At 41.5% G+C, this 72,089-nt stretch overlaps 1 protein-coding gene across 1 annotated transcript; it reads left to right on the top strand.

Moving 5' to 3' along the window:
* Positions 1–15,726: 15,726 nt before the first annotated feature.
* Positions 15,727–54,284, top strand: arsj (arylsulfatase family, member J). The gene is made up of 2 exons (XM_049568845.1): positions 15,727–16,752; positions 52,300–54,284. Exons 1-2 carry the CDS (start codon positions 16,442–16,444, stop codon positions 53,696–53,698), a joined length of 1,710 nt encoding a protein of 569 aa, XP_049424802.1. The 5' UTR covers positions 15,727–16,441; the 3' UTR covers positions 53,699–54,284.
* Positions 54,285–72,089: the final 17,805 nt, after the last annotated feature.

Here is a 72,089-nt window from a genome sequence, read left to right as displayed (position 1 = left end):
CGTGCCAACTGACATGTATTGTTTGTAATAGATTGCCTATGAACAAGTACCCCATACAACCCCACTTCAGAAAATCTGAAGTTAAGATTTTTATAACATCACTGAATGTAGTCTCAGGTTTTGCAGAACTGCCAACCCTTCTTATCTGGCAATGCATTTGGGAATTCCCTGCTCTGTGTGCTCTCCAGACTCACCTGGAGCTGCAGCAGGTGTCCCAACCCAAGAATGAACCTAGCGCCCTGCTTCTGCTTTGTCCTTTAGCAGTCTATTTGTCTTATATTTACTGTTCTTTAATGCCAGCAGGGAGATTAGGATCAAAAGAAAAACATAAATCTTTCACATCTGCTGAAGAGGCCACCAGAATCTGACTTTAAACCAAAGGAAAACACTGACCTGATGTAAGAATCATCAGTCAAGCCTCAAGAGTGAACATTTCACCTGACAATTCATGTCATGCTTTTATTCTGCTGGTGGATGTTAAAAATTAATGAAGCCGTAAGGACACCAACTATCCACCGAGGTACACTTCAGCCCCCAGCTTGGGGACTCTCAGATGGCTTCCCCGTGTGCTGGAGGGATCTGTTTTGGTGAAAAGGGGGGTCCCGCTGAAAGTGTGCCGTGTAAAAACAGGTCTTGTTGATACAGTCATCCGAGCCAACTGGATAACACATTAAGCAGCAGCTATGTTAACTGGGGCTGCACTGGGGAGCAGCTGTGCACATGGCCTACAGGAATAACAGCAGAAGCTAACACTAAAAGATATTACACTGGCTCAGTGGAAGTGATTTACCTGACCGAGGCACTAACTCATTCATTATCCAGTCATCTCAGTTTAAAGTGACCAGTGCTGTGCAGCTGGGTCAGTGGTTCAGTCTGGTGTTGAGTTGCAGCTGCTTGGTTATGACACGTGAAAAGGTGTTTGAATGTTAGCTCACCTGTGTTTTTCTTTAACACAAGAGGACTATTCTCTGTGTGCGTCTGGCCAGACATATTGGGGTCAAAGGTTAGATTTCGGTTGGCACCTGAATCAGACCCCTGTTGACTTCTCACTCACAAAAACCCTCCGTCCTGCTAGCTATCTTTCTTGCACTCTCTTCATCGGTCCATCCCTCTAGGGATGGACCGATTTTCATGCAGATAATTTTAGGTTTATTTATCCAGATTATGAGATATCTCTGAGATTCCTTCCTCTACCTCCTACCTACAGTGGAGGTGAAGGGAATTCTGTTTGTGGTGCTCAGAGCATTGAAAACTGAAATTTAATAATTTAAACAGCAATGTGTCTTTTCAGAAACAGTGTCCCAGTTCCTCTTAAAAAATGAGATGAAAAAAAAAATATTTATCAGTAGATTTTAGATGAGATATTTTTGATAGGTTGGTCCCACCAATTATTTTGTGTGCATGAGGGGATTTGAAAAACTGGTCAAAAGCACAAAGCTTCTAAAGGGATAGGTATAGGTCTGTATGAGGTTACTTATCTATAGTCAGTTTATTACATATAATAGATGTCAGTCAACACACCCCCAGTTTAAAGAAGCAGGCTGGAGGCCGACAGAAAAGCTAAGCAATGTACTACTGTGGTAGGGTTAGCAATAAAACTAATTTTAGCCATCTAAAGAAGTCCCACCTAAAAAGAAATCTTTGAAAGATTGAGCGTGTGCAATAATGAGTTTTTTCACCACTTTATCTTTCTGCCAGGCAGCCGGTAACGGCTTCAGTTCCACATATATGCTCGCATTGAAACCACCAGACTCCATTGAGAAAAACAGTGATTCAGCACAGGAGCTGCTGGTCTACCACTGCCTGGATCAGTTAGTTAGTTTGTGTTATTAAATAACTTTGATGAATCAAAACTAACCAATTTACACACACACACACACACACACACACACACACACACACACACACACACACACACACAAAACTGATCAAGGCAGTGGTAGACCAGCAGCTCCTGTGTCCAGTGATGTAAAATCACTGTTTTTCTCAGTGGAGTCTGGCTTTGTAAGAAAGCAAGATAACAGCTTCAGTTCCCTGACAGAAATCACTGTCTGATAGAAAAGTAGAATGGTGAAAATACTGCCAATATAGCATACACTGAAACTGGTACTGATTTTTTCAGGTGTGACTTTTTTATGTTGCTAAAATATGTTTTGTTGATCACCACAATGATTAGCTTCCATGTCAGCCTGCCTCTCAAAACTAGAGCATGCAGACTGATGTCTACTGTAGGTAATATATGCACTATGGATAAGTACCTCACTTCAAAAATCTGAAATATTCCTTTAAAAAACCTTACTTAAGTTGCTCTTATCAATATTTCATTATGGATGAAAGTACTATGTGTAAAATGAAAGATGTTGCTTGAAGTGATGAATCTAATGAGAATTTCCACTACCTCTGCAGATCCCCTCAGCTCTTCACAGCTTTGCAGCCTCTTTCAGCTTATTGTTTTGGTTGTTTGGGTGACACTTTCAGTTTTGGTCAGCGTTGGTGATGTATGAATCAGGTTCCCTGTTTTAGTGATGGAAGGGATATTGTTTTGTCTGATCTGGATAGAATTCTTTATATTCTAGATAGGATTTTTTCAAAATTATGATGGTTATTCTGTTCACACAACATATATTGCATGTTTGCCCGTCCAGGGATGGATCCCTCCTCTGTTGCTTTTTCTGAGGTTTCTTTCACTTTTTTCCCATTAAAGGATTTTTCTTGGGAGTTTCTCCGTATCCAAAGCAAAGGTATAATAACATAGGGTGTCATTTAGTTTGAAGGATAGAGTTAAATTGTAGATACTCAGATGCTGTTCTTCTGGATTGGAGGGAGAATGAGACTGAGTTGTTATTACTGAAGATGTGTTTCATTAATGTTGTTGAAGGAGCTATGTCATTAGTTTGATTAGTTTATTATTTTTGTTTTGTGTTGTTTCATTTTTATTTATTTATTTTTGTAGGTAAACACTAGGGGCACCAGACAGTAGGGGATATAGGCAGCCAGGTGTTAGAGGCAGGTGATGCACCAGGAAGGGGAAATGTTTTTTTTACCAGCAGGACAAAGCAGAGAGGCAGCATGGTTTTTGAACATGTTTGTTTGCTGTTGAAAGCTGAAAATAAACCTTCTGAACGGAGCTACTGGCCTGGAAAATGAATTCTTTGACTGCCTGAGTAAGCCTAACTAACCTGGTGCATTTGTGGCCCTTTGTGAGTGGATTTTGAATTTTCTTGAATTTTGATATTTTTTGAAGGAGCTCTTATTTTTCTTTTTTGCCCTTTGAACAAATGGCCACAACAGTTGTTATAAGCTACTGTCATTACTGTCTGTCCTGCATCTCTCTCTGTCTCTGTATCTCTTTCTGTCTTATTCTGTCATGCGGATTATTGTTAATTTATTATGTTGATCTGTTCTGTACGACATCTATTGTACGTCTGTCCGTCCTGGAAGAGGGATCCATCCTCAGTTGCTCTTCCTGAGGTTTCTACCATTTTTTCCCCCATTAAAGGTTTTTTGGGGGGGAGTTTCCCTTATCCGCTGCGAGGGTCCAAAGCACAGAGGGATGTCGTATGCTGTAAAGCCCTGTGAGGCAAATTGTGATTTGTGATATTGGGCTTTATAACTAATATTGATTGAAATTGAATTGATTGAATTTACATCTACCAAAAGTGTTTGTTTTGCCACTGACATACTCAGATTGTTACTATAAGTGTCTGACAACATTTTGGAAAGGAGCCCTAGAGAAACAGATCTTTTGTTGAAAAGTAGCCCAAGATCTTTTTTGTCAAACCAGAAACAGCCCCAAAATCACTCTCACCAAAGCCCCCAACCTCCATTTAAACACAGTAATTTTGGCATGTATAGAGACAGCATACTTTCATGTCCAGCTTTGTGAGTTTAGGGTTAATCTCAACCAAACCAGATTTGGTGGTTGTTGGAACAGTGGACAGGCAAATTGTTTTTGTGAGTTTCATTTAGTCTTTGTCAACTCTGAATGAAGTGTGTTTTTGCGATGATTAGCCTACTGTTTATTTAAATGAATTCTGGGGGCTATGGTGCTAGCAATTTTGGGGCTGTTTTTTGTTTGACAAAAACGATCTTAGGCTACACTTAAACAAAAAGATCTATCTCTGTAGGACCCTCTCCATAATGTTGTCAGACACTTAGAATAATAATCTGAACCTGTTAGCGGCAAAAACAAACACTTTTAGTGGACATAAACAGTGATGTTGATGGTGCACAATTGCCTCAAATGGTAACATTACAGCTTGTTTCACGGCTGTCAGCTGCAGTGCTCTTGCTCAATGTTGGCCCAATTTCAAAAACTGTTGTTCCTGTTGCTTACTCATGTAGCAGGACTGTGGTGGTGATATTGTTAAGAGCACTAATTAGTGTAATTAAAAAGGAGCTGACAACGCCACCCTAGGAATTTCACCTAAGGACTCATATTACCTCAGACCAATAACTCAGAAGGCACTCAAGTTCACGATACTACAAGGCATGAGATGTGGTTCCATCCACCAATAATTCTTTATTAACAATATTTTTTTAAATAATTAATCACAAATAACAATACTTGTAAAAGGGGCCAATCAGCACACGTTCAGACACTCAACAAGGAAGGGCAAGGGGAATTAACTGAAAGTGAGGCTTAGCGGTGGAGATGTGGGCCAGTAAGGGGGGGACGGTAGCCCAATTAAGAGTCACCCCACGTCATACACACACACGTGGATTATCAAGATGGGGGGTGGACAGACGAGCACAGTGCACACAAAGCAGATACCACCACCAGAGACCACCAACCCCACCACTGTAGACACTCAGCCTCTGTGAAGGGACAAGGAAGAGAAACAATTAGTGGGGCTTTACACACACAAAATGAAACACCAGTGGCAGTGTTCAGCTTCAAAAAAGGGCCTCCCACCAGTGTTAACAGAACCAAAAATGTGAAACAAATATAACAAAAAATAACTAAGAAGAAACTTAAAGAAATCACTCTGCAGAGCAATATAAATTTGTGTAAGATGATCAAACACAAAAGAGAGAGAGAGAGAGAGAGAGAGAGAGAGAGCTCAGCTGACCAGTACCTGCCTTTATAGTGTGCTCACACATGCTGATTGGCTAGAAATTGCTGAGTAATTCAGACAGCAGCCCTTACAAGCCCACGTAGGCTGAACAGGTATACAATATATTGCTATTCTGCTACACTTAGACACAAAAACATGAGAAAATAGGGTCCAGGTTGAAAAATCCCAAAGCTACCCTTGAAGAATTTTCTTTTACTTTCCCTCATACTTCCAGTTCATTCCATAAAAGCCTTTAAACTGTGTCTGCACATAGTGAAGGTGTCAAAACCCTACTTTTTGTTTAGCATCAACTCTGTGGTGACAGGTGAGAGTGCTTGTTCTTGTTCACCTCTGCAGCATAATCAAAGCCAAACAGACAGTGATTCTATCTGGAGAGAATAGCATGCTTGAACTGAGCAGAGCAGGAACTGACAGGGCCTATTCTCTGAGCCGCTGAAGTCTCTGTGCCAGGGCATGTCTGACATGCAGACAAAGCAGTCAGCAGTCGGTTAGGATTGTAGGCCTCCGATAGAGACGATAAAAGGTATATCATTTTAAGATCATTTTAGAAACATCCACATCAAGCATCAGCCTCTGAATTGCTGACATTACTCTATAAAGTTAATAAAAATATATACCCAAGACATGCTCAGAAAAGGTAACACTCTGAACAAAGCCTTGCTTTGTCTAAATGTGTGCAAGTTATTGTTGAACTAAAATAATTGGTAGACATCAAATGTTAGTGAAACAGCTTGTTCCTGCCCAGCCAGGCCTATAAAACCCAGGAACCAGCCACTAATTTGTTGTGAAACTGTTGTTTTTCCTAACCGCTTTACAGTGGGGGTGCATGCTGCTCACTATTGCTTTTAACACCCACCAGACATTTCATTGGGAGTGGATCTGCTGATAGGTCAAAAGATCACATAGCCTTCAGTTGGAGAGATCAGCTGACTCATTAGATTGGTGTAAGGAGGACTAAGTTGTTTCCAGATGGTCTGCTTCACTGCATGTGTTTCTAGGTGAGATTGTGTTCTGGAGAAAAGAAGCAGAGGCATCAGATTAAACAGTGTTAGGGCTGAATCTGTCTTCACAAACTGAGATACATGTAAATTCTTTGACTTTTACAAGACAGCATTCTGGTGTTGGGTGCAGCAGGAGGTCTGTTCTGCCAACAAACATCCCACACTCAGTACATTTCCATGACATTAGAGAAAATCAATTTATTGTGGTAGTTTGACTAAAACCAGACTTTTAAAATATATGTACACATGTTGGTCTAACTGAAATTGTACTAAATGGAATTTCTTGAAGTCGGACTAACATATCTAACTAGATTGGGAGTCTAATTACTTCTGCATGTATGCCGTCAATCGGACCCAAACTGGCCTAGTCGCTCTGCGCATGCTCCACAGTTTCTGTCCCAGGCTTTGACTGTGAAGTCAAATAGCATTAAAGGTGTAACAGAAGAAGAAGCCAGTAACATTACTGCATCTTGCTAACTTGGCCATTCTGGATGTCACTAACTCGGCTTCTTCTCCAGAGCCTTTGTGCTCCACTGTGTCTCACATTAACTCGTATTGCAGCCGTGCCTGGATAGTGTGACATGCGTGGTTGTGGTGCTGTCGTGGTCCTGCCAGATGCCTCCTGCTGCTGCTGTTATCATTAGTCATACTTCTACTGTTACTATACACATATGATTATTGTCACATATGTATACTATCAGATATTAATATATACTTTCAACATATTGTACCACAGCAGCCAGAACTATAATTATAATATTATTACTTTCATTAATGTTGTTGTAAGCTACTGTTATTACGGTCTGTCCTGCATCTCTCTCTGTCTCTCTCTCTCTCTCTTTCTGTCTCATTGTGACATACGGATTACTGTTAATTTATTATGTTGATCTGTTCTGTACGACATCTATAGCACACCTGTCCATCCTGGAAGAGGGATCCCTCCTCAGTTGCTCTTCCTGAGGTTTCTTTTCCCCCATTAAAGGGTTTTTTGGGGGGAGTTTTTCCCTTATCCGTTGTGAGGGTCCTAAGGACAGAGGGATGTTGTATGCTGTAAAGCCCTGTGAGGCAAACTTTGATTTGTGATATTGGGCTTTATATGTCAAGCTTTATATGTCATTTTGACAATCCGGGCCAGTAAAGCCAGTAAACTTTACATCACAATTTTGTGTCATGATTGGATTGGGGTGTACAGTGTATTTTCAAGTAGGCCTATACTGAACCCTTTAGTGCTTTCTGCCATGCCAGCCATAAACCAAATGGTTACCCTTGAGTATTAGATGAGAGATGGTTTAGTCTTGATAAATCTAAAAATCATTAAATGAAAGAGCCTGATCAGAGCAAAAAACAGCAGGCCAATCGAAGACAAGTTCTGTGAACACAAACACTGGTTAGGAAATGGATCCGATCTCTCAAATGCTGCAGAGTTTTTCAGAATTACAAAGTTCCGGACAGACTGACAAAGGGCAGGGGGGTATTTTCTGACCAACCTCCCTGATTTTTTTTGTTGAGACTCATACATCTTAACATAGCTGACATTCTCTTCCTATCTGCTGATCAAGGTTTATCTACACTGAGTGACAAGGAACTGTTCTGCAGCAATGTAGGCTCCACCTGCCCCACTGTCAACTCATTCTGGAATGTCTGACACAATAATAGAGCTCGGGTGAGTGCCACAGATCATGTGGGTAATCTATAATCTCCATGTCAACACTCCATCGCTGACTCTTCTTACACTCTGGGGTCATTCAGCTGTATTGGTTGAAACTGTAGGAGTACAGTACATGGAAATGTTGACATACTTAAGCAGAAAGAGACTTACAGCTTTTACACTGGCAGGAAGTATTTTGTATGAGTGGAAATGCTGCTGCTGTTCATACTTGGCACAGAAAGTTGTAGCTGCAAAAACAGAAGGAAGATGGCTGCTGGTGATGAAACACAGTGAAACTAAAATTTGGATACTCCTCACTTTGTATGTAAGGACATATCATGTATAATGATACTGCGGTTGTTGTGTTTGTCCCCCCATTATTCAAAAGAGTACAAATAAAATATTTTCTGACATATCTGTGGAAATGTTAACTTCAAGTCTCTCAGTTAGCACTTCCTATGGTAGCTTTTGACTGACAAAAGAGAGGTGTTGTTACTAGGAGATTTATTTATAAAGCCCAATATCACAAATCACAGTTTGCCTCAGAGGGCTTTACAGCCCTTAGGTCCTTAGGACCCTCACAGGGGATAAGGAAAAACTCCCCCCAAAAAAATGTTTAATGGGAAAAAAATGGTAGGAACCTCAGAAAGAGCAACTGAGGAGGGATCACTCTTCCAGGATGGACAGACATGCAATAGATGTCGAACATAACATCATCAACATGATGGTGGTGATGGTCTAGGCAAACAGACACACAGTTAGATTTGGGCAACAAATGCAAGTGGTTAGGTTTAAATGCCAAATAGAAGTGGTTAGTAGGCTTGTGCTGGTTTGAAAATTTTCCAACCAGTTTGATTTAAAGCCAAATATCTAACCGAACCAATATATTGAATTATATACCTAATTTTACTACTGGGGGTCGCATTTGAGCTATTTTTCCCAATAAAAGCCTATTATAGGTGTAATGCGCTTCCAATCCACTAGGGGGCGATAATGCTGTATTAACCGCCAATACACACAAGGTTACACAAGAAGAAGAAGCAGAAGGACACTTCTCTCGCAGCAGTAGCAGCAGCAGCAGACGGCTGATCGGAGCCTCTGAGACAAACTAAACAAAACACTTGTAGGCTCCTCCACTTCATTTAAAAACATACATAAACCTTATTAAGTTGTCATAATGCATGTTTCAATGCAAGATAAGTTGAATATAGTCCCTTGACACGCCGCTGATGTGAAAAGCACCACCCCCCCACCCCCACCCGGTTTATCCGGTTGACGTGAATTAAACCAGGTGGAACTCTTAAACCGGACCGAACCGGTTAAACCAGAAATCGGCACAAGCCCAGTGGTTAGGTTTAGTCAACAAAGGCATGTGGTTAGGTTTAAGCAAACAAACGCACATGGTTAGGTTTAGGCAATAAAAGCAAGTGGTTAGGTTTAAGCAAAAAACGCATTTGGTAAGGTTTGGGCAAACAAATGCGCATGGTAAAGGCAACAAACACACATGATAAGGTTTAGGCAAACAAACACACATGGTTAGGTTTAGGCAGCACTAACAAAAGCAAGTGGTTAGGTTTAGGCAATAAATGCATGTGGTTAGTTTTAGGCAAACAAACATGCTTGGGTAGGCGTAGGCAACAAACACATGTGGTTAGGTTTAGGCAATAAAAAAAGTGGTTAACCCTATGGGCCCGAACGATGCATAGTGCGTCCAAATTCACACCTGTTCTTCTCTATGGTTTTTCTCCGTGACCGTGCGTCATAGCGAGAAGCCACGCATATCACGTGAAACAGCGGAGCAGTAGCTTTCCGACAAGACCAACTTGTCGGTAGTCCAATGTTTTCACAGCGAAAAAAAATGATAAAGTTACACTAAAATGATGTATAACAGAGCTTTCATACAGCTTTGCACACACATTACTCTTGGATGGATTTCTCGCGAATGTAGGCTCGCACAGAAATGCCACACATATCACATGAAAGCGCAGGACCGGAGCTTTCCAATGATACAACACACATCATTGTGCTGTTATCCTGTTATGCTTTAAATCCAGATCAGTTGTCTACAAAATAAATCCTGACGAATTTCCTTACAATCCATTATACAGATCGTGTTATCAGTCACTTCATATAGTGAGGAATATCGTATCTTACCACGTCTTAGGCTTGCATGTGTTTCTCCCTGTCTATCCACATTTGTAGTCCGGCTTTCAAGATGCAAATATCTCCATATTGTCCAGTTGACACTCCATCAAACTTTGTATGACAAGACCAGCACACTTCACCTTTGCGCACCCAGACAACTGCAGCCTAATTATGCATGCATGACAGGGCAGTAGTCACCATATACATTGAGGGGAACATGTCCCCCCCAATGCCCCAAATTTTTTTTTTACTGCAAACAAAGTGGCAAATATTATCTTGGAGGACATCATTGCACTTGGTTGTCTATTTTTTTTTTACGATCTTAGATGTAAATATTGCATGTTTCTTTCAGATAAAACACATTTTTGACTTGTGAAAATACTGGCAATCATGTCCACCTGGCACAAACCACATCTTTTGGACAGCTGTGAAGTGACAGAATGTCCCACCATCATGGTTCTTATATTGCCAGATTCCAGAGAGTCTCCCCTCTTCATATATGGCAGAATATGTCAACTTCCAACTTGCTATGGTGAGATACATGTAAAAATGTAAGAATTTAGTTACACAGATTTCTTTTTTTCTTTAAAAAAAAATACAGGCACATAGAAGGACATGGAAATCATGATTAGGCTTAGGCAACAAATGCATGTGGTTAGGTTTAGGCAACAAAAGCAAGCTGTTTGGTTTAGGCAACAAACGCAGGTGGTTAGGTGTAGGCAAACAAATGCATGTGGTTGGGTTTCTGGAACAAGAACAAGTGGCAACAAAAGAAAGTGGCTAGGTTTAGACAACAAGAGCACATGGTTAGGTTTAGAAATAAACATAATGTTTTGGTTCTACATTCATTTGGGAAGTGAAGACTGGGCTCCCGCTTGAAAGTCTGGGGTTTCTTGGACCCATCCACCACTCCAGACCTTCCAGCTGCTTATATTATGTTGCTACTGGCACCGTTTCTAACTGACACTCTCCGGCGGCGTTAAAAACGGACACATCTAAGCTGCGTATCATACCACTGCAAAAGGAGGCCTTTTTTTTTTGTCAGTGTCTGATGTGGAAATCACTGAGCAAACGGCAGGATTTGACTTCAGACTTCAGAAGGAGAACGGGTTGCAAAACCACTGTGTTGGCTATCAGGCACAGTCTAATCTTCCCTTCCAACAACATCTAGTCCTGTGACCTCAGGTATGATGTAACATGGTGCTAAATGTAAGCCTGTCTGCTGGTTATCTGCCTGTGGAACTTGAGTGATTTTACAAGCAATCTTTAATGCATTGCAGTGCAAACTTTGATCCCTGCAGGATTCTTCAGAGATCCCCTTAGAAACCCTGTAGAGCTGAAGAATTCTTTGTCCTTTGCGCTCCAGTAACGTAAGACAGTGTAACATAGCACTGAAGACATGCTTTCCAAACAATTATGTCTGGAATTTAATTACACTATCCATAAGCAATTTGAGTGTCCCCCCTATCAGCCACCCTACTGAATGCTTTCCAACAATAATGCAGATACAGTGCAGGACAGCTATTAGGTTTGTACCAAGAGGCCAGAGCATTACCTATCAACAGCGTATTGCCACTATGTGTCAAGTGTGGGTGGAGCCGTGGAGGGTGGGGGTTTGGGAGCAGCCTGTGTGGGCACTTTCTCGCTGTTTTATGCAACTAGCCAAACAACAAAGGATTTCTTGGAAACATCCTGGCATGGCATCCATTGAGTCCGAGCACCTCAGGGATTTTATTTCTCGATGGCACACACACACACACAATATCCCAGCCCAGCTATTCATATCCTGTGCCACTGCATCATAATGGTGAGCTGCGGCAATAAGTGGTGACTTGGGATGAGATCATGCTGCTCCTGAAGGATGTCAGCAAGCTTGAGGTCACAACTTGGAGTGGGCTGAATTGTTTCTGAGTGATATCCTCCCCCCTGTGATAGCATGACTAAGGCAATCAACCTCTCTTACAATGCTGAGGCCTCATTGTGTGTATTGGATATGACTCAATTACTGTCCCAGAAAAGTAGGAGGAAGTGAATACATTTATTCCAACATGCATTTCAATGATTTATAAATGTATGCTCATTCTGGTCACATTTGTAGACATGCTGGAGACACTCTCTCGTTTGCTGTTTGTTCTGGACGCTCAAAACTGTCAACTTAGTTTGTCAACCAGAAAATGTATTCATGTCTCAATACCACAGAGTTGCTGGGTGTGTTGTACATGCATGTATGCAGAACTATTAAAGTTACAACACGTCAAAGGGTCATTCAGAGGTGTACAGGCCCACAGAGACCACCTGTCGAATTCAGTGGCTCACAGCGGGCCTCTTTATAGCAGCCCCGTGCTAGTATAGGCAGGTGTAAAGCAACACCAGGTAAGGCTGCCACCACATCACCAGTGAGTCAACAAACATGTTGAATGACGTCAAGCCTTTTGGAGCCTGTTTTGTACACCTGAGGCCTGCTCTTGCTAGTTGTTAGGTTACATTTACTTTTAAAATGTTCCAGTATTTGTACACAGACTGTATGCCTACCTGCAAACTTGTCATCTTTTGGGGGCTTTTTGGGTAGTTTCCCAATATGTATATAGGTAGCTGGGTAGACTGGCATGTTTTCTAGCTTCATAAGCTAAAATCCATGACAACAACAAGCGTATCCCAACCATGTGCTTTGCTTTTTAGTGCCACCTGGGGACAGTTTCTGTTGTTTTGTGTGCTAGGCTACTTTTAGAGCATTTCTGTATTTGGTTTTGTTATATGAAGCTCAGCGTAAATTCAGTCAGGAAGACCCTCTCTGTGCTCACCCTTTCACATTTCTCTCCATCCCACTCTCACTACCCCTCTAATCAGCTGACTATGGGTGTTCACTCCTCTAGTTATCCAATCACACTTTGCCATGATCTCTCAGCCAATCAGGATGCCACTGAAAAATTTTAAATCTTCTCTCTCTTCTGCTGATGCCAGTCATCAATTTAGGCAGAATCTTCGCACCCTCCTCCACCCCGTTCACCTCCAGCCATCGTATCCAGAGTCCAGGACAAGCTCTCAAAGACTCATTCCTCCTCTCATCCAGATCATCGGCACTTCTCCATCTTCCTCTCATCTCATCTTCACCACCTCTACCACCACCAGCGTCTAGACCCCGGGGGGGGGTTCCCTATTCGACTATGGATTCATCACCCTCCTTAAACCAAACCATCTCTACGTGGTCTAATCGCCAAAGACTTTCCACATTCTTATTCATACGTTCACGTTAATAAATGTTCTTTCACCATAAAAACAAGTCTCTCCTGATTTAATTGTATTTGCAGTGTGTTTCTGCATTTTGTTGTGTTTTCTGTATTTTAAGCACTATTTTGTATTTGTTTGTAATGTCTGTATTTGCTGTGCCTTTCTGTATTTGGCTGTGTTTGTTGTATTTGCAGCGCATTTCTGTATTTGGTAGTGTTTTCTCTATGTGCAGTGCATGTCTGCATTTTGTTATGTTTTCTGTATTTGCAGCGCATTTTTGCATTTTGCTGTGTTTTCTGTAGTTGATATGTAGCGTGTTCCAGTATTTGGTTGGGTTTTTAGTATTTGCAGTGTGCTTCCGCCTTTTGTTGTGTTTTCAGTAGCTGCAGTGCTTTTCGGCATTTGGTTGTGTTTTCTGTATTCAAAGCGTGTTTCTGCATTTTGTTGTGTTTTCTGTATTTGCAGGGCGCTTCGGCATATGTTATGTTTTTGATATTTGCAGTGCGTTTCTGTACTCGGCTTTTTTCTGTATTTGCAGCGCAGGTCAAGCCGAGTACATGTGTATGGAAAATGGCTATTGGATGCTGACAGTTAGCAAGCTTGCTTGCTCTTTCATCAGCTACAGTAGTTCACAAACAAGCTATTTGAGTTTTACATCACCAGGCTTCTAGCCTGTTGTGACCATGGCTAAGTGTCAAATAGTTTCTTCCTTTCATTAACTGAACTTTGGCTTGTTCAAAACTGTTGCTATTACACTATCACCTACTTACAAAGTCGGCATCATGATCACCAAATAATCAAGTTATTTCCAAAAGAGTTGTAGCTGATGGGATGCAAATGGCTTAAAAAACATTAATTGATGCTTCCCTTTGTGCTGTTTCCAGTTTATTCAATACAATTTTCACTTTTGAATAAATGTTTCTAAAGCTATGACAGCCTATGTGTGCAGGGATGTTTGTCCTTGCAACCTTACCTTTGCGTGTCACTCATCCCTGGTGTACCATTATTTTAACAAGGACAATGTGAAATATACCTCTCCTGCTCTGTTTTTGTAATTTATGTGACTTTTCTCCAGGGCCAACACATAAATGAAATACCTGGTTTCACAAGTGTAAATCCAGGAAAGAAAAACATATTGCTCTATTCACCAAGGAGCTGCAGTGAAAGCAGCCCATTCTGTTGACAGGCCGTAGTCATAAGATTTGAGGCAAATGATCAGGTCCTGCACACTTGATCTGTTGCTAACAGCAAGTCATGTTGGAAAAATGACTTACATTAAAAGAAAACCTAACAACATGGTAAATGCGACTCTGTATAGGCCTATAAGAATTTTCTATGACAGAATGAGTAGCATCTTTGACTCACAACATGTGGTGGTTCTGTGCATGGATTGACATATATTTGAAATACAATAATGAAAAAACAGAGCTCCTTTTAGCACGTAAAGCATAGAATTTTCATGACGCTGGGCCACAACAGCCATTGTGGTCATGTGGTCATGGATAGATTACTGAATAGGCCAACTGCACACAGGCCCAGGGCCTTTAAGACAAGAGACAGACAGCAGATGATGGCGAGGTAAACAGTGCACACATTACACTGCTTAAATTGTGTCTGAAAAGTGTGTGTGTGTGTGTGTGTGTGTGTGTGTGTGTGTGTGTGTGTGTGTGTGTGTCTGTGTATGTGGCCTGATAGTAGTATTCAAAATGTTACTCAAGTTAGGAGCGTTGGTGGTTTAGTGGTAGAGCAGGCGCCCCATGTACAGGGGTTTGGCCGCAGCGGCCCGGGATCGACTCCAGCCTGTGGCACTTTGCTGCATGTCACTCCCTCTCTCTCCTCCCTTCATACTCATCTGTCCTATCAATTAAAGGCTTAAAAAATGCCTGAAAAAATATCTTTGAAAAATTGTTACTCAAGTTAAAATATTAGCCTTAAAATATACTTAATGTTATATTTGTGATGAACTGTTCTGAAACAATGGCTTTACAGTAATAAAGGCTAGATTATTTTCAGCACTGTAAATTTCTTTATTTCACTTCTCATTACAGAGGATAATTGAAGGGGGCGAGTCCATGGGTTGGGACTTGGGTTGGGAACTGGAGGGTCACCAGCTCAAGCCCCCACACAGGCCAAGCCTCCATGGGCATAACCCTCACTCTGACATCTCTCCATTTAATGCATGTTTAGGTCTTGTTTGTGCATGTGTGCATATGACAACAGAGTGGAAAAAAAATGAATTTCCCCCTTGGGCATTAAAAAAGCCATCTTCTAATTCAAACAACAACCTGGTTCAAATTCATGGCTAAAACACATTATTGGTATTGATGAGCACTAATATAGATGTGGTATTGATTTCAAAATGGATTTGGTATGTGTATCTTTAAAAAAAAAAAAAAAAAACTAAAACTAAAGAGTTTTTAATCTTTTATTGTGATGGGGTTACTTGTCACAATGTGTGACAGTGGTGAATTTCGTCTTGTTACAATAAGTTGTAAAAATGAAAAGGATATCCATTCCATGCCAAGACTTTAAGCTTTTTATTTAATTTAGGAATGACTATTGAAAGATGTTTTGATGATGAGCAATTCACACAAGAGCAAGTGTGACTACCAACCCCGGTCTTCCCGAACTCTGAGGACCCTCTAGGAGGTCACGGACCCCCTGTTTAAAATCATGTATTAGATAATGACACTCAAAAATAGGCTAAATAAATAAATAAAAAAAAATTAATAACATGGGCTTTTCGAGCTGTTCCTGAACGCATCGTAACAGAGTGTATTGCTGGGCGCTCCTGCGAGAAGAGGATATCCACATGGACCTGCCTCCTTTAGCAGATAGCAGTGAAATCCTTCACTCCTCCGTGTGCTCTGTGCTGGGAAGGACCGCAGTGTGACAGGATGGAGGACATCTGCTGTGAACTGTCTGCGCTGGCTGCTTCATTGGCTGTTAGTTATGTGGAAGTTCTGCGCGTCTTTTGACAAGAACTCCACAGTCGAGGGGGATGATAGACAGACCTCCGTGTAGTTTCATGCACATTTGAAACTTGTGAAGGTTTTTAACATGCAGAGTGTGCTGTAAAACCGAAACACCAGCCGATCAGGAGGTGTATCAGGTTCCACGTGGATTAATCGACAGTGTCCTCCCCTCCGATGTTTTTTTTTTCTCCGCAAACCGCGGAGTTGTAGGTGGACGGTGTGGTTCGAGAAAAGGACCGAAAACGATGCGAACCCGATTTCCAAGTGCTGCTGTTCCCCCTGAATATGTGCGACACGTTACCGCCCGCACACACCGCCCCACCGACCGACACTAACCGCACCTGGAGCTCTGAATCAGGCTGAAACATGTTTATCCTGTGGGTCCCGCTTAGTTTATTCCTCAGCTTCATCATTTCCCAGACATGGAGCGTTCAGATGTCGTGGGAAAACTGGAATGCCGAGTTGCGCAACCGAGGGAATGAGTTTAATAAGCCCAACTCTCCGCCTCACATCGTTTTTATCCTCGTGGATGATCAGGGCTTCCGGGACGTTGGGTATCACGGCTCCGAGATCAAAACCCCGACTCTGGACCGGCTGGCAGCGCAGGGAGTCAAATTGGAAAATTATTATGTGCAGCCGCTTTGCAGCCCATCCAGGAGCCAACTCATGACCGGCAGGTAGTGCTCTAGTTTCCTAACTCTGGTCCCTGTACTTCACATCTTAATGGAGTTTACCGGGTGAAATAGGCCTATCTGATAGACGGATTCCAGGCAGACTGCCATGCACCTGCAGGGGCTCTCTGAAATTTGGAGAAAAGCTTGGACAGCCTGTAGTCAGCTAAAAGAGTACAGGTTATCATCCATCTGACTGTGCCAAGTCTGTTAATTCTTATGCAATGATTAATCTCTTTTAATGTGAGATTAGACAGTTATGACATGGTGTGATCAGATCTCTTTGTTGGTGTCAGTAATGATGGGAAGCAGAAATGAAGTCAGTAAAATGTGCATGCAAGTGTGAGAGGAAAACATGGGTTTAACCATGACAACCTCATTCTCATATTTCTAAGCTTTCAGTATTATGACAAAATGAACAAAGACATAAGATACAAGTCAGTGGTAGCGCTATAGTGAACACCACGACGTTATACAGATGTAACTATGTTTTTTGCACTACTGTTGTCAAATAGAAGCCAATAGGTCAAATGTTGGCGATCAGGCTCTACCGTCCATTTGTACTACACCTATGTACTACCGTACATAGTGTACTACATTGTAGTGTACTAACGGATGTTTGTGATTTGAGACACAGTGATAGTCTACACTGCTACCTGTAGCTACGTGCCAATATCAGGAAAACGCAAACGCGGTTACCAATGTTTCAAATTTCTCCTCCATTTCAGATCCAGTTCGTGCTGCGACATGTCCAGTTGTGTTTATATGCTTTTATTGGTGATGTTTTACAGTAGAAAGTGCTGGTATTCCCTGGTATAGGCCTTCACTGGCTGCACATACACTGCTAACATACATGTAGCTACATTTCCCTAACGTTAGGGAAATGTAATCTGTGTTGTCAATGTTGGAATAAGTCAGTGGCAGGAAGATGAGGTCATCAAGTAGTCATCTGATTTACCCCAAGTATTGATTTAGTAGTCAAACTAGAGATAAAATATTTGATAATCAAATAATGAGGTGTTTAAATAGTGTCAGCTGGGATAAACAGGTACAGATAAAGAATGGATGGATGTCTCCTGAGAGCTGTATCTCATTTTCATCCAGTATGTTTCATCCAAGGGATACATGATAATATTGGCATGTCATCAGTATCGGCTGATACTAGCTTTAAAATGATCTATCAGAATTGGCCAACATGCTTTTTCTTATTTTGCACAATGAATGAATATTACATAAAGACACATTCTATTTCATTCTCCATCTGCTGGTGGGCCATCAGGATAAGAGTATGCATGTATAATATGATGTTAATGTTATACTACAGAAGAGACTTGATGATCACTAAAATTAGCTGGGGAAAAAAGTTGTTATACCAGATATCGGCAAAAAAATCCAATATTGTGGATCCCTATTTCATTCCTGGGTGGCTGCAGCATTGCTATAGACCATGGTTATAAACCCCCTGCTGTGTTCCAAGGAAAATCATGGTTTATGACAACCTGGATTTAATGTTTTATTTTATGTGGCATCAATTATATTGATACCGTCAAAGCAGGGTTTCCCTGGGAAATTGGATAGCTAATAGATAATAATAGATAGATAATTGTGTTTCCACCTATGCTGATTGTAGACAGTTAAGTGATATTTCTTATTTCTTATTTATAGTTTCTTTTTATCATATTTCTATTGCTGTTGTTTTGCTGCCTTGTTTTTAACTTATACCTTTATTGCCCTGAATCTGAGAGCTGCTACCTCAATTTTGTTGTACTCTGAAGCATCCATGTTTTCACAGACATTGATGTAAACTGTAAGAGAAACTTGAGTGGTGCGCTAAGGCATATAGGCCTAACTGGGGGGCGGTAATTCTAGTTTGTCAAAGGAGTCTGGTGGCTTTGAAGAGAGCATAGATAACGACTACAGTTCCCCATTGGAAATGGCTGTGTGCAAGGTGAGACAGTGAAAATATTCTAATTACAGTGTACATTTAACTGATTTTTTTATGTGGCTAAATACATTTTGCTGCTGCCCCCGTCCACAGCAGTACATATCTTAGCTTCCTTGGCAATACTCCGTCCTGCTTCTCTAAACTGTGGGTGTGCTGAATGCCATCTACTGTAGGTAATACACAACTATGGATAAGTACCTCATACAACCCCACTTCAAATAGTCCGGACCACTCCTTTAACATGGTGACTGAATGGTTGTCCAGCTTTGTAGTTTGCTTACAATATGTTTCACATTTGCATTTTCCCTCTTTGTACATGCAGCTCTGCAGGGTTTCTCCTCCACTGCCTCCACCATCTGTTCCATTCTTTAGAAAAAAGGAGGAAACTTGCTGGGCACTGCTGTTTTTTAGCAGGGGTCTCAGAAAATAATGAGAAAAGTGCAGCCCCCTCCTTGTTCCTCTGCTCTCTGTAAGCTGCTCCAATCGCTGACAGGAGCAACAGACTCAGCTAACATTAGGGGTGTAACAATCCATCGATCTTGATCAATAGATCTATTTAATGATCAACGATCCAATATCATTAAATCCAGTAATATGTCCTGTTGTGACAAACAGAAAGATTTCAAGGGGAGTTCGGGGGGTGCTCCCCTGAGAAAATTTTGAAATTCACATGGCGAAATCCTATTTTCATGCAATTTCATACATTCATTCATCTTCTAACCACTTCATCCTCTTGAGGGTCGCGGGGGGGCTGGAGCCTATCCCAGCTGACATCGGGCAAGAGGCAGGGTACACCCTGGACAGGTCGTCAGACTATCGCAGGGCTGACACATAGAGACAAACAACCATTCACGCTCACATTCACAATTTAGAGTCATCAATTAACCTAGTCCCCAATCTGTGGGACTGTGGGAGGAAGCCGGAGAGAACCCATGCTGACATGGGGAGAACATGCAAACACACAGAATGGCTCCCACACCCGGGATCGAACCGGCAACCCTCTTGCTGTGAGGCGAGAGTGCTAACCACCATACCACCGTGCCGCCCCGCAATTTCATACAGAAATAGATAAATTCAAGGACTTTCAATGATCTGTGTACAGGGCTGGACTGGGACAAAAAAATGCAATCTTATCTTATTTCTTATTATTCATAACTTATATAATCATATTTGTACTTGCACACATTTTATTAAAAATTGAAATGATAAATCTTGTAGAGTTTCTTTGGCAAGTGCTTTCACCAGAAGCATTGTGAGCTCCGTGGCCATCTACTACCACCAGGATGTATATGAGAAGTGAATGAGCACATTGATTTTCTAGCCTTGGTACTCTCTTCCAGGGCACGTAGGGTACTACTGAGATTTATTTTAATTTTGGTAACAGCATAGTATGTGCGTATGGCATTTCACCAATCATAGTGGGTCGCCATGGCCACAAATGCCAGGGCCATTTTTTTGTTCCAGTCCAGCCCTGCTTTATACCTCTAGGATTTCCGCAAATTATCGCGTGACATTATGATCTCGCGATCCAACAATTCCAGCCGCTCACATGCGCGCCGCTAAAGTTCCAGTAGAAATTGACGGAACGCGCACGCGACGCATCTAGTGGACATCCAATATGCGGTCCGGGCGCTACCGAAGACATCAAACTACCAGTGAGCCGACTTACCTTTCTTCAAGTTCAGTCAAGCGTCTCTCACTTCACTTGAAAAGTCACATCCTCCCCAGCGCATGAAACGGCCCATAGTTGGCTGACTGTGAGACTAGAGCTGCCCAATCAAAGCGCAAGTATGGATTGCGCACCAATCAGAGAGTAGTTTTCCATAGAAACATTTGCTTACACTCCATTTCACTCAACCGGTATGCCGGTCAGGTGGAGTCTGCCCCTCTCCTCTCCCCTCTCTGAAGTCTGGCTCCGCCCACCTGGTGCGCCGGCTGTTTGAAATTAATTTAAAATACTCAGCTGCCAGCCTTTTTTCCAGTGTTCATCACTGGCGTGAGAATTGGTTGGGCAGTGTGAGACCGTGAGATGGAAGTTGAATGCGTGAGATTCAGATGCTTGAGAGTTGGCAACCCTGAAATAAGGATCAACAGACAGAGTACATAGCGTATGTAAACAATACTGTTTTGAGATTAAAAACATGACATACCTGCCTGGACGAGTGTCTCACTCTGCTTACTTCTCACAGTAGCAACATTAGCTGCAGACTGAAATTCAACTGAGCTGTTCTGTCAGGGGATACAGTGACTTAAACCGCTGGTGAATAAGAATAATAATGACTTTACGTGTAATTTGTTAAGCTATGAGAAGAGGAAACAAAGTCCGCTAGCTGCTAGGCTAATTTGTGCATTGTAAACATGCTTAAGCTAATAATGGGTGATTAGCAAAAATCAATTGTTTTATCCATGAACCTTGACAGTTGTTACTGAGCTGAATTCGATACTTTTGTTTAATGATCTTGTTGTTTTATGGCTGTTTGGAGAAGTTTTCCTTCAGGGCTTTAAGCCAGATAGACCTGAAGTTTTATGAAAAAGATGGTTTGCGTAGAAATGAAAAGATCGTATAGTATCATATTGTGATGAATCTGGTGATTTACACCCCTAGCTAACATCCATGTAGACATATAGCTATAGATACAATTAGGTTTCCAGGCTTGTATTCCTGAGCAGGTGGTTGCAAGGCAGTGTGTGTGTGTGTGTGTGTGGTTGAGTTTGAATGAGAAAACACCATGCATCTGTGTGCTAACATTAAAACATCAGCTGTCTGTGTCAGCTGGACTCTCACTAAAGCTCAGGGAACAAAGTTACTTTAAGTCTTTCTGGCACACTTGCATTGACTTGTCAAGGCAAATATCAGACTGAGTAAAGGATTGGATCCAAAACATAAGCGGCTTCATAAGACCCAGATTAAGTTTTTACAGGCTGTTTAAACTGGTTACCATGGCAACCACCTGTGTCTGAACCCAGCTGTGTAGAATCAGATTTTATTATGACTTTATTTCTCATTCTGTTCTTGCTTAAGATATTTGCTATGGACCACTGGCTGTGTGGTTTTCTCAACTGTCCCCCAGATGGTCAGATTGTCTTGCTTCATAAATTACTCAAGGGACTGCTCAGTCAAAATAAACATCCTGAGACCATATGATACCAACACATTATCACTTCAGCTGTATCACATGAAAACTACAGTTTCCACAGTCGGAAAGCTTTGGAAAATCCAGGGAGAACCTGTGTTCACTGTTAATGTGAACTGGTCTTCATGGGTTTTTAAATCTATCACAGCTCAGCCCTTGTGTGATAGACTGAACTCAGGATACTATAGTGGCTACATAGTGTTTACAACAGGTTAAATATATACACATATTCACTATTCAAGGTCAATCGATATGTTTTCTTTCAGACCTGATACTGACACCTATGCTGACACCTTCGGCCAGCCTGATAATAATTCAATTTCTTGTCTCTATAGCCTTATTTTGATGGAGATGGAGTCCATTTAGCTAAAGAACTGCATTTTCTTGATCAATATATTGTGTCTGTCTCTCATTGTGTCATGTGGATTACTGTTAATTTGTTATGCTGATCTGTTCTGTACGACATCTATTGCACGTCTGTCCGTCCTGGAAGAGGGATCCCTCCTCAGTTGCTCTTCCTGAGGTTTCTACCGTTTTTTTCCCCGTTAAAGGGTTTTTTTGGGGGGAGTTTTTCCTTATCCGCTGCGAGGTTCATAAGGACAGAGGGATGTCGTATGCTGTAAAGCCCTGTGAGGCAAATTGTGATTTGTGATATTGGGCTTTACAAATAAAATTGATTGATTGATTGAAGGTGACTGTAGAGAAAAAGTTATAGCACAAAACAAAAACAAGATCAAATACAAGTCTTTCTCAAAAATTACACTAGATCTCTTGATCATGAATAGTTGTGACAGCCCTGCTTTATTAAATTATAAATAAATATTTTCCACCTATTTCTCACAAAGAGATAGTTATACTAAGTCTTGTATGCCGCCCCAGCTTGCTACCAACTCCATTAAAAGTTAACATTTTGTTGAATTTAGGGTGTGATGTCAGGTGACCAAAATTCAGTGTCAGGACAATGTCTAATGCCAATGTCAATTTGACGAAGAATACTGACGACAGATGAGGTTGATGTTTTGTTGGTTTTAAGTTGTGTTGTTAAAAAAAGAAATCCAACATCTTCCAGTCATCTCATGCCAGGGTCATCTTGAAATAGCGTAACAGCATTTAGTCATAAGGTATGGAGTCAAAAAAACCACATCTGCAAAGCTTTATTTAACATTCACACAAAGTTGTTAGATATTTAAAATATCATCAAACTGATTTTCATTCCAACCCAAATTTAACGTCTGACTGACATAAGAGTCCAACATGTTTCTGACGTCATATTGACGTCCTGTGCCAGCTGGGTTAATGTACTGGTTTTGCAACGATTAGTACTTAGTATGGATATGCAGTTGTGGAACAGGGACTAACAGTCTCCTAGTAATGATTTGGTGATCTGAAGGTCAGTTTCTATGTTAAAAAAGGCTATAACAGTTTTTTTTTTTGTTTGTTTGTTTTTTTTACAGCAGTGACAAAGCAACATATCATGGCGTTTTGGCAGTTCACCCCCAAGTGTTATACACAAGTAGTATAGACTGTGATATTTATTAAAACTCACATTTGACACACAGCTCTGAATCTGTTCACTCACTGGAACAGGTCCAGTCTCCATCTTGCTGTCTGTGGCACGGCGGCCTTCAGTGTTGATATGCTATTGGTTGGGATATGTAACCAATCACATAGTGCTGTGGTTGGGACATTGAGTGAAGTTACAGAGTGGTGACTGTAGACTGAGGGGCTGCATCAGAGCCAAATTAGCACATTTTTCAGTCCTTCTCTTTGAGTCAATGGCAATTTGGATATTGTTCTGCTAATTGGACACAGGCCACAGCTATTTTTCAAGTAATTGGCTCAACAACAACAAAAAAAAGGCAGTGATGACATCATCACCAGGGTGGGGTCATGTCACGGCAATATTGTTTATTGGTGATGGTAGTTGTTATAACCTTGGATTCAAAACAATCTAAATTTGATTGAAACGTGGAATTTCTTGGATGCCGAGTACAGTATCAACCTTGGTGCCTTACTACACTTTAAAACAAGGCCATTTGCCACCCTGGTGCCTGGGGTTTCATGCCTGAGTTGTTAGCAGCTCAACTAAAGAGTGAACTTTCTCTTCAGAGATAGTTTTATGCAATTTGAATAGTTTATAGAAGCAAGTATTTTTTTTTTTGAGTGGTTAGATTTAGAGAGAAGTCAGAAAAAAATGTGTAGGACAATATGTTAATTCTCTCTAATATGTTAATTCTGTTATCAATCATCTTATGACCTCCTTAGATTTATACTGCAAACCATCTGGGGGTTCTGACATCCATGTTGGGAACTTGGTTTAGTTAGGATCTTTGTAGAGGGGTATATTCGTAGAAATAGAATATAATATTCATAAGTATGTTTTCATTAGCTTAGAATCACCTGAAAGTAAGAATTGGTTTGAATGAGCCTTGATACATACTGAGTGGGTCCTCTTCCACAGAGTCCAGCATTTCCCACACATCTATTTATTTGTGGCAGCCCCCCACAATATCAACGTCTGGTGCCACAAATGAATTTCTATTTTTGGGGCTGGTCCATCCATCAGGAGTGCTGTTGTAATATATTTACCGTTTGGTTATTGACATTCTCGGAGCACAGAAACTTAATCATTCATTGCGCTGGTTCTAAAAATTTGCTTTTACTTGCCTCAGCAACAGCTGGTTACCTCATCCATCAATCTGATCTGATCAGCTGTGATCGGATCAACTGATCAATTATCCATCCCGCAACTCAAACTCCACAAAGTGCTGATGAGGAAACAAGAACTCATGAAGAGTTCTGCCTGCACTGTGATCACAGACCTGCCAAAACCTCTGAATGTAGAGAGGTGACAGACTGATACAAAGGGAACCACAAAAAAATTAAAAGCCCAGAACAGACCAAAGAGCACTAATAGGGCCATTTGCGTTTTTTGCGTTTTTCGCGTCAGCCTCCATAGTTCTCCTACACACTTGGCATACAGGAGGAGTTTCAATTTGCAACCCTAACCGCTAGATGCCACTAGATCTGACACACTAAACCTTTATTTAAAATCTAGTAAGCAGTTGTTTAGGTACTGTTACCTTTCACTGATATTTCAGTTGAATAAGGCATGTTTTTAATATTGTGGTAGTTGGTCAGAAGTAAACCATTTGAGAAAATAGGGTCCAAATAGGGTCCGTGTTAAAAATGCCCAGATTTCCTGTGATTTTTTGAAGATATGATCTTTATGAACTGATAAGATAGAACTGGCAGATTATTAGACGCAGTTGTGTAGAGCTGCTGTTGGACCCATAGCAAAGTACTTCAACCCTCCAGTAACAGGAGCTTAAAGCCCATGGTGACCATGGTGAATAAATGTGTAGGAAATTAAAACAAAAAACAAAAACATATATACAGAGAGAGAGAGAGAGAGAGAGAGAGAGAGAGAGAGAGAGAGAGAGAGAGATTTCCTGACAATTTTTTGTATGATAGACTGTGTGGGAACTGCCAGCCCATGTCCTCAGCTGTGGAGAGTATGTGCTGCAGGGAGGTGGATGCCTTCTGGGCTCTGGTGGAGAATCTGACCCCCAGACCAGACATAACATGCCACACACTGCCCATCAACCCTCACGCCGCCCATAATCCTCCTGTCCAAAATGAGTGCTGCACACAACCGCGTCTTTCTTCACAGATGAAGCCCTGAAATCGCACCTCTTCACCTGCACAAAACGCACCCAGGCACGAAAACTACACTGCTTTTTCTGTCCGGAAAACGGTGGACTCAATGTCCTGACAGACTCCAGTTTGTGCAACCTGCACAAACACAATAATTCGGCATAATCACAAATGGTGAAATGCACTGTTAACAACCGAAAAAATACTAACTCACAAGTTTACTACTACTCAGACTCACTACCACCTACTACTGCACATTGGACAGAGGCAGGGTCAAGGACACAGAGTCCCTCTCGTGACATATAATATCTCATATTAATTATTGTTTACCAACCTGGGCCACTGTGAACTCCACTACTCTAAATCCAGTCATATCCTTATATAAACAAGCTCTCAAAGTTCTGGATTTAAAAAAAAAAAAAAAAAAAAAAAAAAAATCAGTCCTTTCATCATTGCACAATACTCGATAAATATAGGCTTCTAAAGTGGAACAATCTTGTCATTTTCAAAAACTGTTGCCTAATGTACAAAATCCATCACAGCCTAGCTCCACCTCCACTCTGCAGCCTTGTACAGTTTAGATCACCCACAACAAGTGTCACCAGAGGGGCAGCTAGAGGAGATTGTGAGATCCCATTCAGGAAAACTTTATTTGGCCAATCAGTTTTTACCAATAGGGCATGTAACGAGTGGAATACAATCCCAAAAAACGTAAGAGAGTCCATCTCATACAGCTCATTTTAAAAAAAAGCTAAAGGAATGGCTAATTTACAACCAAATCTGTCAACATTAGTGCCTGCATCCCCTGTAGTACATGCACTCTAAAAACTCTAACTAGTGTTTACTCAGTTATATTGGTGTAACATTTTTACACTGAAAAATAGAGTAAATTTTAAAGCTGTGAAATCATTTACATATACTTTATGACTTGAGTAAATCCAAGTGAAAAATTTAAGTTGATCAGTATAACTACATTTAGTACCACGACTTATAAAATTGAGTAGATATAATTAAAATCTTAAGTCCATGTAGTAGAGTTGGTGTAAAGGGTTTGGTTTGGACCCAATAGCAGCACAGAGACAGGCAGGTATCGTTGGTAACAAACTTTATTAGCACACGTCCAGGAAACAATGGCAGTAGGCAAAACAGTCTGTCTTCTGGCCGCTGGCCTTTAACAGTCTTTAGTGAGGATTGGAGGTTAGGCTCAGCCGAACCAAACCAGGACACTGGTGAGTAATGTCCATAAAACTCAGTCTTGTACTCACTCAGTGAAGGAATAATCAGAGTCACAGAACTGCAGGAAGCCACAGAGGAGACGAGAGTAACACTCACTCTGTAGAGCTGAATCAGGTAATCACCGGATAGCCAAGGGAGCAGACAGGCAGAATCCAGAAAGGGACAGGCAAGGATCGTGGTCGGGGACGGAAGGCTGAGGTGATTTCCAGGAGATCGGTGAGGCAGGATAGTCGGAGGCAAGCAGGGTCGTAACCGGGAGATCAGGCAGAGAAACGCTGGAAAGTCTGGTGCAAGCATCGAGAACAATCTGGCAATGAATGAGTGTGGAGCAGGGGCTTAAATGCAGCCAGAACAGAGAGCACAGGTGAGAGGAGTTGGCTTGATGAGAGGGGTGTGTCTGATTGGCAGATTGAAGCAGGCAGGTGCAGAGTGGTGAGGCAGAGATGAACTGTGACAGTTGGGCGATCTTGTCCATATCCTATCGTCCTATCGCCATCTAGTGAAATCGCCGATGAACGATGTCATCGCTGGGGGAGGGGGTCATTACGCGTCGCTGCTGAAACGTTCACTTATAGCCTCTGTTTGGCGTTTGAGCAGCTTTATAAAACTCTTGAACATGTAATGGCTCCTTAATTAGCAAGTTGACTTTACATAGACAGCATATCTTTTCAATTTCTCCTGACATTGTGTTGTTTGGTTTGTTCACCACTCCGCGACATGCGCGTTAAGGCCCGAACATACTCGGGCGGAACATACATGGAATGGATTCCGCGGAGGTCTGCGCGGACTCAAAGCGGACGTCTGCAAGCCCTGTGCGCGCAAAGCTCAGATTTTACGACTGCTCGGCATGTATTTTTCACATCGCGGGGATTTTTCACGGACATTTTTACAGGAAACTACAAAGCGGAAGTGCACTCGACTATGAAAGCCCGAATGACTGCAGACATTCCTCGCGGAGTCTGCTCCGCTTATAGTACGCCCGAGTATGCTTGTGTCGAGCGGGCGGAGGCGTTGATTCCGGATCGCCCATTGGCACAACCCTACCATGTAATAGTAACAGTAAGTCAAAACTACTAAACATGATGACTAGATATAACTGAAATGCTAGGCAGATGTAACAGAAAATAACACTCAATTTAACAAAACAACTGTGCTATATTTACTGAATGTTTTTACTGAATTTAAGTCATATATCAGTTACATTTATTTATTTTTTTCTAATTTTATTTACTCTTTATTCTAGAATATTTTACTTGTGGTCAACATATATATAAAAAACAAATGATAAAGAAAAAAACAAAGCACAAGAGAACAGTAAAATTGAAATTTAACATTTATTGTCAACTTTGACCAGTATAAAACATGACATTAAGTCTAAATTCCACTTGGTCTACTTTGCAAATGACATGTCACAATGTCAGTGCTATAAAAACAGTGGACATTTTAAGAGGTCCCTTAAACTAGGGTGAAATGCACAAACAATAATGCCCATCTATCAATTTAAATATTCTACAGTGAGTTTTTAACCATTTCTAAAACAGTTTCTGTTTAACACTGATGTCTCTATTAACTACATAGCAAACAAGGCCATCAACAAGAAGTTTGGCCATTTCTATTACATGTTAACTATTTCTGCAACTGGGTCATCATCATGGTTGTGACCCATGAAATAAGACAGAACAACAAGCCATCTATGTTGCCTTATGAAGACATTTTACAACAAAATTAATATTACTGACCAACCAAGTCTGGTCTCCAAAATCAACAACAAAAGAATGCATAATATGGGTGAATTTAAGTGTGGCTATATCAGGTGCTTATGAATACTAAGTATATTATATACAGTGGACAGCAGTCTGCACATCCCCAGTTTGAGGAAGCAGACGGGAATAGGACCAGACCAGAGATGCCAGACAATATACTCCTTTGTAGTAGGGCCAGCGCCTAAAACAGATTTTAGACAAATAAAAAAGGCCCACTTTAAAGAATTTAAGTGTATGATATACTAAGAATATGTTTGCTGTGTTACCTTGCTGCCAGACAGGAACCTGAATTTAAAAACATGAATCACTTCGTCCCTGCCACCAGAGTCCATTTATTTTGTGACTTCGGTGTTTAACAGCAATAGCACAATGACTCACGTGGTAGTAAGTTAAAATTGCTCCTTTTCTCAATGTACTTTGGTAGCTGGGACTAATTAATTCATCTGGTGCTTTAAAAAAAAATGCTGTCTGGTGTCAAGGTAACGAGCTAAACATATTCTTATTATAGCGTACACTTCAACAAAAAATGACTCTTGTAAGAAGGCTTTTGTTTATGTGGCTAAAATGCATTTTAGTTACCGACCTAATGGACAGCTGTATATAGCCTAGCATTTCTGGTCCACCTCCCCTTTGCTTATCCAAAATGGGAACATGCTGACAGCGGGTCCATGTCATTGGTCTGACGGCCCATTGGTCCGACATCCCATTATTCCGACAGTCCGCGGTGCTGAACGGCTCCCGGCGGGCGTATTTCTACCTTGATGGTGCGCCACGACCGGCTCTGGGTCAGCTGGGAAAGGCTTGAGGTGAAGCAGGTTCACGGCTTATGTGTTTGCCACTTTCTTTTTCATTTTAACCCACACCATGATCTTTTCCTGACCCTAACCAAGTGGTTTTTGTGCCTAAACCTAACCAGACCTTAACCACAGGGCATCATGATGGTTTCAGAACAACGGGACTTCGGAACAATGGGTTTAATGTGGTCGGAACAATGGGATGTCGGACCAACGGGCAGTTCCCCAGACAGCGGCCTACTGTATGGAATGCACTTCCTGTGCACAAGTACATCACACAACCCCACTGTAAATAACTACTTAATTACCCATTAAGTCATCATGCATGTATTGGAAACAAACCCAGAACAGGAAGACTTTACATTCATGTAGAGTAAGTAAACAGCAAACAACAACAGTCCAAAAGGCAATTCCCAAGTAAGGAGAGCATCTTGCTGAAACTACATACGCAGATAATTTTTCAGTCTCTGAACCTTGTTTGAAAGGTTTCCAGGATCAAGCTCCACCAGTACTTTTTGGAATACCTCAAAACTGAATTTGAGATTCTTGGGGTATCTCAGATCCAAGACATAGGTTAGTCCCAACAGATGGCAGCAGGCTCTGCTAAGATCTCCAAGGCTGCTGAGGACAGTGATGCCCTCAGTCACAATCCCTACATCAGTAGGTTCCTCGACTGACCCATCTTGGTTGCGGCTCACGTAAATCTTCATCACCTCCTCTGCCAGTTCCAACTCTAAGGTGGTATCTATGTCCACATGTCCATATAATTGCAACACTGGAAAGTCGATATCATTCTCATTACCAACGGGATGTTTTTCAATCACATCAGCCTTAAAATCTTTCCATGAATAGGACTTGTGTTTCCTACTTCTGTGTGTTGCATAAGTCCCATATATGTTTGTCTTGAAATCACATCCATCAAAAGCACATTCTATTGTTTCAAGTCTTTTCAAGTGGGAATTAATATGTTGAAAATAGTCTTTGGTATTAGGATAAAATGAGTCACAAATTTTACATCTGAAAGATTGCACCACTTCACACACTTCAGTTTCTTGCAAACTGTGGGATCTAAACAAGTGTACACGCAAGCTAACCCAGGTCTTAAAGGAGCAAGGACAGTTTAAATGAAGACAGGGTACTGAATATCCATGACTAAAGGTACCATGTTCCACTCGATAATGCTTCAGAAGTGCTCCTTTTGATGAATCCACAAATGTGCAGAGTTTACATTGCCATCCCATAAGCTGCCACCTAAAAAAGGATGATAAATAGTGTTACCATGGGGAACTAACAGACTAGTGGAAAGGGACAGCTCAGATATATCAGACATATAAAATTAGTAAAAGTTTGTATTATGTCCAAGACTTTTGTAACTAGTAACTGCTCCCTGTCCAATGCAATCAAACATGGCCAAAATCCAGGTGCTACTCATGTCATTCACTGCTTTCCTGAAATTGTATTAAACCAAATAAATATCTTAGAATCCTTTTTTTAGTGTTTACACATTTTATCCTCCTGGAACAATTAAAGTAAGACATTTACCTTCTCTGTTTCATTATCTTTGTTAACCTCCTCTCCATTAGTGATCATGGTGCTGTGAAACAGATATTGAAAATATTTAACATTTTTGAAAAAATCAACTTTACTTGTTCTAGCCATTATCAAGTGTTCCCCCCAAAATATAACAAAAACATAAGGACTGTCCAACTTATCCAAATTATGAAATAGAAAATGCCTTAATAGAACAAGCAGATTAATAATTAAAAAGTTCTGTGAAATAGAAATTCTGAAACCCCAAAATATAACACTGGATAAACGAGGCATATAGTGAAGGGATTTGAACCATGATTTTCTCATCCCTCCAAACTAAAAGGTGGGTATTATTAGGATTTTATTCTCATCCAGACTCTTAGTGCCCTTGTTCTTCAGCATAACTCTTATTTCTTAATTAGATTTTTTTTCTTTAAGTTTTTATTATTTAAATTTAGAGCAGGACTGGAGCAGATTTATATTTTAAATATACCGGTAACCAAATATCATCTCTTCTGCAGCAACAGCAAAGTTTTTAACAACAAAATCACAATAAAAACTCAATATCTGAGTCAGTAAACTCGATAATATTTCTGATATCAAAAAATTGCGTGAGGTTTAGAAAGAGTGCAGAAAACAGACATCCTCCTCCCCTCCCTCTGCTGCAGGTGCCGCAGGTACAGAGGGAGGCTGTTCAACAGTAGCTAAGTTTGCATTAATTTGCCAAACTATATGATTCAGCACAAACTAAGATAAGCAGTTACGAACACAAACACTGACAGTTCGCTAAGTGACCCAACATGCAAGCTGTGGCTGAAACAATAAGAAATGTGGTCAAAGCCAAGTGGAAACGTGGCTTCAGCCTGACTGCTCTGCGGTGGTCAAACACACCGAGGAGGAGACAGAGAAGTGCGGCCATTAACGACAGCAAAACGAGACAGAGAAAAACACACTTACCGCAGCCGTTTAACACAACACGTTAGTCGAATGAAAAGAAGAACATGTATAAGCTGAGACAGACTTCTCTATCAGGTGTAGCAGTCTCTAGCTAGCTCGCACAGCTGCGACAGTATTCAAAATGTTACACCTTATAAAGTTGCGTATAAACGGAGACCGATTCAATGTTTGACCGCTGCTTAATTTTTGAAAGCTGGTTACTTACCAGGATGAAAAAATGACTCGTTCCGTTAATGGCCTCTTGCTTGTTTCCAGCCATTGAGCAGACGGAAAAGCAGCTTTCCCATGAGCACGTTCGCTTTGTGCGGCTGTTAATGGCGTCCACGACATAACGTTAGGCGCGTACCTTACTCAATTTCTTAAATTGTTGTTAGAGATGAAGAATACTGATTTGGAATGAGTAATAATTGTAGTTCTTGAAACTGATCAGTACAATTACTCCATCGGCAAATATTTTGATTAAAGTATATAAAAAATATTAAGGATATCTGATAAATGTAATTTGTTAGTCAAATACTAATTTCTTTCTGTGAAATAAACTTAGACAATACATTTACATTTAAGACAAAAGTAATTGTTGGATTTTTAGGCATTTATTTTGGTATGTCCAACTCAAACAACCACTTAAGTGATATTTAGAGATTTTATTATTATCATTATTATTATGTATTATTTATTAAGGTATTATAGCTTTTTATTATTGTGATATTTACTAAGCAGCTGAATTATTTTTTAGAGTGTGGTTTATCCGTTTGTTGTGTGAAATTTGTTGTTGTTGTTGATATGAATTCTTGTCTTCTTCTTCTCTTCTTGTCTGGTTGGGGGATGCACACCCTTGTGTGGCTGAGGGTAATGAGATCTTGTCATTGGTAGTGGATCGGACCGAGTGAGTGTGTGTGTGTGTGTGTGTGTGTGTGTTGGGGGAGCGGGGGGGTATTATATATACATATATATATATATATATATATATACAGTACAGGCCAAAAGTTTGGACACACCTTCTCATTCAATGTGTTTTCTTTATTTTCATGACTATTTACATTGTAGATTCTCACTGAAGGCATCAAAACTATGAATGAACACATGTGGAGTTATGTACTTAACAAAAAAAGGTGAAATAACTGAAAACATGTTTTATATTCTAGTTTCTTCAAAATAGCCACCCTTTGCTCTGATTACTGCTTTGCACACTCTTGGCATTCTCTCCATGAGCTTCAAGAGGTAGTCACCTGAAATGGTTTTCCAACAGTCTTGAAGGAGTTCCCAGAGGTGTTTAGCACTTGTTGGCCCCTTTGCCTTCACTCTGCGGTCCAGCTCACCCCAAACCATCTCGATAGGGTTCAGGTCCGGTGACTGTGGAGGCCAGGTCATCTGCCGCAGCACTCCATCACTCTCCTTCTTGGTCAAATAGCCCTTACACAGCCTGGAGGTGTGTTTGGGGTCATTGTCCTGTTGAAAAATAAATGATCGTCCAACTAAATGCAAACCGAATGGGATGGCATGTCGCTGCAGGATGCTGTGGTAGCCATGCTGGTTCAGTGTGCCTTCAATTTTGAATAAATCCCCAACAGTGTCACCAGCAAAACACCCCCACACCATCACACCTCCTCCTCCATGCTTCACAGTGGGAACCAGGCATGTGGAATCCATCCGTTCACCTTTTCTGCGTCTCACAAAGACACGGCGGTTGGAACCAAAGATCTCAAATTTGGACTCATCAGACCAAAGCACAGATTTCCACTGGTCTAATGTCCATTCCTTGTGTTTCTTGGCCCAAACAAATCTCTTCTGCTTGTTGCCTCTCCTTAGCAGTGGTTTCCTAGCAGCTATTTGACCATGAAGGCCTGATTCGCGCAGTCTCCTCTTAACAGTTGTTCTAGAGATGGGTCTGCTGCTAGAACTCTGTGTGGCATTTATCTGGTCTCTGATCTGAGCTGCTGTTAACTTGCGATTTCTGAGGCTGGTGACTTGGATGAACTTATCCTCAGAAGTAGAGTTGACTCTTGGTCTTCCTTTCCTGGGGCAGTCCTCATGTGTGCCAGTTTCGTTGTAGTGCTTGATGGTTTTTGCGACTCCACTTGGGGACACATTTAAAGTTTTTGCAATTTTCCAGACTGACTGACCTTCATTTCTTAAAGTAATGATGGCCACTCGTTTTTCTTTAGTTAGCTGATTGGTTCTTGCCATAATATGAATTTTAACAGTTGTCCAATAGGGCTGTCGGCTGTGTATTAACCTGACTTCTGCACAACACAACTGATGGTCCCAACCCCATTGATAAAGCAAGAAATTCCACTAATTAACCCTGATAAGGCACACCTGTGAAGTGGAAACCATTTCAGGTGACTACCTCTTGAAGCTCATGGAGAGAATGCCAAGAGTGTGCAAAGCAGTAATCAGAGCAAAGGGTGGCTATTTTGAAGAAACTAGAATATAAAACATGTTTTCAGTTATTTCACCTTTTTGTTAAGTACATAACTCCACATGTGTTCATTCATAGTTTTGATGCCTTCAGTGAGAATCTACAATGTAAATAGTCATGAAAATAAAGAAAACGCATTGAATGAGAAGGTGTGTCCAAACTTTTGGCCTGTACTGTATATATTTGTAATGTTACTGTTTTCTAACAGTAATGTTACTGTTTTACTGTAATTTGTTGTTTTTTTACCAGGTCACTTAGCCGTGTTCCCTCTACAGGGGGACTGCCAATGGAAATTAGCCTTTTGGCTATGGGTGCATTTACATTTTATTTTTAAAATGTTCATTAATGTATATTGTCCCTCTACAACAAATAGAGATAAATGAAAATGTAGTATCAGGTGATGTTGAAAAAAAAAAGCATTTTTAGTAGAGAAGCTAAAAATAGTCACTTTTTCCTCTGAATGTGTGCCCTTATGTCGTGTAAACCATAATAAATTCTGAATTAACTTCTCATATGGTAATTTTCAGACAAGGTTATGTATATTTATGTATTTTTAAAAAAAAATAACCTGCAAGTTGCACTGTAAGAAGAGATTTCCACATTGTCTACCCCCTGGGAAACTCACACCATCAGAAAAATTTCAACCTGTCTGGTTTTCTTTGAGCTGCACTGATGAGATTAGAGGCTTAAAGTCAGAGCGCTCCTTCAAGTCCAGAGTTGTTGTGCTTTTCAACCTCATCACACTCCCACTGATCTTAACTGATCAGGAGAGGTGGATTGCCAAAGTGAGGGCAGAGGGCAGCCCCCAACACTAAAAAATGTTAAATATGTTGGAGGAATGTACATAACATGGGGAACCAATATTTCTTAAACCTTTCCACTTATTTTGGGTCCTATGTAATTAAGTAAACCTGCTTCTGGAGTGTCAATGATGAATGTTCCAGAGCTTGAGAGCCATGTCAACATACCTGTCCAGACAAATCCAGCATGTGGACTTGCGGCACGTTCCATACGTCACAAACACACCTTTTAGCCCTTCAGCTAAATCTCTAACCCTTTGCATTACTTTTCTTGACTCTTGGTCAGATAATACTAGCAGGCAGTAAGAGTGAGGAGAAGGCAGTCTGTACCATACAGATGGTCTTAATCATGTCTTCATACTCACCTGTGCCCATTCTCTCCATTGGCCACAGGTGTTTAACCTGCAGTCACTCTTGTCAAGCAAAGAAAAAACAAAAATTCATTAATGCTGCAAGCAGCAATGAACGGGCCCTCGCACCTTTGCACTTGTCAGGGGTCCTGCCTTTACTTCCGTAACTTGGTCGTATCGCTAACACATTATCAATGCACACAATGCCCATCTGGCCACTTAGCCGCTCCCCCAAATAAACCCACTTCGAGCAGAGCTGGAGCAGAGGCTATGGAGAGCTTGAACTGTTGAAGCGCTGTGGAGGACTGCTTTTTTTCAGTGCAACCGCAAATTACCATTGTTTGGACTGTCAAAGCAAGAGGAGAGGAGGAATAAGTGGTTGGAAATTATTTTTAACTCTATTCCTCAACAGTATAACTCGTACATTTTATTGTGTTCCCTCCATTTTCTTGAGGACTGCTTCACAAACTGGCAACGGTTTACAGCTGAATTTTCACTGCAGTTACTCCTGAAAGATGGGCCAATTCACTTTGGAGATTCAGGATCACAACCTGTAAGTATGCTTTATGAGTTGTGAAGTTGTTATTTAAAAACAAACATGTTGTGGATGACTGTAGGAGCTAACGTTAGGCTGTACACTCAGTGCTTAGCTGTAGGACTTGGCTAACTGGCTAACCATAGCTACTGTTTTGAAATGCTTTTGCTACTCAGCTTATAGAAAGTTACACTGCCAGCTGAGTGGTTTCAGTAAAATGAACTGAAATATTGAATTGTGGAGCATCTAACAGAGCTATGGATGTAAAGCATGACCATGTTGAAAAAGGTTTCAATATGTGTGATGGCTGATCTAAGCAACTAACTGCCGCTAGCTCAAGCAGTTAGCTGACTACACAACAGCACTTGAACTGGGATTGAATTAAGAACTGCATTTATTCGTCAAAATGTGTGGCCACACTGAGAGTTTAATTTGGAATTAGCTTTAAAAGAGGACCTTTTATGCTTATTGTGTTTTTCCCTTTTCTTTAGTATATTATATAGCATTGTAGCTGTCGGCGTTGCCTAACTGGCTAAACAAAGTTATTGTTTTGAGAGGCTTTTGTTACTCAGCTAATAGTAAGTTACTCTGCCAGCTGGATGGTCTCAGTAGAATGAACTTAAAGATTAAATTGTGGCGAAGCTAACAGAGCTAATGATGTGTAGCATCTCCATATTGAAAAAAGTTTCAACATTTGTGTATGTAATACTCAATTTAAGCAGCTAACTAACGCTAGCTGCTTGAGTGATTAGCTGACAACATGACAGCAGCCAGCTGTCATCATCTACTTTTAATATGTTAAAAATACTAGTTGTACATCTACCGTAAAATTACGGTAGATGTACAACTAGTATTTTACTTGGAGCTCTGTTACATGGGGGCCGTTCACAATATTGTTACCTAACAGTGTAGTTGGTCCTGAAAACACAGCTGGGGAGGTATTTATGTAATTAAAGGACAATGTGTATGTTGCTGTCTCTACATGTGTTTGAATAGGTACGTGTGGTCTGCTGATTTTACATGGGTCAACACTGTTTGCATTTTAGATGTTGACTGTTTTTATCTGGTGCAATAGCAATTGAAGTTACTTAATTTTCCTTTGTCTTAACATTAATTAATGTCTTTACATTAATTTTCCTTTGTACATCACAGCAGGGCCCTGGTACCCAACACCTCTCCACTACATCCAGATTCCATGATGTAGGATGCCAAACGGACCGTCCACAAATCGTCTCAGTGGGCACACAGTCTGTGGCATCCCAGCACACAGCTGTACAGGGCTACTCTGAGGGAGCAGACCCTGAAAAGCAAAGGCACTGAACAAAGAAATTATATGTAGTTTTGTGCTTGAGATATAGTACCTCACAGTACTCAAACGCTGTTTCCCAAAAGCTTCAGAATATATGCCTTATATTATCACATACCTTTGACTTTCATAGGACGTTAGAGCAGGAAAAATATATACATATGTATATGTACATATATTTTCTTTCATTTGGACTTCCATCTGTCATCAACACCAATAAAGGACATAGGTTTCAAACCAAGTACGATACCTTGTGTTGCGTTGGAGGAGAAAGAGGGAGAAACTTCAACAGAGCTAGTAGACCCTCGTGACTCAACATGTAACCCTGGCAACTCTGTTATTACAGAGGAATCTGAGTTTCAGATTTTTTGTATATGTTACTATGAGCTATTAGCAGAGTTTGATAATGTAAATGTAAATGTTTGATAAGTAAAGCGAAAATGTATTCTTTTAGTTTTGTTTTACCCTCAGCAAAGGCTGTAGAAACGGACCTTACATACAGTAATTTGTAAATAATTTTATTTTTATTACCAACATAATGACATCAGATAAAAAAAATATGAAATAATTATGGCAACACTTGAAATATATACAAAGAAGGTGCAGTCAGGGAAGCACCTAATTTAATAACAAAAAAAAAAATCAATATTTAAATGCAATATTTTACAGACTGTAGATGACCTGATGAGGCTTGTCTTTGTGGAGGTGTTTGAGAACCCAGCACCGTTTGCTGAGGAGATGCAGAAGATCCCCATCTCAATGGACCTGGCATCCAAGTATAAGAGACCCTCAAAGGGGGAAGTGGTTGCCTTACATGTCTCTCACTTCAGCCAAGAGGCAGTTGGAGGCCAACACAGTGACCAGCCGGATCAGGAAACTCCTGGCGTACCCGCAGTACAACACAGGGAAGGATGGACACCTGAATGGGGAGGATTGGACACTATTAGTGTTGGAGATAAAACTCTGCTGTATTTATATTTATGTATATATGTATTCATGTAGGATGAAGTGGAACCTGGTTCATTCCCTTTAAACATAATAAGTAAAGAGACAAGCCATACTGTTTTATAAGAAAGCAAATAAAGACTCAGGAGACAACATAACTGCATAGAACAAATATTGATCCAGGAAGCAACATGTGTTTTACTATGAAACTTTGGTTTCATACAAAATTACGTTATCACAGGAGAAACTGTGATTTATTGGTACATTGTACATATTGTAGATTACAAACATAAGGTGGAGATGATTTTGTCGAATGGGGACAGTGAAGACATTTGAATCTATTAGTAATTTTTATGTTTTTGTTTGTGTATCATACTGAAATCTGTCATCTCAGTCTGCTGTGGTAAAATTGCTGAATTCATGAGTTAAAACCTGTGTGGTTTAATGGGGAATGTGTTAGTAGCTGAATTTATAATAATTTTGGTATTAATCAGAATCAGAATCAGAAATACTTTATTGATCCCCGAGGGGAAATTATTTATGTTACAGGTGCTCCTTGCAAGAGCAAGGAAGCTACATTAGTCTAATACATTACACCACTGCCTATAACAGGCGAGTGCTACTGTAGGTGTTTCCACTTCAGTAGTTGATTATTGTATATTGTTGACGTTTTCACCTTCAGTCAATCAACAGATGTACAGTTGTTACCATGATGTAGAGTCAAATAAGTTACAGTTATCATATTACAGCTGAAATATAAGACGGCTACAAAATAAAAACTTACCACTGTGAATTTTCCTGCTCCAGACCTTGTTGCGAAGGTGGTTCGGAGTCTATCAGCTTGTGTTTCTTCACTTAAATTGATGTGGGAGAACTGAGGATCTTGTTAACTTAGCCACAGCATGTTGTTAGCAGCTCATGTAGTCTCCAAGGTTAAATTGAGTTAAAGTTAAGGGGCGTGACTTTTCCGATACACGCTCTTAGTGTTGTACCAATCACAACAGACTGAGCAAGCTGACCAATCACAGCAGACTGGGCTGCTGGGCAGAGTTGGGTATAATGCGTTACAAAGTTACACGTTAGAGTACTTTGATGAGTTTTTGCAGTAACGAGTAACCTAACGCGTTAGTTTGTTGTTTGAGTAATCAAATACTTAAGTACATTTTCAAACAAGACATCAGTTACTTCAGTTACTTTTAGAATGCTAGTCTTTCAGCTCCGAAACAGCAACGGCTGTCGTTTGGTTCTAATAATGGAGATAACGTTAAACCTATCACTCTGAAAGAAGCCACGGAGCTTGTGGCTCGCTACGTGGTCGGAGAAATGCTGCGTTGTCTAAGGTGGAGTCTAAATAGGTGGAGTAGGACTCGCTGACAGACATATTTCAGACTCAGGACTTGCATTATGCCTGGTACACGCTACACGCTGGTACTCATTATCCCCGGTCGTCTTTCACGGCGTGTGTGAGGTCATCGGGTTATTCTTGTCCTGTTTTTAAGTTTAAGTTTATAAGTTTATTTACTTTATTAATATACCTCGGCAGTGCCCAGGAGGTGAACTGGCACCTCTCCAGCCACCAGTCCACGCTCCATATTTGGTCCGGACGGGGACTCGAACAAGCGACCCTCCGGTTCCCAACCCAAGTCCCTATGGACTGAGCTACTGACTTTCACTATTATTTGAGTCACTGCCAGAACTGTGTCTGTTCATGTGCCAGCCGACATGTTGTTGTAGTCACCTAAAAGTGTCAGCAGATGGCAGGAGCTACATTTGAAGCGCCACATGTAAACTATCAAGCTACTGTATCTTCCACTGGAAGTTCTGACAAATGTTTCAGAATAAAAGCCCATTTAGAAAATGGAGGGATTCTCTAGCCGAGGTTATAAGGGGCTCTTAATTTGAAACAAGTGTTGAGTTTGAAATGACGGTGCGATATGTTAACTTTATAAATACAACGGAGCAGATAAAAAGTAAATATATAAACACACAGAGGGATTAATAAATAACGGACTATCTATAATATAGTTTGTTTCAAATGAAGCTGGGAGCCTCTGCAGTTGTGGTGAGTAAAAGCCCCGCTGCTATTGGTTAATGTTATTACTTTATGTCCGACCGTGAGGATGTACCATTGTTTGCTAGCTTGATGCTAATGACAGTAACATTAACTCAGCGGGTTGACAAAGTGCCTCTGCTGTTTCACACCATCATTTCCCCCTTTTACTCTGTGTGGTAACATCCCTAGAGGAAATATTAAAAATGCAGGGGTGTTGTTGTCATGTCATGTCTACGGCAGCAGATCGTTTTGTGTTTCTACTGGTCAAAGTGATGGCTGTGATGGGAGAATTGGATCTCAGTGAAGGGCAAGTGATCCATAACTTTAATTCTGGAGACAAAAAAATGTAGGCTTAGCACCCTGTGGTCCATTGCCCAATAATAAATATAGAATACTCAAAAGTACTTTAAAAGTGTTTGAGTTACTTTTCTTAGGGAGTAACGTTGGAAGTACTTTTAAAGTAATTGAGTTACTTTACTCAGGGAGTAACGCAGTAAAGTAACTGGTTACTTTTTTAAAAAGTAATGCAGTAACGTACTTTGATTACTTATAAAGTAACCCTTACCCAACACTGCTGCTGGGAAGGTGGGACATGAGCCCAAACAGAGTGTTTCAGACAGAGGTGCTGCAGAAATGGGCAGTATAAGAAAAATAATGTGTTTTTTAAACAATAAAGCACCTGAATCTATTCCACTAGACCCCAATATTACAAATATAACCCCAAAATGAGCATAATATGACATCTTTAAGTTTCAATAGGGTCCTCACACTGCTGCTTAGGCCCTGATTATCAGTGTCCTACATCACTACCATCCATCAACAAACAGAAGATGAAGAATGGGGTCCTGAGGCAATGAAGAGCAGACCTCAGCCTAAGATTGTGGCTGGATTCCAAAAAGCTCTTCTGTCATCCTTGAACACTATGCTTGAATCTGGTCTAAACCAGAAGAAGAATGGGGTCATTTATTTGCTCAAAGCAGCACTTTTCACTCCACTCCTTACTACAACTTCGTCTCCTACTTATTTACACACTTCCCATCTGTCCAAACTTATCTCAAGCTTGTCTTAGCCTCTCACTCGGCCTTTTCTTGTTGTCTCAGTAATCTTTGACTCTTTCACTTCCTTTTCTTACCCCACACCGGTCTGTCCTAAATCTCTGGGTCAAGTGTCACAGAAATTACCCGAGCGAGGGAATGTTTAGGGTGACGAATTAACAAGGATTTAAAGAAATTAGGGTTAGGATTTCTTGAAAGGAAGTCCTGAAAGTATGGAGCCCTCATGACCAGTCAGAGTCTGTAAAATAGAGAACATAAAGTCAAGGCAGGAGCAAAACTGAAGAGACATATTCTGCGATAGCAGAAGAGTAAATAAAGAGCCTGCTGAAAGGAAGAGCTAAGTAAGACGAACTTCTCCCGGGCTGACTTTGATTAAGTGCAGAGTGCTGAGTCGAGGCTGCTTATTTGAACCATATGTGAGGAGGACGTGGAGAAAAAGACAAGGCCTGGGCAGCAGGTCTGCCTGGGAACCTCCACAACCTCAGTGGCTGGAGTGGTGGCCAGTGCACTTGTCTTGTGGGACTTGAGCAATTGCCGACATTAGGTGATTTGAATTTAATGGCGTGTGTGATTTGTTGGCCTTGTGGCTCAGTGCTTGTGTAAATAAACCAGAGAGATAGCATGATTATAGCACCATTTTAGACTAACCCAGCTTTTTACAGAAGGAATGCAACAGCACCTTTTTGGCGCAATAAGATGATTTCTGTTTGAAATAGGCCATTTTCCTGCCTGTAAGTGGCTTGAGTCCATACTGAATAAACGATGTAGAGATGCTGTGGCTGCCTATTAATGCCCTGCTCTGTTGTCAAGAACCTATAAATCACTTACATTGAACATGACGAAGGACTGCTGGGCAGGAGGGACAATCTCCTGAGGGCAGTAGTTACTGCAGTCATTATTTTGAGACCTCATAAATACTAAAGACCTAGAAGTGTCCTTCAGGTGCCCCAAAACCTGCAAAGTTAAGACCTTGTTTTCCTGTGAACCCACTCGTATGTCAAAGAGAAACAACACAGGGATACTTTAAAAGTCTTTGCACTCCACTTAATATGTTTCCCCGTCAAGACCTCGGCCTGGTTTGACTGATTTGTGGAGGAATCATAGGCTGCACTTAGCATGACATTCTCATTACACGGCTGTAACCTTTTGGTATGTGAACACCAAACCTGCAGGAGCTGCAAAAGCAGGGGCTGGGGCTCTTCAGGGGTCAAATCTTAAACACACACACACACACACACACACACACACACCTTAATAAGTTTGCACATGTATGTTGATGCCATTCTTTTTACTTTCAAGCTTGAATCATCTGTTCTTTTCACTTCAAGTACTACAAGGCCTTTTTCTCAGTTCCTCTGCTTTCTTGGCAATGATGCAAAAGTGTCTGACAAATAAAAACAAATAAAGTGAAGGGCAGGGTGGAAAAATAATTCTTGTATAAATGGAATGAATCAGAAGGAGAGGAAAAGGAGATTGAAGATAATGGAGTGTGTTACATCCAAAAGTCATTTTAGAGACATTTATCGACTTGTAACAAGTGTAATTTCTCCATGTACTGTGCTTGTGGAAAGTCCAGAGGGATTGTGGAGAACAAGATTTTACTAGTACTCACTCTTCACTGAGTTAATTACATATTATGTGGATTTTTTCAACAAAATTGTGGAGTAAACAAGTCTCTTGATGCCTTTTTTTTTTTTTTTTTTTTTTTTTTTTAAAGAAACACATTCCCATGCCAGGCTTGGTCGACTTTGTGTTGTTGATGTTGTTGTCTCACCCACGAATACATTCCCTTCACTTCTTCCTCTCATTCCCATCCTTTTCTTAGTTCATTCAAATCGTGTCGCCTAATGACAGACCAACAATGCCTTCTCTATCCCCCAGTGTGCATGTCTGTAGTTGGGTTTCAAAGCCCCCTCCCGTGTAGACCACCAAGTGACAAGAACTTCTTCTCATTGCCATATGAAACCGACACTCTCTCTTGGCTCCCAACAGGCCCAGTGTGGTTCTTATTTTCATTTCACTGACTTGACCTCAAAGACTTGCAATGAATAGAGGTATCATATTCGGAATTATGCCTTATTATTATCCTGAGGAGTTAAATATTTTAAAGGTCCTGGGAACCGGCTTTGAAATCTGTGGGAATTACTGTTGCCAAGTTGTAAACATTGTAAACACTTTTCAAAAAATTTGGAGGCTTCAAACCTAGATAGCATTTAGTTTTAGTGAGGCACAGTGCAGAACAGACAGTATCATTCTCCCCAGAGAACAAACAGCTCTGTCACCAGGTTTGTCAGCAGGAGTGTCTCTGCCAACTGCAGCTGGAATTTAAACACAGTGGTGATGAGGTGGTTCAGTGGTCAGGTTTTCCCCAAAGAGGTTGGTTCGTGGAGGTAGTGAGGATTGAGCTGTGATACAATTGCAAACACATGCACCTGTGACCATTGGTTGTGGCTATTGAAGGACCAGTGTGTAGGATTTAGGGGGATATATTGGCAGAAATATAATATAATAAGTATGCTTTCTTTAGTGTATAATAACCTGAAAATATTAATGGTTATGTTCTGCTTACCCTAGAATGAGCGGTTTATATCTACAAAGGAAGCGGGTCGTCATTTATGGAGATCGCCATGTTACATTGCTATGTTTCTACAGTAGCCCAGAATAGACAGTCCATACACTAGCTCCAGATAAGGCGGTAAGGAGTTACGCACTGATATGTCATGTCAAACTGCTTTGTACTGTGTTTCTAGCAATTTCAATCAGCTGGTCCATTTGTTCTGGAGAGGAAGAAACCTTTGTGGATAATTCAGCTTCCAGCAAAAACCTTCTGAACATCTGGGGCCATATTCACAAGCATTCTGAGAACTTGGTACTCTCAAGGCCAAAATACACAGGCGGTGAACGTGGTGGGTCAAAATATACACATTTATTATGTCAATGTACAACCCCACACTGGCGTTGGCTGGGCGCTCTTGGAAGCAGAATTAAATGGATTTTTCCCCGACTCTTTGCTTGTACATACCAGCTCCTGTAGCAGCTCTTTTTCACTGATCCTATGGCAGCTTGATTCCTCTCCTCATAATGGATATATAAAGAGAACTCTGGTGCTGTTGCTGCCTCGTGTGTGACAAAGACTGGATGAGGAGAGACTCATTGTTTTGGTCGAGAAACTTTCCGAGCTTACTGACCCACAATCCTGACATTATAAAGAAAATGGCCAAAAAGATATTCCCTGGTGAGTCATAGCTCTAGAGATCTGCTCTTCAGGTGAGAAATTAAGTTTAGTTTGGGGCTGTCCTGATTTTATGCACAGGTGAAAGAGGTACAGATCTTTCAGTAAGAGTAGTAATAACCGTGTGTGGTTGTTTGTTGACGAGTTGCAATGCGATACGTCCAGTGTGTTAGCAATGGTGCCAGTGTGTTTTTAGCTTCAGACAGCTCCTAACTTAGCCTAAGAATTTTAATAAGAAGTACTAGCTTAGGAGTGATTTAGGAACATTCTCAGAGCAACTCTAAGCAAGGAAGGGAAAGAAACAGATGTGATTGGTTGTCACAGACATGCCTTTTTATGAGCCTGCAAGGTGTGGACACCCAGTGGAAATGAAATGAACTGCTAACTGTGAAGGTGTTGTTAGTGTGATCACTCTGCTGATGGAAGGTTGAGACAGACCAGAGTCATCACTGCTGCACTGTTAAATGTTTCCAGTTTTCCAAATATCCTCATGATCATTTCATTTCGGGCGTTATAGCATTAGGTGGGAAATGTGCGTGTTTGCCTAATGACATTAACCACACATATTATCCCTGCACAATCTAATCTGCAGCATTTCATTTACTCACTGCCTTCCAGTGTTTGGAGAATATTTTCCTACCTCTTTGTGTTTCCGCCATTTTCTCCTCTGCTTAAGAAACTCTTAGGCCTCTTAAAAAACTGTCAGGAGCTGGGGCTCACCTCAGGAGCTCTCAAGGTCCAACATGCTCTGTGAATATCTTTTATCTTTACAAGCACCTAACCTTAACATTAAGGGGAAAAAAGTCACAATTTTAAGAATTTCCTTAGAATTATGTCACTAGGAGCAACTCTTTGTACTAAGAAGTTGTGAATACGGCCCCTGGATCTTGTGTTTTCTGAGAAAAAAAAGTGTGTTGCATGCGTTGCACTAGCCACCCGCAGCAACATGTCAAAATCCGTCAGAAGTACATGGATTTGTAACATGAAACTGCATTATTCGGTGTTTTACCAGTTTAAATCATCGGGTCTGTTTGTTTTGGAGAAGAAGAGACTTCTCCGGATAATTCAACTTATGATAAAAACCTCATAAACATCTTAATCAGAAAAAGGTGAGCACACATTGGGCTCTAGTTTCCCGGCGCAGCGCAGGGTGGTGCAGGTGGCGAACCCCGTGCAGAGCTAGTTTCGAGCAGCGCAACCCGAGGCGCGCTCAGTTTGGTAGTTTGGCAGACCGAGGTGTGCTGAGATGGGTGTGGCGGCGCAGCAGGGGAAGGTGTCGACAGATCCAGCTTGGCGCAGTGACAGTTTCGTGCCAAAAGGCTTCACCAAAGGTGCACTAAAAGCTCACCAACTGAAACCACATCTACTGTCAGCACAGGCAGGTTTCCAAAATATCAGGCACATTAACGATGCAATAAACACCCAGAAAAACACTATTCAATGCATCTATCTATCTGCAATCAGCACATAAATTTATCTCTATATCGACTGTCCCGTCACATCTGATGTCAGATCAAAGGGGATTGGCACCGTTTGGCACGTGTAATGGAAACCCAACCTGATTTGATTAATACAGCTACAAACTAATGAGTTCACATCCCTCTCAGCCAACCACAAACAGCCACAGCATCAGATAGGGAGTAGGCCTATATATTCAGCATCTGTCATCTTAGAAAAGTCAAAAGAAAAGAAACAGAGTGAGACTGCGAGAGAGAAAGAGAGGGCACGCGCGCACGAGAGAAACGCAACATTGATTTACAATTGCGGTGACCTCTTCCCAGGCTACCTTTGCATCATCAGCCCGTGGAAGTCTGCTCGCAGTTCCGTATATTCGGACACTGCGAGCTTGGACCTCCCGGACCAAAACATCAGTTTCCTCCTGGGAGAAGTTTGGCCGTCTGACGCTGCTGCTCTCTTCTGCCATGGCAAATTGAATAAACTCTCATTACGCCTTCGCACGGCACATTTAAGGGCGAGGAGAGGGGCTCATTTGATTGTGTGTGTGATGTGTGTAAAACCCACTCCACGCCTTCTCTCCTTCCTCTTTCCGACTTGCACAGGTAGGAGGGACGGAGGTGGGAAAGAGGAGTAGCTGCACCAGGCACACGGTGTGCCAAACTTGCAAGATCTGCCTGGCCACACCCAGTTGGCGAAGCGCAGGTGCGCTGCGCCTCCGCCTCGCCCAGTCTGCGAAACTAGAGCCCATTAACTTATGAGAGAAAAGGGCTGAGCACACAATAGCATGCTGTGGGTTAGCCTCGAGATGCTGAGTAGCGTTGAAGATGCTCTAATTTGTAACATGAAACTGCATTTTCAGCCATTCTAATCACCCGGCGCCTACATGGGGTATGCTTAAATCCAGAAAATGTTGTATGCACAAAAACATCCAGATGTATGAATCTGTGCATAGGCATGAATCCAAGTACATTTCCTTTGTACATCCCAATCAACGTTGAATTGAGTGCACATGTTGGAGTACCCGACCCCTATCTGTCCACTCACACATTTAAATATGCAAATCATATTTAAATAGGCCCTGCACCTGAGATTTCCCTCTCCCCTCTAGAAACGTGCATACGCCAGCCATGAAGTTGGCGTGAGGCACCGCACATTTCCACTGTCATTTCACTCTTGATACATCTGAACTTTGCTGTGGAAAATGACGTATGCCATGTTTTTGTGCGTACGCACCTTTTGTACATGAGGCCCCAGATCCGGCTCCCGTTAAAAACTTCCTGAACAATGAAAACTAAAGGACTTCTGGCTGGTGGACGTTTTTAGCTGGTTGCAATCTGCAATTCAATGCTAGATGCCACCAAATCCCCCTAAATCTTACACAGTTCACCTTTAACAACACCTCAAAGTCTATCAATTCATCACACGTGCACCAACATTGGAAGAGATAGCTCAATCATCATCATCAGATGTCTGAGAGGTAGCACTCATACTGAGAGTAGCTCCATGATGAAAATGAGAAGAACGGGGGAAATTTTGAGTCATCGGAAGTAGGAACCAGTTGTTCAAAAAATTTAATCTGGATCGAAATGGTTTGGATGTCCCATGTTTTGCTATAAAAGATCAGCTTCATCTTACGATGCTAATTTCCAAAAAAATTGGATTCTGTTCATTCATTCAGAGCACTGGTTATCTGGATTTGGCAATGTTCAGGGTGATCCAATCCAGTGTTGCTTCAAAAAAACTAAACTTACAAACTAAAGTACAACCCCAATTCCAAAAAGATGTGATGTTCTCCGCCCTTGTCAATGTATGTCTTGTTCCAGTAGCCCATTTCTCATCAGATTGCCCTGGTTCCCTAGCAACTACGCAAACCTTGTTGACCCAAGCGACATCCGAGCCAGTATTACTCTATCAGGATTATAATCGCTCATGCCTGAGGTAGGCGGGTATAGCATTAGAGGAGTCTTACCGAAGGACCCTTACTGGATGATGTTCGCCCAGGCCAGGATTCGAACCCCGTCCTCCCATGTGAAAGTACCTGTTACATATACAGCACACTCTGCTCAGGAGAGAAACCAGTCAATTCAGTGTTCCAGAAGGTCACTGAAAAAATGCAGATTTCAGTGTTAAGATGGCAATACTGAAGCCAGTGTTACCGTGAATTCTAATCACTGTGAAAAATGTGTGAATAACTACATTTCTGTTGCTGATGACTTAAGTTGACATGAGCATTATTTTATCAGATCTCATCATGCCAGGGTTAGATATACTTATGAAACAGAAGCATCTCTAAGCTAGCTGAAATAATGCTGTTGGCTCAGCCAGCAGTGCTTCATGCAGGGTGGTGTGTATTAGGGATGTAACGATATGGAAAATTTGATATCTCGATTATAGTGACCAAATTATCACGGTAAACAATAATATCGCAATATTTTTTAAGCGCTGTAAAATGTCCAAAAAATAGATATATTGAAATAACTTCACTCAATCTTGTAACTTCCTTATCATACTAAAATGTTAACAGCCAAAATCTTATATTAAAATGAAACTTTCACATTAAAGGGGCAAGGGATTGGCACAGCAACAGAACAATTTATTTTAAATGAACAAAATATGTAAACAAATTCCAGGAACAAAGCTTATTTGTCTGGTGCATTTTAACAGTCAGCAAAATATGTAAACAATTTATGTATTATTTATTTATTAGCATGAGAGGAAAATATATATATAAAACAAAACAATGCAAGAGTAGAACAAAAAACATACATTATATAGAATAGATATCACAAATGTGCAGGAGAAACCAAAAAAACTCTAAGGGCAATGGTCATCATTACACAGAATAATTCACACATTAGAAGTGTGCATGTGAGTGTCTGTATGAGAAAAGGAGTGCATGTTCTCGTGTGAGTGCGTGTGTTAGGTCAAGACTGTGAGCAGTGAATTTAATTAACCTTATAAAACCGAGAGCCCCCATTAAGGCTCTCGGTCAAAGGTTAACACGGCAGCGTTTTATGTTGTTTCCTTGAGCTTATGTCGAGAAAGCATAACTGGCCATCTATATCGATTCTAGCTCGCCGTACAATAACCATAATCATAGTAATTCAATCATGGTTGATCTCAATTAGCGTTACGTTACGTCGGTTTATATTCTGTCAGCTCCGCTCATTGTTTTCAGCTCTGTTTCGTTTTTGAAACACTTAGCAACATAGCTGCTAATACGGCTATTAGCTGTTCAGCTAGTATTAGCTCCTAAGTGTCTTAAACGAAAACGGAAAACCTTGTCGCCATTTAGGAGGACAGATACAGCTCAAATGTCCCATATACTTCGAGAGTTACGCATTATGACAGTCTTAGTAAAACCGAAGTCCCTCACACAATAACTGACATTTGCATGGCATAACTTGCATTGGCTGTAAAACTGTGGATGATGGTCACGGAGATGAGCCAGCAAATTTGTAGAGTTGCTAGCCTTCGCAGCAACTTTTTTTCTGCATGTTCTGCACACAGGATAGTTATCCTCCACCAGCTGTCCCTCGGCATTCTTCAGAAACCCAAAGTACGCCCAGACCTCAGACTTTGTGCGTTTAGTTGGGGGGGAAAATGTCCTGAGTGCCGCTATCACCACCTTCCGCCATGTTTTCATTCTTTGTGTTTACACATCCTATGCATTCACGTAGCGCCTGCATCGCGAGACTTGAATGAGGCTGTTATTACATATCCCGATAATCCACTGCGATAATGCAATTAATTTAAACATAAACAGTAATTCTTACCGTGTAAAAATTAACCGAGATTTACCGTGATATCAGTAATCGTTACATCCCTAGTGTGTATGTGTTTGCAGTTGCACTCTGTGCTTTTATGCAGATATGTCTATTGTAAACTGTATTAGGGTTTTTTGTGTGTGTTTTTGAGTAGGATTTCAGCTGTAAGTAGTAGTAGAGTTTATTGCTAGTTTGGAACATTGCACATACCACACAGTGATGTAACCCTCGAGGGATTTTTGCATTTTCAAGTGGCAACAGAGGTTTGCGCGGACTGACCACCTTCTGGTTCTCCTCCAGGTAAATCCTCCTCTCTGGAAACCAAAACTAGACACTTATTTTCACTCACTTCTCCTGCAGACAGCTTGACTGCTAACCTCAGGGGGGAGTAAGGAGGGGTCAGAAGAGTGAACACGGTGGCTTTATCAGTTCCTTGTGTGCTAGGTGTCTTACTCTCGCTCAAAGCAGACGTGGGGAGTCAGAGAGAAATGAAGTCTAAGCATATTGTCCTTGTCTTCTGAGAGCTGCTTCCAAAGGCAGCAGGGTTGCCTAACTGTGGGCCAAGAACACAGTCAGTCACATACTCTATCACACACAGTTACAGTCTCAGTGATGACAAAGTTGGCTTGGCTTCTTTTAAGTTAGACTACTAATACCACAGCTTTAGTTTTCCTTGATTTCATTCAAAGTTGTGGCAAGAAATCTACTCTACTAGGGCTGGATATCCTTTACAAAAGGGATTTCAAGGCTAATTAGAAATCTTCAGGGGTACAGTATTTTTGACCTGATCTAAAATTAATTTAACCTGTGAAAGCCTGAGTATGAATTATTTTTGATAAAAACAGACCCAATCAGAGAAGAGTCAGCCCTGATCCACATAGACCTGAGTATGATTAGAATTAAGGCAAAATTAGTTGAACCAAACAGACAGAGAACAGTAGCATGATGAACCACAAGGTTAAAGGAACATTGTGTAACATTTTCAGTTGTTTATTGGCAAAATTGATGTCTGCATTCATAAATATGTCATCATTGGTGCATTATTACCTCCACCAATAATCTGACTTATTCTCGTAAAAGGAGAATTTCGGAATGCTTGTACGTTGTGCGGGTAAGTCCTCTGGGGGCGTTCCATAATGTTTCGCCATCTTGAGAATACGTCCGCCAGCAAGGAACATATAGCACTACCAGGGAATAGCCCCGCCTTCGGCGTTTTTGTTGAGAGCCATGCCAGTGCTGCGTGACTGAGAAGCCGCTTAGCTGCTACCCTGGCAATACAGCAGCATAACAAAGTCCCACTCTTTGAGCATAATGCAGTATCATGCATATGCAGCATCATGGGAGATGGAATCCTATTCGCCAAGAAAGTGCAAAAGGGAATGAAAAAGGCAACGTGACCGGCGAATTCAAAAAAAGAGGGTCAACATTGGAGTAGCCTTTCCCAGCTGGAAAGTGCTGCTGAAGGAGAAAGGTAATGCGATCACAGGCCAGCACCGCTGTTAGCTGTTAGCCGCTGTTAGGGGCCAGCCTCCTTCACTCAAGGGGATGTTTGTGATTGGCTGGCTTCGCTGTCGATCCAAGGCAAGCAGGACATGAGGTTTGTAATTGGCTGGCCTTAGCTGTACATGCAGGTCGAGCTGGGGAAACTCATGGGGAAATTATATCATCAATATCGTTGCTTTTTGGGATATTAATATCTTGCATGTTCATATCTCGATATAGATAAGATAACGATATATCATTCAGCCCTACTCTGCAGAACATTATGATGCAACAGTAAAGTTGACCTTTGTCATTATGTCACAAGTTATGGCCAAGACATCTTTTGTGAGGTCACAGTGCCCTTCAAATCAGTTCATCCTTGCAACCAAGTGGATGTTTGTGCCAAATTTAAAGGAATTCCTTCAACGCATTCTTGAAAATGAGACAGACACCAAGTCACATTGACCATGAGTGTTGCCTTTGACCACTAAAATCTAAATGGTTCATTGTTGAGTCCAAGTGGATTGTTTTGCAAAAATTAAGAAAGTTCCCTCAAGGCGTTCTTGAGATATCACATTTACAAAAATGAGATGGATGCAAGGCCACACTGATCTTGCTGTTTGAACTTTGAAGAAAATCAAATCAGTTCATTGTTCTACCATATTTTTTTTCCCCGTTAAAGGGGTTTTTTTGGGGAGTTTTTCCTTATCCGCTGTGAGGGTCTTAAGGACAGAGGGATGTCGTATGCTGTAAAGCCCTGTGAGGCAAATTGTGATTTGTGATATTGGGCTTTATAAATAAAATTGATTGAATTGATTGATTAAGACCAAATATTTTAGCCAAATTTAAAGAAATTTCCTAAAGGTGTTGAGGTTGAGATATCGCATTAACGAGAATGGGACGGATGGACGGACGGACGGACAGACAACCCAAAAACATAATGCTTCAAGCAATGGCTATCTCTGGCAGGGAGACATAGCAAAAGTATTTTTTTCAGTAGCATAATATATTTTTACAGGCTTTTCTACCAGCTTTACCAGATGACCACCTTTAATCAAAGTTGCTTAAACCCTGTACAACTGTTTATGTCTATGATGGGCTAATATTTGTTTTGTTTTGGGTTTTTTTGTAGGTATCAGATCCACACAGGCCTTCAACACTCCATCATCCGAGCCACCCAGCCCAACTGCCTGCCACTGGAAAATGTCACTCTGCCCCAAAAGCTCAAACAAGCAGGCTACTCCACCCATATGGTGGGCAAGTGGCACCTTGGCTTCTACAAGCGCGGCTGCCTGCCCACCCAGCGTGGCTTTGACACTTTTTTTGGCTCCCTGCTAGGAAGTGGGGACTACTACAGTCACTATAAATGTGAAGGGCCCGGTATGTGTGGTTATGATTTGTATGAAGGGGAAGAGGCAGCTTGGGAACAGGACCGTGGCTTGTACTCGACTGTGATGTTTACTCGAAAGGCTATCAGCATTTTAGCCAATCACAGCCCTCACAGACAACCCTTGTTTCTCTACTTAGCCTATCAGGCCGTTCATTCCCCACTGCAAGTTCCTGCCCGATACCTCGAACGCTACAAGGGCATTCCAAACTTGCATCGTCGTAAATATGCTGCCATGGTGTCCTGCCTAGATGAAGCTATCCACAACCTCACGTTAGCGCTAAAACGCTACGGTTATTATGACAACACAGTTATAGTGTACTCCTCAGATAACGGAGGCCAACCACTAGCAGGTGGAAGCAACTGGCCCTTGAGGGGGAGTAAAGCCACCTACTGGGAAGGGGGGATTCGCGCGGTTGGCTTTGTTCACAGTCCCCTGTTGGTAAATAAAGGGACAAAATGTCGAAGTTTGGTCCACATCACTGACTGGTTCCCTACGTTGGTGACCCTGGGTGAAGGGACTTTAGACGAAGATCTGAATCTGGATGGTTATGATGTCTGGGAGGCTATCAGTGAAGGCCGCCCATCTCCTCGTCAGGACATTCTTCACAACATTGACCCAATCTACATCAAAGCCAAGAATGGCTCATGGAAGGCCGGGTATGGCTTATGGAATACTGCCATCCGGGCTGCACTGCGGGTGGGCCACTGGAAGCTCCTGACGGGTGTCCCTGGGTACAGCGACTGGGTGCCCCCGCAAACCTTTTCCAACCAGCGGTTAACCAATCGCTGGCATAATGAGCGTGTCCGTTGGGACCGTGGTAAATCCATCTGGCTATTCAACATCACAGCCGACCCTTATGAGAGAGTGGACTTGTCCCAGCGCTACCCTCACATAGTGAAGAAGATGCTAATACGGCTAGCGCAGCACAACAGGACTGCAGTGCCAGTACGCTACCCGGCTAAAGATCTGCGCTCTAACCCTCAGTACAATGGGGGCGTGTGGGGACCTTGGTACAAAGAAGATAGGGAGGAGCAAGAGGAGGATGAGAGTTACAATAACTTGTTCACAAACCATCTTGGAAAAAGAAGGTGGAAAAAGAAATCAAAGAACAGAAAGCTGAAAAGGAAAGTGGAAGAGTAGCCTCGCCCATTTGTGAAAGACAGTTGCCTTTTCTCAGGGATTGACACTTCCTGTTTCAGGATTGTCCGCTTCAAACTTTATAACTCCACAACTTGACTCCGCAATATACTGTATGAAACACAATGCAGATGGACTTTTTGAAATGCCTCAAAACAATAAGAAAATGGATCCTCTCTTTCAAACACTACTGTCATGCCCAGACACAACCAAGACCTCATGTTAATGTTAGGGGCATTTAAAGAATGTTACCGTTTCTAGATTGTGTTGCATGCTTCAACTGATGTCACCTTTTGAGTGTTCTGTAGATTGATGTTTCACTTTCAAAGTACAAAATAAATTTCCCTCGACAGTTGCCATAAATTTTGGTGACAGAGAAATAAAGAAAGACATAGTTGTATTGTGTTGTTGATTGCAATGATACAGAATCATAGAAATGGATGTAGGATTTATGTTATGTATAAGTTGACGTAAGCTGGTTTTATAAGCACAGTCTGTCTGAAAGAATAGATTTTGCTCCCTCTTTAGATGATGTCTGGTCTGGCACCAGGCCAACCTGAATGTAAGACAAGCTCACAAAATAAAAGCTCCAGACACAAAGCTCTTATGTCTCCAGCAATCTTTCAAGCTCTTTCTGGTTTGCATTTTATTACAGTCAGATTTCCTTTATTGTGATTACAATAAGTACTCTTGTAACTGGAAAGTTTTAACATCTCTTTCATATTTAGAAGCTGACACAGGCCACTAAGTACATTTATTCATGGAAAATACAGTAAAGTGGGATCTGACTGGTGATAAAGACCTAATTGTTTTCTTACAGTCCTCAAAAAATGGCTGCCTCATCAGTCATGGTGTACTGTACATGAAGTTGTGATCAAGGAAGAAAGAGAAATGGAACTGTTCACATGGATTGAACATAAGTTGCAATCTCTAAAAGTCTTGTTTTTACATGCATCTGTTGCTTGTGTTGGGACCTCAGCCACACGTTTTACAGTTTTTCTCCATTGCTTTGGCTCATTTCTTGAAACCGAAATTACGTTCTCAAAACAACACGGACAAACCTCCAAACCTCTGGGCATGTGTTCACAACAGATTTGAATTTCTCATTCCTTTCAGCAAATTGCAAATGTCTCTGTACATCTCTGCAAGTGATTAAGTACTTTTGCCTACAGTTTGCACAAGTACCAAGTGAATATATCCTGTGATCTAAGCTGACTTCTCACTTCTCAGTCAAATGGTTATTCTCTCCAAAACATGTCAGCATCATTTCAATGTGTTAATCATCACATGCAAAATGGTCCATTCAATTGTCAAAATATGTCAGGGACATAATACCATGAGTAACATCCCATTATATAACATGAATCTCTTGGAACATTTGCTAAATTGATAACTGTGATTGACTGTCAGGTGAAACTAGAACTTGAGTGATGAAGGGGCAGGTCACAGTGATCTCCCAGGTGCTATGCATGAGTATCAGTGCTGTCAACCATATATATAGAGCTTGATCAGAATCAGTACAATTTTCAAACATGGAGGCAAGAGGAAGAGGAAGAGGAAGAGGTAGAGGTAGAGGTGTAAGGGTGCGTGGTGGTGGAATAGGGGGAAGAGGCCGAGGAGCACAAAGACACCAACCTGTGTCGGATGAAATTCGGGCTACTCTGGTCGACCATGTGGTCAACCATGGCCTCACAATGGCAGAGGCAGGTCGCAGAGTGCAACCTAATGTGCCCCGCTCCACAGTGTCATCGATCATCCAAACCTTTCGCAGGGAAAGCAGGTATGTACTACTCTAAGTCAACGATGGAATTCTAGGTTGTATCTGACAGAACATTGTGAATACTGTAATGTAAGAAATGTATTTGTTTACTGTACTCATTTATATATTACTGTATTTTTGTACTGAGCAGGACAGTAACATAACATTGCAAATGGTAATACAATTGTCCATTGAATTCTATGTCTAGGATTGAAAGACAACCTCATATTGGTGGCAGAGGACGACTCCTCAGTCAACAACAGGAGCAAGAAATCTGCAATATAGTGACGACAAATAATGCCATCACACTGAGACAGATCCGCACCACAATCTTACAGGACGACAACATATTCCAAAACATCAATGCAATCAGCATCTCCTCCCACAATTTTGCCTCAATTGACTCCAAACTTGGTAGAGAGCATCATCAGACTGTCCTACACAAACGATCCACACAGATTTTTGATATTTGAAAAATTGAGCCTACAGTGCATGAAAACGTTTGACTGTAAATTGTACTGTAAACATATGCCATCCAGTTCTTGCTAAATACATTTTCAATCTTCTTGAAAGAATTTGACAAAAATTTCGAGTCATGGTTGATGAAGTGTGCCAAATTTCAGAATTTTATCTCAAAAACTGATTTTTTTTTACAGCATTTTGAATTTTGCTCTCGTGAACAATTGGAGTCAATGCAAAAATGGCATTTTTAAACATCAAATTTTCTCTGATGAAGCAAAACACTTATCGTTAGAAACAAATCACCAATATTTCCATGCTGTCAAGATGTAATATATGTATTTATATATGTTTAGATAACAGAATTTCTGACATTTTGACAATTTTTGAGATCTGCTTCAGCAACTGCTGCCTGGCCTGTGGCTCAGTGAGTTAGGAGCTGGTTCTTGGTGCTGAAGATTGTGAGTTCGAGCCTCAGCTAAGGCAGAATGGACTTTCTAATGTTACAGTAAAATCCTATGTTCATGCATCATCTTGCTATGTGGATTAGAGACTAGTAAAGTTGAAATAATTATGATCCCGACAGTTTCGGACAAATACTTTTATCAACACTTTTCCCTGTTTCCTCTTTATCAACACTTTTCCCTATCCCTTGTCTAAAATTGCACGGCCCGACCATTGCTGTGCAGCAGCTATAATTTTATCTGATTTCTGAGTCCAAGTACTCGCTTTATGTGACTACAACGATTTGCTTTGAAAACTACAAGTGGAAGCTGTAGCTTACTGTATGATACAATTATCACAATAATCCTTCTTTTGAAGAATATGATATTACATATAAGAAAAGGGGGGAATGAGCTGAATTTGAGCCTACCAGATGTAACCAGGTGTAATGCCCATGATGAGATGGTGTGCTGGCTACTTGGCCACAAGGATATGCCTTTGGCAGACTGGTCAGAGTATCTGTCTATTTTGTGGGAAACTTAAGTTTGATTCCTGTTATGGCTCCTTGTTTCACTGCACAAGCAGATCTGACATTGTGTCCTTACAGTAGCATTTCAGTCAGTGTGTTGATCGATGATGTACTCTACATTTATTTTATTTTTCCAGTATTTCCTTTCTCTCAAGTACTTTCTGTCATACCTCTGTAGGCCTATATCCCTACACCTACCCCAGTTTCGAACCACTGCAGTAAAGCACAGGGCAGTATATTGAACTTGTGGAGGAGAATACAGAACATTCCTATGTAATTTTCTGTTGCATTGTATTACAGTCTACTGTATAACTGATTTGATGTTTTGTTTACTGTATTGTAGAGAATAATGGCATTGAAGGGAACGAGACTCCTCACATCCTCGTCTTTGTGGATGAGGCTGGCTTCAACCTGGCCAAAGGAAGAAGACGTGGCCGAATATTGTCGGCCACCGGGCCACAGTCGATGTCCCAGGCCAGCGTGGGGCAACATAACAATGTGTGCTGCCATTTCAGAGAATGGCGTTGCGCCACATCCCAAGTCTCGCCCATATAACACCGCAAAACTCCTCGTCTTCTTGGATCACCTGTATTCAAATCTGGTCCCAGAAAATGAGAGAGGTGCAGTAGGGCCTAATTTGCCAATGTTTGTCATTGTGTGGGACAATGTTAGCTTCCACCGTGGCCAGCTTATCAGAGACTGGTTCACTGCTCACCAGAGAATGATGAATGTCTTCCTACCACCATACTCGCCCTTCCTTAATCCTATCGAGGAATTTTTCTCAGCCTGGAGGTGGAAGGTATATGAGCAGCGGGCTCAGAACCAGAGGTCCCTGCTCCAAGCCATGGATGCCGCTTGTGGTGATGTCACACCAGATCAGTGTCGGGATGGTTGCGACACGCACGTAGATTCTTCCCCGTTGCATCGCACGGAGAGTATTCGTTGTGATGTAGACGAAAATCTGTGGCCAGACAGACAGCAGCGGGAGGACGGCCAGGAGAATGAGGATGAGGAGGCGGACAATGAGTTTGAGTAACACTCCAGCATTACAGTACTATAGTTTCTGTTGGCAACATATAATTTTCCTTTGTTTTGTGTTTGATGAATTTATTTGCAGTATATTGTACTGTATGATTTTTTTTCACTAAGATGTATACCAGTTACTTTATGTGTGTGAATAAAAATACAATACAGTGACAATTTCCATGGCAGTGTGAGTGCAGTGTGTGATGTCAGACCTTGTAGGCTACTGTTGAAATCATCCTTCTTTTTCAGTTTGATACACAATTGTATTCTGTTATGTAGACAAAAAACATCATGAACCATGCAGTGACAATGAAGGACTAGACCAAGTTTGAAATGCAGAGATGAGGGATATTTCCATGGACCGCTTCAATAATGACAAAACATCTAAGCATTTTGACCAGCAGTACTTACACAATGCCAAAAGGACTCAGCATTTTGGCGGCACTGACTACTTGCATGAGAAAATAATGTACTTTTGGCACATGAGTAAACTGTTTTGGGAGAGATATGACCTTTTGCTGGTAAGCCATGGTGTTTTGCTGAACTGTCCATGCTATTTTGACAAATGCACCTAGAGTTTCGAGAATGTATTTTCTGCTTCAAGAAATGAGCCAAAGCAATTGAGAAAAAACTTTGCATTTTGGTGGCACTGACTACTTAAATGGCAAAAGGATTTACTTTTGGCGCATGAGTTAACTGTTTTGGGAGAGATATGACCTTTTGCAGGTTATCTATGGTGTTTTGCTGAACCATAAGACTATTTTGCAAAATGCACCTAGAGCTTTGAGAATGTAATTTCGGTTTCAAGAAATGAGCCAAAGCAATGGAGAAAAACTGTAAACAATAGAGAGGGCTTAACAAAACCAGCCAGTCTAAGAACAAAGGAACGCACCAAGCTTCCATCGGTCCGGTAAATATAAAAGTGTAAATCACTTTTGAAATTCAAACTCAGCCAGGTTCAGGTGGAGTCAGACGGAACGCTGAGACTTTAATTGCCGTTGCGCGCTTACGCCCCTTGCAATCCCCGAGTGACGAGTTGCTGGAAGGAAGCCAAAGCTTTCTGTGCGCAAGTTACTGCTAGGGAGCACTTCAAACATTTGAATTCAACCGACCTAGGCCGCTCTTTTGTTTCTTGACTCACTGGACAAGGAAAGACACTTTTTCTTTTTGTTTTTTAACACTCCACGGGGAACTGGAGGAACACCGCACAACCCCGCCATTCCTCAGCATCTGCAGAGTTTGGAGAAACCCCCTTTTCTCCCGAGGAAGACGGAGCCCCGCTTCTTCAACTGAGTCGACTCAACTGATCCCTCTTCTGCCACACCGAGGACAGCATCTTTCATCCCGCTGTAGGACGCGGGGCCGCTGTAGCATCCTAGTCCCGGAGCAACAGACGGGACACACGTCGTCGCGCCGTGCAACTCAAGTAAGAGAGCTACAGTCTGGCCAGAGACTTTATATTTATATATTATTTTGATTTAAGTGTGAATTTTAACTGTGATTTGTGAACTTTGAGGACCGCCATGTCCCTTTCTTTGATAATCTGTTCATTGATTGCTGTTTGTTGTTGTGCTTGCCAGAGCAAATTGATTGTGCATTTTGGTGGATAATGCGCCATTAGTTGTGCTGGCCGCGCGCTCACAATACGCCGCATTTCTATCTGTAACAAGGACCAGTGGACGGTAGGCTGACCCAATTTAGTCTACCGGTGTCTGAGGGATAGGAAAGATGGCCGCTTTTACCTCGCACTGATTACGAGCGCCCGCTCGCCTTTCCTCACTCTCTCTCTCTTTCTCTCTCTCTCTCTCTCTCTCTCTCTCTGTCTTTTAACTAACCTACACGCACACTTGCATGCACACACACACACACACACACACACACACACACACACACACACACACACACACCTTATACCTGTGGTAAAATCACACATTGTCCTGTGAGCAACTCCTTATGAGCAGTTCGCTATTACCACAGTCTACACACCTACACGTGTTGGCACAGCTATTTTGTTAGAGCATACAGTGTGTTTGATCCCGCTGGACGCCATCTTGTGCGTACTGTAAAGGTGCACGTGGCCAGCTGTTTTGTGACCCATTGTCTTGCTCTTGTATCCCACCTCAGTACTTCTTCTCTCAAATTTCCCACCTTACTCTTATCAGTACCTGGCGTGACGTGACGTGTACCCCACGAGGTCACGCCCACCATTTTCTCTCTCTCTTTCTCTCTCCCTTCACACACACACACACACACACACACACACACACACACATGCAGAGACCCACTTGTATGCTTTAATTTGTTGCTTCTAGTTAGTCAGTTTAATGTAGTAGGTTTATTAAGTGAACAGCTTTTGACCAAATTATTTTTTGAGATTTTTTTTGTTATTTTTTCCTTTTCAAAAATTTAAATTAGTTAAAAATACAAATTAACATGAGTCCAAAATATCAAATATAAATTTGCCTATTCATTAAAAAAAAGCATTGGAGTTACAATACACAACCTTAATGATGGTTGAATGTTACTAAGTACATTTACTCAAGCACTGTACTTTAATGTACGTGTACTTTAGTATTTTTTTCTACTATTTTATACTTCTACTCCACTACATCCCAATGGGGCAATTCATCATCATCATACAATGAATGAATGGTGATGATGAATGATGATCAGTGTTGTGCTTGTTACTGAAAAATAGTAACTAGCTGCTGTTACTAGTTACTTCATTAAAAAGTAACTCAGTTAGTAACTCAGTTACTTAAACCAGAAAGTAATGCGTTACTGAGAAGAGTAACTTTTTAGGCTCGCCATCACGCCATGACCTTGACGCACACGCACTAGTGTCATCTATACTCTGAGTACATCCTTGCTGTAGATGACTGAGTGGGGACGCTAGAGGGCGCTAGGTGCTTTTCTTTTTTGCAGTGTAGTTTTTCTAAGCCACAAAGAAGACAATATTGCTAAGAAGGATCATGTTTTGGGAAACTCAGCCCTGCAGCCCAAAACATTTCCTAACTGTATTGGCTACAACCTAACTGTTAGACTACAACTTGACAAAACAATTGAACACTATAGGAAACATGCAACCGTCTTATACAGTGGAGTCACTCGCTGTCAGCCAGCTAAACGTTTTACGGTACTTGGATATAAATATGGAAAATGAGCTAAAGAGAACATTTGAAGAGCTACATGATGGTGTCGAGTCTGTTGCCCACTGCAGACATTGTCTGTCCACAACAAAAGCTTCCTCGGGATAACAATGGATATCACGTCACTGGGTATAACTATAACTAACTGTTACTGGGACTAAAAATCTACAGAAACGCTACTACTTAATGTAACGTTACAGCACTGTGGTGAGGCCAGCAGGTCAACAATGACTTCAGAGATGGTGAGAGACGTGTTTCATTAAGATGCTCTGGTAAGAATTGTTCATATACCTCTATCTGACTTGACTGTCTTTTATTGTTTAGGCTAAAATGTTTTAGTGAAAGGGAACTTCAGTTTGTGAAGGAATACTGCATGCTGCGTGCCGTTTTAAAACCTGGCCAAAAATGACGGAGTAACGCACCGTTTGGTAACAGTAACTGATCACGCGTAAGAGTATTAGTTACTGCCAAAACTAATGGCGTTACTGTAACGGGTTACTAATAACGTGTTACTAATAACACGCTACTGCCCAACACTGATGATGCTGCGTGCCGTTTTAAAACCTGGTCAAAAATGACGGAGTAACGCACCGTTTGGTAACAGTAACTGATCATGCGTAAGAGTATTAGTTACTGCCAAAACTAATGGCGTTACTGTAACGGGTTACTAATAACGCGTTAATAATAACACGCTACTGCCCAACACTGATGATGATTCATACAATGTATGAATCAGCAAATAAATTATGATGTATTATTACAGGTTTGAAGAGGCAACAGATAGGATTCAGGGTTTTTTAGCTTGGCGCCACCTAGCGTCAGTGGTGTTGCTTGCACTGTCACAATGACCAAATTGACCGTGGGGATCAGAGGTAATCAATAAAATGTAGGCTGTAAAGCCACCAGTATACCTCTATGTATATGTAGAATGAGAAAGTGTGTGGACAATATACTAAATAAATGAGTAAAGAGACGGAGCAACAATTATCAGATTTATCTGAAGAACAAACAAATAGCAATGCAAATAATTATACCAGAATGCACAGTACCAGTACAAACAACTCACAGTAAATTATACCAATATGTACAGTATCAGTTCAAACAACAGTAGACATGTAAGGGATAATGTATAGTGAGCTAGTGACGGTTGAAAAATAACTCCCGACGGGGAAAGGGAACCCCAACGCGCAGCGGAGTTATTTTTCAACAGTCACCGGCTCACTATACATTGTCGTGCTTAGAACATGGCTTACTACTAAAACATTCAAATGTTACAACTGGCATCAATATTATTAAATTGCTGGCGGAGTGTATTGACAGAGGAGAGGTGTTCACCAGACAAACGGGAAGGATTTTACTCCACTTCTCCCAGTCGGAGATGCTGGGTGCCCAGTAGCTGCGAAGGCTGCCCTCACATATATGGCCAGTGACCAACATGATCCACCCTGCTCTCCAGGGCAGCTTGGGGGAGCTGTGTGGACTAACGTTAACTGATTTTGATGCTCCTCAGTCTAAGGCTGTTGCAGTGAAAAGTCCAGTGTTCACTTAGCTGGGCGATGTCCGTCGATAGCTGCCTCCGTGAGAAGAGAACAGAAGGAAGGGAGGGGGGTATCACTGTCCGAGGGCTGCCGTAAAATGGCACCAGGATGTCAGCTGAACAACACTCACTACCCGGTCCCTGTTTGCTGCGATTTGCGATGCTGGCCAGCTAGAATTAACTAGCAGCCAGTACAGTACAGTCCTCTCTTGTCTAGCTAACATTTAGCCGTGTTACGTACTGATCCAATTAAAAGAAAGCTAGCTGGACATCGGTTTTGAATCCTCTTTGGCCACGGAGCTCCCTCCATCTCTTGAACACCTGACTGAGGTTTACTCTTGTTTTTCCTCTTCTTTTATCACTCTTTTTGCTCTTCTTTGCCTCCTCAGACAGAGGAGCTTGTTTTCTTTTGCTAGGCCGTTTTTCACTTGTCTCCAAACTTCGTCCGTCTGCCATTGTGCTCGTGACTCCACTATCTCATGCCCAACTCCTCATAAGGACCCTCCAGTCCCTGATTGGCTGGTTGACCAGTTTCGCAAAACATGACGCATTTCCTGCTGTAAAGCGGATTTTTTCCGCGAAATTTCGCCCCTGATGGCAGGAGCTTATTACAAAGATTGCAAAGCCACTAAGTAACCTATGTCAACGCTGATAGTCTGATTTTACTGTGGCCACTACCCTGTGCAACCCACATTATTTTCATAATGATATATTTAGGAAAAAATGCTAAACTACTCAGTAAAATATAAAGTAATTTAACAGAGCTCCACCATTTTTTCTAAAGATATTTTTTGCCTTTAATGGGCAGGACAGGTAAGCGTGAAAGGAGGAGAAAGAGAGAGAGGGGATGACATACAGCAAAGGGCCACAGGCTGGACTCGAACCCGGGCCGCTGCGGCAACAGCCTTGTACATGGAGTGCCTGCTCTACCACTAAGCCACCGACACCCCTCGTGAAGACCTTCTTTGACACTGTGGTGGCATCAGCCATCTTTTACAGAGTGGTCTGCTAGGGCAGCAGTGTCTCAACTGCAGATAGGAAGAGACTGGACAAGCTGATGAAGAAGGCCAGCTCTGTCCTGGGATGCTCTCTGGACTCTGTGGAGCAGAGCAAAGCAGAGTCCTGCACGGGTCAATTTTGGGAAACCTGCACCTGCCTGTGCCCGTAAAGCTCAGTACCAGAGCCAACCCATTACCCATCTTTATGATTGATGTTGTGTTCACACCAAATGTGATGCATATTTTTCGCGTCCCATTACTCATGTGAGTCTGAACATTGACTTTTATATTGACTTTACATGTAATTCACTCCCGTGAATTGTTTTGTTTGCACTGGGTGTGAACCCAACATAAGTCATAGCCACACCTGTTAATAAAAGTCCCATGACCCGAATGGCACCACAGCAGGGGTGGACTGGCCATCTGGCATACCGGGCATCATTCCGGTGGGCCGTTGACCCAATTTTTTAATTATTATTTTGACATGGCCTATCAGACGGTCTATCTGGGCTGGTGCAAGTTTCTTTTTTTTCTAAACTCCCTCCAATTGGTCTATTGTTTATCATTGTCAATCAGTCATGGGCTGACAGGCTCAGAGAGCCCTGACAGTGCTGTCAATCACTACACGAGCCAGGGTGGGGCGGGACCTCATAGGCTGTTCGCTAACTTATCTTGCTACACTACTAGCCCAATACTAAAAAGACGACAAAAATGGACAGGAAGAAAAAACGCCTGGGTGGTGCTGAGAAACAGAGGACTAAAAAGCTAAACTCTCTCAAGGTGGTCGCTGCTAAGTGTGCAAAATTGACGGACTTATTTGGCGCCGTTGTCACCACCCCAGCAGCAGCGGGTGCTGCACCGGGAGACGAGCGAGGTGGGCCGGGTCAGACTCAGCAGTGGGAGCCAGTGGTGACCTTGTCCGTGAACAATGATGAGCGAGTGGAGGCAGACATGGTAAGTAACGTTAGCCTGGGGCTGGCTAGGCTATATTTTTGAGACATGTCCAAAACAAAGTAAAAAATGTTTTTACATTGAATGTGATGTTACCTTTACTGATAAAGTCAAGCAGTCATTTCTTCATGCAATGCTTTACCTACAAAGTGGCCCATGAAGCTTTCTGAGAGCAGAGTGTAGTATTTAGTTTTACTTTTTTTAGTTTTACTTTTTAATGGAGAAAATACATTTACAACCATTCAGTTATCCAGTTACATAAAACTGGAGACAAACATGAACTGTTTTGGATGTAAAGACTAAAGCATTAGTTTTGCCTGATGATTTTGAATTATTAAGGGTCAAATACCTTAAAAATATAATAGCTGCACAGAAAATGTTTATACAGGTATACATATTTTGATCTGGAGTACAAGATGAGGAAAGATAGGATAGAAAAGGATGGTTATTGTCAGAAATTGTCCAATTTGAGGCTTCAATAAAAGTGCTCAGGCTATTTTGCAGCTCTCAAATATTATATTTTTTTCTCATTTGTTTTGGTGCATTTCTCTGATCAGAATTAAAAGTCTCATAACTGTTAGTTCAACCTCCACAACATTGAGTCATTTGTGTACATCATAGCAGCAGTTTCTCATTCCTTCTAACAAATTGCAAATGCTTTTGGACATGCATCAATTGCTTTCATACAATTCTCTGCTGTTTCATAACATTATCATTTGCTTATGTCATGTCAGTCAAAATGAACTATTCTTATGAATACTGAATAGTCATTCCCTATAAAACTAATAGTCTTCATTTAGTTGCTTGAGTCATTACATACAAACATGTTCAACTAGTTGTCAAAATCTGTCAAGCAAATTTTATACATTTCTTTATCACTTTTTTTCCAGACATTGTCGTCTTAACAGTTTTTCTCAATTGGTTTGGCTCATTTCTTGAAACAGAAATTACATTCTCAAAACAATATGGACAACCCTCCAAACCACTGGGCACTTCTTCACAACAGATTTCAAATTCTCATTCCTTTCAACAAATTGCAAATGTCTTAGCACACTTTGCAAATGATTGATTACAGTTGCCTACAGTTAGCACAATTACCAATTGTATATATCTTGCTGATCTAAACTAACTGTTGATTGTCAGTCAGATGGTTTTACTCTCCAAAACATGTCAGCATTATTTCATTGTGTCAGCCATCACATGCACAAGAGTTCATTCAATTGTCAAAATTAGTCAGGAACATAATACCATGTATAACATCACATTACATGATATGAATATCTTTTGCTGATTGATAAATTGACTCAGGTGAATCTAGAACTTGACTAATAAAGGGGGTCTGTAACACATCTCAGATGACCAATCAAATGGTATGTTCAGTTACCTGACAGGTGCTATCCATGAGTATGATTTTTGCCAAACATACATATAGAGCTTGACCAGAATCAATACAATTTCTGAACATGGAGGCACCTGGCCAGGTAAACAATGACCAACTGCCTGCTCGAGGAAGAGGAAGAAGAAGAGGAAGAGGAGGAGGAGTAAGGGTGCGTGGTGGTGGAGTAGGTGGAAGAGGGCGAGGGGCACAAAGACACCATGCCGTTCCAGATGAAATTCGGGCTACACTTGTTGACCATGTGATCAATCATGGCCTCACAATGGCAGAGGCAGGTCGTCGAGTTCAGCCGAATGTGCCCAGATCTACAGTGTCTTCTATCATCCAAACCTTCCGCAGGGAAAACAGGTAGGCCTATGTACTCATTCAACAATGGAATTACTGTATTGATAGTACAGTTTACAATAGTATTCCAATTACTGTACAGCAATGCATTACAGTAGAATTTCAGTACATTACATAACAGTAAAACAACAGTACAATTGGTAACTCATTCTGTGAGAAATTCATAAGGCATACAGTAGGTCTACAGGACAGGACAGTGCTTGGACGACAATCTCGTACTGGTGGCAGAAGAACACTACTCAGCCGAGAACAAGAACAGGAGATGTGCAATATAGTGATGGCAAATAATGCCATCACACTAAGAGAGATCTGTAATACCATAATACAGGACAATCTAATATTCCAGAACATCAACACTATCAGCATATCAACAATAGACAGGGTATTGAAGAAGCATGAGATGAACATGAAACAGCTCTACAGGGTACCATTTGGGAGAAACTCTGATAGAGTGAAAGAGCTGCGGTTCCAGTATGTAAATGTAAGTCAGTGGTGTGTTACTGGTTATCGATCATTATAACCTGTTTACAGTAAAGCACAGAGGCCACTATATTGAACTTTTGGTGGAGAACACAAAACATTCCTATGTAATTTGCTGTTATGGTATGATTCTACCGTATAACTGATTTGATATTTTGTTGTACTGTATTGTAGAGAATAATGGCATTGGAGGGGAATGAGACTCCTCACACCCTTGCTTTTGTGGATGAAGCCGGCTTCAGCCTGGCCAAAGGAAGAAGACGTGGCCGGAATATTATTGGCCACCGGGCCACGGTGGATGTCCCAGGCCAGCGTGGGGGCAATATAACAATGTGTGCTGCCATTTCTGAAAATGGTGTGGCCACCCACATTCCCACACTTGGCCCATACAATACCCAAAATCTCCTGTTCTTTTTGGATCACCTTTATTCAGATCTCATCCCAGAAAATGAGAGAGGTTTGGTAGGGCCTCACTTGTCAAATTTTGTAGTTGTGTGGGACAATGTCAGCTTTCACCGCGGCCCGCTCATCAGGGCCTAGTTCACTGCCCACCCAAGACTGCTAATGGTGCTCCTACCACCTTACTCCCCATTTCTCAATCCAGTTGAGGAATTTTTCTCTGCTTGGAGGTGGGGGGTGTATGAGCATCGGGCTCAGAACCAGAGGTTCCTGCTTGAAGCAATGGATGCTTGCTGTGACAATGTCACAGCAGATCAGTGCAGGGGATGGTTGCGGCATGCACGGAGATTCTTCCCCCGTTGCATCGCAAGGGAGAATATCAGGTGTGATGTGGATGAAAATCTGTGGCCAGACAGACAGCAGAGAGAGGACGACCACGAGAGTGAGGATGAGGAGGACGACCATTGAGGTGGAGTTACTGGTGTGAACAATATTGCATATAATTTTCCTTTTTTTTGTGTTGATCTGTATACATTTTCTTTTTACTGTGATGTTTGGCAGTTACTTTATGTTTGTGAATAAAAATACAGTAACAATTTCCATGACAGTGTAGGTCCATCATTTTTTTCAGTTTGATACAGTTTGATTTCTGGTAGCTAGACAAAAGGCATCAATTACAGTAACCATTCATTGTCAGTGAATGGTCTGGACCAAGATTGAAATGTGACATAAGTGATATTTCCATGGTCCACTGCCATAGTGACAAAACATCTAAACATTTTGACCAACAGTGCTTACACAATGCCAAAGAGACTTTGCATTTTGGGGCCATTGACTATTTATATGAGAAAATGGCTTAGTTTTGACACGAGTTAACTGTTTTGGGAGAGATATGACCTTTTGCAGGTGAGCCATGGTTTTGTGCTGAACTATCCAGGCTATTTTGGCAAATGCATGTAGAGCTTGGAGAATGTCATTTCTGTTTCAAGAAATGAGTGTGCTGAACCACTGGACTATTTTGCCAAATACACTTAAAGCATTGAGAATGTAATTTCTGTTTCAAGAAATGAGCCAAACCAATCGAGAAAAACTGTAATTGAACAATTCCAATGGACTATAATATTGTTTGTGCACAGCTCTATCCAAAGGGACTTTCTAAGTGTGTATTTTTCTTTTGCACAATGCTGTGAAGAAATTAAAATTGCATAGAGTTTATCATTTTTTATGTTTTAAGAATTCATACTTAATTTGTGATGAATAGAGACTTAATAATGTACATAGAGACTGGACATAGAGAAGTTGACCCCCCTCCGTCCATGTTCAAGGACTTGCTCTCTCTCTGCCTCCACTGTCTGCCTTCACTGCACCAAAGTTTGGCTGTTGAGTCTCCTCTGATATGGTGAGTTTATCATTTTTTTATGTTTTATGAATTCATACTTAATTTGTGATGATTAGAGACTTAATAATGAATCCATGTCTCTCTTAGGTTAACCATGCACCTGACATATGAGAGCCTGAGAAGTGGACCTCCCTCCCTCCGTCACTTTTTGAGGACTTGCTCTCTCTGTCTGTATTTCAGTATTGGAAATGGGGTCGTGAACTAGGGAAGATAGTATCAGCAGTGTCACTACCTGGAGCTTGCGTGAACGGAGCACAGGTTTAAGGTGGCATGCTGTTTTGGCTGCGTAGACTTCCTCTCTAACTCTCTGCCCAGATTTGTGGACTTCTACGTGGTGTCCGCTGATAATGTAGTGGGCTGGTCTGGACAGAAAATGCCAGGGCTGAATTTTTGTCCCAGTCCACCCCTGCACCACAGGCTATAGTCACTCACATTAAGCTGGGTTCTCCGTTCTCAGTCTCTTTCACTGGCTGCACTCGATGTTGGGATGGCAGAAACATTCTGCACAATCACTGCCAGGTTAGGAAACATTTTAGCATGCTCCTTCCACTACCATAAAACGATAAAATGATCGTGTCTTAAACTTAAACTCGATGTAGTCCTCCACGTTGGTGACGAATGTGACAACTGGGTCAAAGGTTTAACTTGTGTCATTGACTTTCAAAATAAAAGGAATTGTGGCTTGATAATAGTGATTTAGATGTTAAAATATCCCACACATACTGCACATCTTTTTCATTTGTTTTATTCTGCAACATAAAAAATATATATTTTTGTTCTCACCCGCTGCCCGCCTGCCTGTAGTTCATTTTTACCTGTGCCATCAAATTATATACATATTTTTACACATTACACAGCTTTTTGCGGGTTACCTGTCAGGTACTCGACCCAGTGCAGGACTCTGCTCTGGAGAGAAACCAATAAAGGCAGTGTTCCAGACATTCATTGAAAAAAATGCAGATTTCAGTGTTTAGATGGTGACAGTAAAGCCAGTGTTGCCATGAACTCTAACTGCAGTGAAAAAAGTACACAGTACGAAGTACAAGGGTCCCTGCTCCGTCGGCTGAGGGGTACTTGGCCTGAAAAACATAGAGGACCCCTGCACAAAATGACTTCAAAATATACAGTACCATTTAAGATGCATAGTTACTTAGAAATGGAATATGTTTCTTTCCCCAGCTGTCTATTTGTCTTTTTAGTTTAGTAACTTTCAAGAGCAATGCAAATCTGTGGCTCTGCTTTGATTGAATGCTCGACATTTTTTTTGAACACATGAAACATCAGGAGCTCCAGAGAGAGGGGCTTTCCCGTTGCTGTGCTGTACATCCCTCCCATCCACGCTAACTTGGATCCCCCTGCCTCTGCACTGTGCTTGGAGCCAAGTTATGACCTCAGCCCATTTAGGCACCGAATCAACTTTAACAGTGGCATTTGTGTTAACAGTTTATGCAGATTTAAAATGGATCTTTCAATCCTTAACCTCTGTAAATCCAAAGCAGGTGAGGTCTACTTGGGGTTAATCACACTGCTTTTCCTCAGCTCCTTTACATTGATTTATGCCTACAGCCCAGATTGTTCCCATGGCACCCAAAATTTACCTGGCTAAGCTTATCTTCACTCAACCATAACACACAGGAGATGTCCTCCATATTATGAGTGACAGATGAGAACTATAGAAGATCAGATTTGTACTTCGTAGCGTCATGCTGAATTTCCTCTCCCATGGGCAAGAGGAACAGTTAAACCGTGGATTCCCTGGGAATTCACATTTGCTTTCAGTTATGGGCATTAGCATCCCTCTTGTGGGAAAAGTCGAGGGTATTTTTTTTCCTGTAACTGAGCCGTAAGGCAATACATCAAGCTCCCTCATCCTGCCACCTCGCAGAATGCCCATTAGTGCTCATTGGGAATGATAGGAGAAAATAAACCTGATGGATGGCAGAGTAAGGATGCTTTGATCAAAGCGGAGCACGGCGGTATGATTTTTGCCAGATTGAGTTGGTTTTCTTTCAGCTGTGGCACCATGTGAAACATATAGTTTAGGTTTTTGTATGATCAAGGTGCAAATTAGCCAAATTATTTGTAGCCAACTGGAGAGGGCTGACCACCTCGCTGCCAAAAGCTACATGCAGAACACCATGTCTCAGCTCAAACTTGGGCTCTAAAGTATCTCTCCCAAAGTCAAGTGATGAAAAACAAGACAAATATCAAGCAGCTGTTGCCCAAACAAATCAGAATGAATACAGAGTCCATGAAATATCTTGTGAACGCCACCCAAAATGCCAAAACACATTTAACACTTGCAGTGCATGCGCTAAGAGCATTACACACTGCAGGGCTGTGCTTTCCAGCTACTTGGCAAAAGTGTGACATTCCAATCGTAAGAGGTAGCTGAGATTTTTTTCGAAAGGGTGTACATGCAGAAGAAGCTGCTCTCATGTTTGACAGTGACGTCATAGGATGTCCTGCCTGGGAAGAGCTCTAAAAAGTCTGCAAATGTTCCAAAATGATAAAGATGATACATCCTCTTTCCTGTAGGAAGCATGTAAGGGTTCACACACACACACACACACACACACTGGAATATACATAGTGTACTATTGTAATTATAGATCCCCTGCAGGAGTTAGAGCCACTGACATTTATAGGAGCCCAGGAGAAGATTTGAAGTGTTTGAGAGAAGACAGAACAGTGAATCAGCTTAATGGACACTCTTGGCTGGTCATCTATCTCCAAGCATGGAGTGAGCAATTTTACCCATGCACAACTGTAACTTTTCTTGGCCTTCAACAAGCGTCCACTCCCACTTTATCTACTTTATGGCCCCATTTTGCATTTTCCCGGATCCACTGCCTTAATACCTTCATATTTTGTGTTCTTCCTTTCATTAATCTTGTTAGGTAATTGGTTATAGTCATCTTTTCTTCTCCTCCCGCTTTCAGCAATCCTGTTTTCTTTTGTTTTGTCCCCTATCATTACTCTCTGGATGCTTTTTTGATCCTCTGTGTGTCCTCCCTTGTTCACTGCTTCGCTCAGTTCTGCAAAAGTTTAGCTCAAGTTCAGACCTGTGGCTTGTTTTGTCAGTGAGCCAGCTGTGTTGCAAGGAAGGCCTGGATCTTACACACAAACACAGTGTCGTCCATCTCTCAGTGGTATTTAGGCCCCAGGGTTGTTGTCCACTTGCCACCACCTCCACCCCCAAAACACTCTTGCCGCCACTCTTCCTCCTGATGTCCCCTGCAAAGCACCACAAGACAACATGACACAACCCTGTTACTGCATCTTGCTAACTCGGCCACACTGCATGTCACTAACTCGGCTTCTTCTCCGGAGCCTTTGTGCTCCACTGTCACGCAGATTAACTTATATCACAGCGGTGCCTGGATAGTGTGATGTGGGGGTCACGATAACCGGATATTCTCAGTCATTGACCGTTTTTTTACAACAATGACCGGAAAATCTGAAGGCTGTCGGCCATTTTGACCGGTTGCAATTACCACCTCTGCCCATTTGGCGGCGGAGT

Source organism: Epinephelus fuscoguttatus, linkage group LG23 (assembly GCF_011397635.1).
Source record: "Epinephelus fuscoguttatus linkage group LG23, E.fuscoguttatus.final_Chr_v1".
Taxonomy (NCBI): Eukaryota; Metazoa; Chordata; class Actinopteri; order Perciformes; family Serranidae; genus Epinephelus; species Epinephelus fuscoguttatus.
This window is presented reverse-complemented; position numbering and strand designations above follow the sequence as displayed.

Excerpts from the sequence above, each read along its gene's own strand:
- arsj (XM_049568845.1), top strand. The coding sequence starts at position 16,442 with ATGTTTATCCTGTGGGTCCCGCTTAGTTTATTCCTCAGCTTCATCATT. Across the intron at positions 16,753-52,299 it reads AGCCAACTCATGACCGGCAG|GTATCAGATCCACACAGGCC; the intron begins GTAGTGCTCTAG and ends GTTTTTTTGTAG.